This window comes from Balearica regulorum, chromosome 15 (assembly GCF_011004875.1).
Source record: "Balearica regulorum gibbericeps isolate bBalReg1 chromosome 15, bBalReg1.pri, whole genome shotgun sequence".
Lineage (NCBI taxonomy): Eukaryota > Metazoa > Chordata > Aves > Gruiformes > Gruidae > Balearica > Balearica regulorum.
The window spans coordinates 13,392,129-13,462,890 of record NC_046198.1 but is presented as its reverse complement, the minus strand read 5'-3'; the positions used below and the strand labels follow the sequence as shown (position 1 = coordinate 13,462,890).

The 70,762-nt window shown below is 50.3% G+C and overlaps 2 long non-coding RNA genes across 2 annotated transcripts; one reads left to right on the top strand and one right to left on the bottom strand.

Moving 5' to 3' along the window:
• Positions 1 to 13,394: 13,394 nt before the first annotated feature.
• On the top strand, positions 13,395 to 63,156 carry LOC142603968 (uncharacterized). The gene is made up of 3 exons (XR_012837859.1): positions 13,395 to 13,579; positions 37,134 to 37,246; positions 63,054 to 63,156. It is a non-coding gene; the product is annotated as an uncharacterized LOC142603968 (long non-coding RNA).
• Positions 53,540 to 66,749, bottom strand: LOC142603969 (uncharacterized). The gene is made up of 3 exons (XR_012837860.1): positions 66,652 to 66,749; positions 66,025 to 66,501; positions 53,540 to 59,862 (listed from the first exon to the last, which is right to left on the bottom strand). It is a non-coding gene; the product is annotated as an uncharacterized LOC142603969 (long non-coding RNA).
• Positions 66,750 to 70,762: the final 4,013 nt, after the last annotated feature.

Sequence of the window (70,762 nt, the reverse complement as noted above, 5' to 3'; positions counted from 1 at the left end):
TTTGATCATCTTCATTATTCTAATTTTCCCCTTCCCATCTTCTTTTTCCTCTTTATTACATTACTGGCTGTTTGGGGCCTTTGGAATAGAAATAAACTTTCTAGGTAATATTTCTTAATAAAAAACATCATTTATTATTGTTTCTCTCTACCAGTAAATGCCAAGCTCCTTCTCTCATTTGTTATAAGCCTAGTTAAACATCTTTTCTGGCAAGGCTGGGATAGATACCTCAATACAATGGCACTTGTGCCCCCAACCTGGCTGTACCCAGCCATAGGTGTGCTAAGAGAGGTCAGGTCTCAGCCACCGACAGCATGTCACGTGTGAAGACATGGCAAGTCCTCTCTGCCACAGCAGGACACTAAGTGTGGAAGTGATTTTTATCAGGCTCCTGCATTTACCCTGTAGCAGTGAGAAGCTCCCAAGAGCAGCGCCTGATCCTGCACCCCTTGTTGTCATCAAGTCAAGCTGCTGCTTCTTTAATCTCAGCTCAGATCCTTCCCCTCCCGTTTGCTTCAACAGTTCATCTGAAAGTAGAGGTAGAGATGTCTCCGGAAGACACCTGAGCTGTTGTTTACTGTATTGCCGTTTCAAGGAAAAGCCTTTTCTGTAAAATACACAAAAATAACTAATGACATTAATATAAACATACACTTTAACTACTGTTTAAAGCTGTCACTGGGTTAAAAAAAAATACTGGTGCTGCATCCCAAATGCACAGTAATTATGTGGCGAATCTCTTTATTACAGGGTGTCAATCAGGCGATGATGTAGCTGCGAGTGAGATCGCTTTGTGTCTCCACTGATATTCCCAGCGCGGAGCCGCAGGCTCTTGCCTCTCCACAATACTTCTTCAGGTCTGCGTGCCCGTGCTCAGTACATCTGGTTAAAAAGTGGCCATAGGAAGGAGAAACGAGCACAGCAGCCGCGCTTGGCATTTAGGGAAGGAAACAGCTCTGCAAAGTATCTGTCCATCTTCCTGTATCAAAGGAAAACACACACAAATACTTGTCCTAATTATGTGCCTCTCCAGGTGATGCTCGCAGGCGACTGCACTGCCGTTCTCCAACCTGGCCGTCCAGGTGGTTCAGGCAGAAGCTGGTCCTGCCTTTGCTAGTCCTGGCAAGCACAGAGCTGTACACGCGGTCACCCTCACCCACAGCCCCGGGGCTCAGCCCGAGCGAAGCCATGGCGGAGCTCCGGGGAAGGTCTGCCTGCACCACCACCGGCCGCGGCACGCTGCCTCCCCCGTGCGTGGCACCGTCTCTTGCCGTTCCTCGTGCTGCGACAAATGCACGGTGGCAGGTGCTGCAGGTGCTGCCTGCCCTCGCAGGCACGCCGGGGACGGTGGCACGGCGCTGGAGGACTGCCAGACCTTGAGTGCAGTCGGCCGGTGGCACCGGCGGCACGAGAAGCTGCCTGAAGGCTCCCGGGCCAGGGGGGAGGTCAGGACAGCCCGGGTTAATTCTGCAGAGTCAGGGTCTCTGGACCTGGGTGGGGTGGATTATTTGGGGTTTGGCCTGGAAGCTGCAGGGTTTGGGCTGCTCTGTCAGTCGCTCCAGGACAAAGCTGCTCAATTTCGTGCCTAAACACTGCAGCGAGCTTCTGCTTTGCATTGGAGATCTGTAACCCCATCCGTCCTCCCTTTTCTGGGCTGTGAGCTGGAGAACAGGTGCCAACACCTGAGCCTCTCGGAGTCAATGGGAGGGCGAGAAACGCAGACATTTCCCCACCTAGCAAAGGGCTTTCACTTCATTTTCTCCTGCTGCCACTGCTATCAGCTGCTGGGATCTCATCTGCAGCTTTTGCAGGGCGAGAAATCCTCGGGGAGAGACACCATGGGCATCGCTGGGGGCTACACAGCCGCAGGGACGGCGTGGCTGCAAGCGGTGTCTCCTTCTCCCACCCTTCCTGGCCGCTGCTCACCGAGGCTAAATCTTCCCTTTGCTTTTCCTCTCCTAGTCTCACTCCTGCTCTCCTCCCACTCCCCTGCCTCTCCGCCTTTCATCTCCTTTTCCCTCTAACACCCCCTTCCCCGTGTCCATGCCCTAATATTGGTGGGTCAGGCAGTTTTTTGAGCAGAGGTTACAGAAATAACCCCAAGCTTTGCTGTGTGAGCATCTTCTCACAGGGAGGGCTGGAGAAACGCATTTCCACATGTTCTTGTGTGAGGACCAGGGATGGTGGCTCAGGCCCGGCAGCTGGGGTGAACACAGTCTGTGTTCTTCCAGGGGAGCGTGGGTCCGTGCGGAGCAGCAAGGGATGGGTCGGGCTTGAGGCTGGAGCCGCTGCTTTTCCCGGGAGCCTCTGGTCCAAACCTGGCCAAGGTCAGAGTTTGTTCTGTCATCCCACCAAGCTAGACAGACAGAGAGAACTTTCTTGCATGTAGATGTTTTGGGTAGGACCATAAATCCCGCATCCTTGCTGGTTTGCAAGGGTCTGAGGACCCAAAGCTGTGATTTTCTTGGTCCAAATTCCCCCTTTTCCCCACCTGTAAGTGGGGTGGTGGCTGTTCTGCTGCTGCTTCCCAACAGGGCCTGTGTTTCAGCAGCTCTTGGAGGACACGATAGCAAATCACTTTGGGAACCATTTGTGATAAAAAGTGCAATACAAACAGATAATATCATCGTACTCCACTATTAACAGGCTTAAATCCCAAGGATGGGGAGAAGTTCCTGTGGAGAGCGGAGCTATCTCTCAAACACTTCTGCTGCAATTTAAAAGCACTCCCTAGCCTGGCAAGGCTAATTTCACATCTCTTTTTTTTTTTTTTTCTCCAGGGAATATATCTGGCTTTCTCCCTGCTTGAGGCCGAAGTCCTCCGTGCTGATTAGATTCAGCCCGGGGTTTTGGTTATCGCTCTCCATGTGTCCCGATGGAGCGTGACGGAGGTGCACCCCACACGCCGACCTGCCTGTGCGTCCCCTTGGCGAGGACAGACCCTGGGGTGGTAACTCGTTTCCTTTCATCGGACCCCGCTCAGCTCCTGACACGAGGTGTCTTTGCAGGCGTGTCCCCCACCCCAGGGGAAAACAACTCCAGGTTCCCACTCTCCCACCCAGGATTAATGCTGGGCCGTGGCCAAGCGTCACTTTACAACAAGGACACGTCGGATGGTTGCAACAGCCCCACTGCGGGCAAATCAGCTGCGAGCCGGGCAGGACATGCTCGCTGAGTGGTGTCCCCGCGAATGTGGCACCTCTGGGGAGGCTGGCAGCTGTCTGGCTCGTCCATCCTCCTGCCCCAACTCCCCACCTCCCTCTGCCCTCCCTTCCCCGTGGGATTTTGTCCCGAGTCATCAGGATGCCAACTTGAATTAGCACTGCTATTTTGTCTACGCCTTGCTGACCTGCCTCCCCAATGTCCTCTCCCATCCTTTTGTGGGTCTCTTCAGCCACCTTCTGGTGGGGTGATTTAAGCCTCCTCTTTGCGATACGATGGATGAGGCCACCTCTAACGCCCGCAGTGGCACAGGGCAGGGACAGCTCATGGGAGCACAGGGCTGCACCTCTTGTGGCGGGCACTGAGGATAGCTGGGCAATCATTGCCCGTTTTTATTTATTGCTGCCACTATGGTCCTTGGCTGGTTCATATGGGAGACTCTCATGGGTGAGGCAAGTAAAAATAAAATAGAAAAGGAGAAAAGACAAAAATCATTTTCCTAATTAAGTCAAATGTCCAGTTTGCATTGAGGGATAGAAGTTGCTTTCTCAAATTATTTCTCTTGGCTGGAAAGGAGGCATTTATATCCAGATGTTGCTGGTGTGGATGGTGTCCCGACGGGGCCTTTTCATTTTGATGTTCCTTCTGGAAGGGCCATGTTTTCATGCATTAGGTTTGGTTTCTGCTTTGAACGGTGACTCACTGAACCTGAACCTGGGTCCTCCCTGGTGCTGCTCGTGGAGGCAGCGAGGATGCTGGGGATGGAGAGTGAGTGCAGGGATGTCCTTGGCAGGGGGAATAGGGGGAGTAAGTGTTGAGGAGTTGTGCTACAGCTACAGCCCCATAGTACCTTTGGCAGAGCATCTTCAATCCCCGCCGCTCACTCTCCCACCAACACCAGCTCAATGCACGACTGGGCCCAGTTCAGACACCACTCAGTTTTGACTGGTGTTAAGTCACTGCATTTGCCTTCATGATTTCTTTTGCAGTGGGGGCTTTTCCCCCACTCGGCGTCATTTCCCTGCTCATCTCCGGCTCAGACAAGGCAGGAAACGTATTTTCAATGTTTTAATTAAAATGTCTTTGCAGCAGAACATCTGCATGGAGAGCGATAGATCACCGAAGTGTGCGTGCGTGCGTGTGCGTTGCAGGCTTCCAGATAACGCATTGCTTTGCATAATTTATTCCAGCCAGCACAGCAATAATTTTCATAGCCTGTGATCTTCAAGTATGCGATTATCAATCTGTGACCTGGCTCCACATGACCCAAACGTTAGATTATTGCTAGATAAACCTATAGGAGATGCAGGAGGTTTGGATCTCCATCACCTCTGTCCGAATGGTTTGTACGGGATGAGATGAAACGCTCTGTTCTGTTAGATCCCACTGTGCCGAAGCGATGGGTCGTCTCAGGTATTCATTGCTGTCAGCTATTTGGGGAGAGGATGGTCTTTGCCAATGATGCTATTCAATTTCCTGATTGTTCAGCTCATATTGGTTTATCTTGAAAGATAATAAGATAAGAAACAGAGATTTCCCAGTCAATAAAAGGAAACCTCAGAGGCTTTTTCTGTCTTGCGTCTGTCATACTTTGTTGATATTTTAGCTGCAGAGCATTTGACAGCTGGTTGTAAAACTCTTATTTCCTCCTTTGAGAGAATTTAATGAAGAACATTGAATTTATCCCACGGAGGTTTCCCCAAGTGACCTGTGGAACAGGTCCCTTTCTGGCAGCTGGACCCAAACTGGAGGAATTTGGAGTTTTCTCCATTAGCGGGAGAAAAAAAGAGATTTCATTACCTCTTCCCTTTCTTTTTTCATCATCAAACCAACTCTGTGTTTTCCAACACTAGTCCTATCTCGCCTGAGGACCATTAACCACCACTGGCATCTGTAGGGCCAACCTGGCCCTGCTGGTGACAACCAGCATCTCCTGAGTGGAGACCTTGATGCAGGACTGCACCAGGGTCCATCCATCTCCAGGCACTGGTGCAACTGGGAACGGCAACTGGAAGCATTTCTCCTGCAACAGGCACATGGTGCTACCCCCTTGGGGTGGGCAGACACAGAGGTGGGTGCCCGGCCACATCATTCACTACATCCCAGCCCATTTAGCAGGTCAGGACATTAATGGGCTAATGGTTAATGTCATTAACCACTATCGGGCCAAGGCTCCCTTAACTGTGCCAAGGGCAGGCGGCTGCTCAAAGCAGCACAATAATTATGTATAGCTCAACTAATTATTTTTGTCACATCTTCCTGGCAGGAGAAGACCATTTGTGGGATGGGTTTAGCTACCTTCTGCAACACGCCTATGTCTTATTTATCCAGAACAATACACTCAGCGTGATTTTTCTGTCTCCTTTTTCCTTTTAACGTCATTTCCAGCCCACACTGCTTTTAATTCGGCGAGGTAAATTGAGATTGGGAGGGGAAGCTGCAGAAATTCTCCAAACTCCCGTTCTCTGAGCAAAATATTCCCCCGGGATCTGACGGCATTGCTGAACAGCAGGTCCTTCCCTTCCCAAGGGGCTTGTGAGTCTCAGCAGAGACAAATGCTATTTTGGATGGCTGTAGTCACTGCACGGCCAGGTCTCGTCGTGGGATCTGCTCACAGCTTTGCAGCCTCCCCGGCGGCTCCTTCCGTACCTGGGTACCTCTGAGTCAGCGGCCCCGTGTGCTGAGCTATTTTGAACATCGTGTCAATAAAAGGGAAATTACCCCAGTGCTGCCTTCGGAGTCCTGGCGATGCGGGTTGGTGTGGAGGAGAGTCGCTCCCCACACTCTTATCTCAAGGCTGCGTTCAGATTGCCTGAAGTCAGATAAAGACAAAGGACTCGGGACCTCCACTCACGGAGATCCCGGGGGAAACAGCTCAGGAAAAGGAGATGCACCGCGTGACTCATTCTGAGCCCATTTCCAAATCTGCTCCTGAATACACTCGTGTTTGCCTGGATATCTGGTCAGCCTTAAAATAGGAGAGAAAGATGAGATGGTGTCATTAATCCCAGATTTGGTGTAGTGGATAGCTGGATTCCCATCTGAATTTCCAGTTTGTCTGCTGCTTTTGCCCATCTTAGGTTTTTTTCTGCTTTTCAGAGCCAAAGTGTTTAAGTGGCCACAGCTGTGACCTAACCAATCCTGTCCTGTAGCTTCACCTACACCTCTCAGCTGTTCTCTCCTTTTTCCCCATCTCCCTTTGGCCCAAACCACAATAAACCCTTAAATAGCCAGGTGGCCCATGTACCAGAACCAGTAGCCAGTCTCCATGGTGGCAGTCAGACTATTGCACTGCCATTTCCCCTTTTTGTGGACATCTTGAAAATGCAGCTTGACGGTACAGGTGAGGTTTCCCTCATCATTTAGCACCCCTCCTCTGTTGTATCTGCTGTGGAGTTACACAGCCTTGAAAGACACACTCTGTTTTGTATGGGGACAACCTCCAAGACTGTTTAATACATGAGTGCTCACTCAAAGGTGTCCTTTCATTTACTGCTTTCACCATCAGCAATCTATAAAAGTTTAGGGTGCCTTAGGGAATCGCTTGCTTGAACATCTTTGCCTTGGTAGTAGGGCAGCTGCTCCTGGTGCCAACAGGCATCTCCCAGCCCCCTCCCTGCGTGTCAGAGCATCGCCCGTCCTCTCTGTCTTGGCTTTCTCCCTCCTCCTTCCTCTTCCTCTGGGTCTACTTGTAAAGTGGTTGCTATAACCATTGAAATGGATATAGTGGCAGTTTGGGGAGAAGATGCTGTTTAAAGCTCTTTAATTTAAAAGATGCTAATTCACTCCACTCCAGCCTCGGGTGAGTTATCCAGCTACGTGGAAGCCTCCTTTTCTCTGGGTGTCAAATGGGAGGATGATTTTCCTTCCTCAATATTTGGAGACTTTCCTGAGCCCATGGCTGCAGGGCATCCCAGTGAGGCTGGCGGGGGAAGCAGGGAGCTCGCAGGAGGCAGAGACGCTTTGGGGCACTGTCCCCATGGAGCTGGGATGCTGCCGTGGATGGTGCAGCCCTGGCCAGGGATTCCCTGGGTCCAGCCCTTTCTCCTGCACACTCTCCCTTGTCCCTTGACCACAGGGCAGCAGGAACCTGAGGCAGGGCTGTGTTCAGCAGCCGGGGATCAGTGTGAAGGCAGTTGCTGGGAATAATAATAAGAAACTTGGCTACAGATCTCCATCCCGCAGCCACTGCTGGCCTCCAGCAGGTCGGGTGCTACAAGGGCTGTAGCTAACCCATGTGAAAAATTGGCTGGAGACCTCCCTGCAAACCAGGTGCTGCCTCCAAGACAAGCTGGATAAATAGATGTTCAAGCCAGGGGAGGCAGCTCCAGTGAGAAGCCACGGGGTAATTCGCTGTGTTTAAAAGACCACTCCCCACCACCATCCTGAATTATTCCTGTCCTGTGCCCAAGTGTGCTCCGTTATCACTCAGGCTGCTCCATGTGCCCCCATGCAATTGCTCTGCAATCTCCCCTCCATGCGATTTTGTGGGATATTCCACCGCATTAGCAAGTCGAACTTGGTTTTACTGCCCGATGTCTCTCTATGCAATATTTCACTGTCTCACTGGCTATTATCCTGGAGGCACAAAGTCCCATTGAAATTCATGGTGCAAGTCGCCCATTTGTTTCCTTTGAGCTTTGCAGGGTTGTTCTATGCAGCTTTATGCATATCATTTTTGCTATGCAAAGTGAGGGTAATGACTTTACCTGCTCTCTTTCAAAGCACTGAACAAAGCCTGTCCCCATGCTGTAGACTGATTTTGGAATATTTGTTCTAGGGTTTGGGAGGGATGAATCAGAGCTCTTAGGGAATGTGCAATCTGATGCTCTGTAAATAAAAAGAAAGTCATGCTGCATCTACATGTCTCCGAGGCAGGCATGTGCTCCCTGTCAACCTTTCTCGCTGGGGATCAGCTTCAGGGGTAGCTTTGGCAAAGCCAAGTAGCTTCATCTCAGTGACAGCCCTGGAATAGCATCACTTGGTTTGGCCAATGCCACCAACAAGCCTTGAACCAGCTCTGCCTTTTAGGGACAAATGAGGTCCCTCATGCGTGACAAGGTGAGACTCCTCGAGCAAAGGGTCACTGGAGATGTCCTTAGATGGACACCAGGAGTGTAGGAGAACCAAAGGCACAGCAACAAAGGAAAGGTTTCGCTGTAAAGACCTTCAGACCCAGGCTGACTTGGCTCCATCACCACCCCAAAGGAGACTAAACCTTGGGTACCAGCAGCATGCCTTTAATGTCTTAAATGAGGCCCCCAAATCAGTGGCCACTTGCAAAAACGGGTCATACTGTCTATGCTTGGGTCTGTGCAGTGCCAAGAAGGGCCGAGACAAGTCTTTTCTCTCCTTCCACTGGTGTTTGGAGGTGGCTAAGCACGCAGGGTGGACTTTGGGTATTGCATGGTTTGAAATGTGTGTTTTGTTGGGCCATGACCCAAATTGCAACTTGAAGATTTGATGGCAGTCCCCTTGGTTTGAAAGCACCCACAAGCCGAGAGTTACTCACCAAAGAGACTTGTGAATAACAGCAAACAGGTGCATTAGAGAATTTCTCATTCTCTTGATGGACAATGTGTGTATGAGAGGGGGAAAAAAAAAAAAAGACAAAAGTCTTTAAAGAAATTGCACATTGTGAATTATTCACTCTGTTTACTCACTTGGAAGTCAAGTGGTGGAAGGCAATATGTAATCTGCACTACAATGGCATGTCAGGGTATCCAGCGGGGCCAAAAGAAACCATCGACGGTGGAATGAGTCCCCTGGGGCCTCTGCGAAGGACAACCTTTGCTGCACTGAATCCAAAGTCATAGCTGTAGGATCCCTTATGCTCCACAGGGATGCAAGCGTGGTAGGGAGGTAGCGATCAGCATCAATGAGGAGGAATAGGACCAAATCAAGCCCATTTTCAAACTTTGGTGGTCAATACAAGCAGCACATGGTGTAGGGAAGAGTCTCTGCTTTGAGAGGTGGTTGAGTGGTTGAGTGTCTGCATGACAACTGCACTGTCCTCATGGACATCACCTGAGCGGCCAGGCCCAGCAAGTAAAGGTAGATCTAGAGACCAAAGCACGTCTGGATATCTCCAGCAGCAACAGGTGGGAGGCCCTAAGCAGCGTGATTCATGATGCACAACTGCTCCGCACCTGGGCTGTGGGCTGGCAGAAGTCCCCCGTCCCCACCGCTGATGCATTTCACTGATGTAAAATTGACTTCTTCAGAGTTTCAAAGACAAAAATGAAAAAGAAAATCAGAATAAATGGGAATCTATAAAAACACATCCGAGCTGCCAAGTCTACAGCAGATATGATTTGCAATGGATGAGGTATTAGCACCCTGAAAAATTGGGGTAATGATGTGCAGTAATATTTGTCATCACCAAGGCTGAGTGTGTTAAACAAAAATGTTCTGAAATGCAGCTTCTGCCTGAGCCCGGTAACTCTTTCCCAGATGTAAATATCGCGGTTGTTTTCCAAGCATTCTTTAAATACCATAAGGCCTTAGTCCACTTACAGCACTAACAGCCCGTAAAATGTCATTTTTTGTTTTCTAATTAGTCTGATGATTTTTAGATAGGATTTGACAACAACAGCTAAGAAGCATCTCAGGCTGCAAAAAAATTATCCCTCGGACAGCGAGTCACCCACAGCCATGCGGGTGCATTGCTGGGAACCGCACAGCAGCATCTCCTCGTGTTGCTGGCTGGTGACTCAGTGGTGGGGCAGCGAGCGGGGGGACACCAGCCAGTCTCATAGGGACGTGAAGGGGGAGATCATGCCCTTCCCACAAGGATCATTCTCCCTTTTTGCTGGCGAGAGCTCCCTGTCAACGGCGCGTTTTGCACGTACCTGCGGCAGGAGCAGGGAGCTGCGGGTGCCCGAGCCCCGGATGGAGCGAGGCTGGTTGGACTTTCGCCCTCTGTGCACGGTGGGTCGTTGCTGTTATGGGTCTGACTGGGGGGGTTCAGGCTCTTGTGATTTTTAAGATATTTGAAGTCATCGCTTTGGGGGGAGTGGAAATGGTATAACTGAGTGAAGCACCCCAGACCTCCATCCCTCGCCCCACATGGTGTCACATGAAGGTAGGGGTGGGGATGTCTGACTCTCCCCCAGGCTGTCATGTTGCCACCTTTCCCTCCAGACTCCCCTATTTTTGGGAGCGCTTTTCTCTCTCAGAGGACACCGAGCTGTCACCATCGCTGTGACACAAGCAGAACCCAGAGTCAAGCCCTGCTGCTGCGGGCACCGCATGGGGGACAACTCGGTCCCTTGCCCTGAGCAAGGCCAGGAGGGACATCACTCACCCAAGGTCACACTGCATTTCAGAGCCATCGATGTCCTTATCTAACTTAATGCCTCCCCGTTCTGCGTGGACAATCGGAGCACTGCCCAGCCAGCGCTCTGTCCCTTGGCCAGCATTTCCCTTCCAGGTGATGCTACGAAAGGCAGCAGAAGAGCTGTTGTTCCCGTACCACCTCCACATCGCTGGGAGAAGCAGCCAATGTTTTATTAACCACCTCTCCCTCCCATACCGCTTGCTAAACTGGGTTAGTACTGCTCGAACCTGCTGTGTCAGACGGCTTCTGCTGCTGGTCGAGGGGAAGGGCCTGCAGAGGCTCTCCTGACCTGAGACACCTTTCTCACAGCACTCCTCCCGCTGTCTCACGTAAATAGATCAGTCATCCCAGCAAGGTTACGTCTTCTTTTACTCCTTCCTGTCTTTAATAATATTATCAATGTCTGGTTTAGATTTTTACTAAATATAGGGCCAGAGGCTGGGCTGGCGTCACTTCCTCCCAGACGAACTGCAACAGCTTGCCCAGAAGTACCTCTTTTATTAATTTATCTTGGTTTGCAAAGTTGTTTGATTGCACCAAGTCTTTCCACCCCCCCCGTTGACCTTGCAGGTGGTAGGAATGATGCTGCTTTAAAGCCTGTCCTTGATCCACGCATAAGGCTGGAGGTTTGGGGGGGCTGCCTCTCCCAAAGCAGTCCCAGGGAGTTGGATGCTGCGTGCCAGTGGGCAGCAAATTTGCAAAGAGCCTTTTGCAAACCTTCCCTCTTCTCGCTGATCTCCACAGGTGAAGACCTGCAATGGAGCACGGCACCGGTGGCATCCCTGTCCCCTCCAGGTGAGTCTTCTTCCAGCTGCCATGGGCCCAACTCATCTCCAGCAGTGTTCCTGGCTGCCCCGGGGGCTGTGTGGCACCAGGGAGGGGACTGTGCCCTGCACCCCAGGACACCCTGCTCCTGCCTCTGGGAGGGACCTGGCAGTGCCCTTTCCCTGCCCAGGGAGATGTGACCGCTCGCTGATGTAAGCCCTGGGCTCGAGAGCCTTCTCCAGCAAAGGCAGAGGAGGGATGGGACCTCTTATCTCCAGCCTCTCCAGGAAGACATTTAACCCCAGAGCCACCCTCATGGTGGCCTCCTGCCCATTTCATGTCACTCCCTACACATTTATTAGTCCAAAGCAATTTCAATGGGAACTCCTTGACTTCAGGGCATCCCACGGGACATGGGAGAAAGGGGATATCCCTGCTCCAAGGAGGGAGGGTCTCCCAAGCTTCAAGGACATGAGCCCAGGGGGTGGTGGGGAAGGGGAAAGGGGAAGGAGAAGGACACCAGAGCAACCAGTTCATACAGAGACCAAGCCCCACAGCCTCCCCAGTGGGTCAGGGCCCAGGCCAGGGCTGTGGAACATAGGCTGCTGGAGCCCTTCTTCCTGCCCTGTCCTCTCCATCACACAGGGGTGTTTCTTGAGTTTCCACAGGCGCTTCCCCGGGGCTGTGTGTCTAACGCAGCCGAGCGCTGCGCCAGGTTGCCAGCTGCCGTTTGGAGAGGGGCCATGGCTTGCCTATTGCTAGGCTGTCTCCCAGCTCTATTACTCCACGCTTCAGGTTTTTTTGGCTCTGGTGGTGGTGGTGTTGGTGTTGTTGCTATTAAACTGAAAGGAGTGAAATTTCCCTCCTGCACCTCACCTTCTGTGTCTTCCCTGCCACCTCCTTGCAAAAGGGACTCGCAGGCTGAGAGATGGTTTTGGAGGTGGCTTGAGACACCTTGTGCCATCACAAGAAACGCACTGGCCAGTCCTTACCTCAAATGACAGTGCCTGGGGGAGAGAAAAACGCTTTTATTCCGAGGGCCGGCTCAGTGCCAGCCACGCTTTAATCACCCTGAAGTTGTGTGTTGTGTTGCCAGAACAGCACAAACAAAACAAAAACAGGGAGGTGGGATGGCAAGTCTCTGGGTCAGGCAAGGAGTGGTCTGGGGCAGGAGGATGCCTGGGAAGGGCTGAGCACAGGGGCTGGGGGGCTGCGGGCAGGGGTCCTGGCCCAGCCCCGTCGCTGTCCTGGCTCTCCCAGCCGGCTCACCCAGCCCCAGTGCTCCCAGCATCACCTGGCGCTGCCCAGCTGGGCCCAGTTTGACCCATGGAGGTTCAGGTTTGGTGTGAGGGCTGGGGGTGGGGGGCTGCCATGCACACATGGGGACATACAGAGACGTTCACATGGGCTCACAGGGACACATGTGCATAAATAGAGACACACTCAGGCTCCTGCACCCCCCAGGGCCTGTCACACACACACTCCAACACTCTCACCTCTGCACACCCCTCCCAAGGTGTCACCACACACACACACACACACACACACACAAGCACTTTGTCACACACAGAGAGACAAATACCCCCAACATGCACACTCACACCTTCACAAATCCTGACACACTCACCCCCCCACTCTCACAAGGTGCCCCCCACACACACTGTCACGGCGTCACACACACAGAGTGCCACACACGCAGTGTCACACACACACACACACACACACACACACACACGGCCCCCCCGCTCCCCCGGGGCCAGCCCGGCTCTCCCGGCCAAGCCGCTTATCGCTCCATGCCGTGACAGCGCGGCCGGACCCAGCCAGGTCGCACCGAACCCAGGCGAGCCAGGCTCAACCGAACCGTGCCGTGCTGAGCCGAGCCGAGCCGAGGTGTGCCGAGCCATACCGAGCCGAACCGGACCGTGCTAGGCCGAGCCGAGCCGCGCCGCACCGCACACCTCCGCCCTGCCCGCACCGCACCGCCGTGCCGAGCCGTGCCCATCTCATCCGAGCCGCGCCGAGCCGAGCCGTGCCGATGGGAGCCCCCCGGGCCTGGCAGCGCTGCCCGGCACCGCCTGCACGGGCAGGGCTCTCCGCCTGACGCAGTGAGGAGCTGCAGCCCTTCTCTTCTCGGAGGCCGGCTCCAGCGCTGGGATTTGCTCGGCTCCGGCTGCGTTTCCCTGCCCGCCTCCTGCCCCCGGCCCGCCCGCCTGGAAGGGCACGGGGAGCCGCAGCCGCGGGTGCGCCCGCCGCCCATCACCGCGCCTCGGGGCCGGGCGCGCCGCCGAGCGCCGGGAGCCGCCGCCGAAGCAGGTAGGTGCGCCCGCAGCCCCCGCCGCAGCCCGCCCGGCACCCCCCCGCCCCCAGGCCCTGACCCCGGGCTGAGCCCCCCGGCCCTTGCCCCGCACCGGCCCGGCGCCCGGTACCAGCTCGCCCCGGCCCCCGCGCGGTGTCTCCCCGCCGCGGCGGCGCCCGGCGCTGCTCGGTGAGCCCCGAGTGCCCGGCGAGCCCCGCGCAGCCCCCGGTGGCCGCTCCGTGTCGCCAAACTTTTCGCGGCTGCAGCCCAGGTTGGGACTTCGGCGGGAGGGGACCGCGGGGCAGGCGGCGGGGGGGAGCGGGGCGCCCTCCCCTCCGCGGGCGGGGGGTCCTCGGGCTCAGCCGGAGCCGCCCCTGCTACCCTCTTCCCCCAGGTGCGGGGGGGGAGGTCGGGCCCGGAGAGGCTTCCCCCGGCCGGGTCTGGGGTGCGGAGCCGGGGGAGCCCCGCCGGCGGCCCGGCCCGTGTGTCCCCCCCCCCGCCTATGGGGGATCCCAACTTCGGGGTGTCCCCACTGTCTGCGGGGTGCGCCCGATCCGGCGCATCCCTGGGGGAGCCCCTGCGTGCCGCCGCTGCAACTGTTGCCTGCGGGAAGCCCCTGTGCTCCGGGGGAAGAGCCGGTGCCGCGGGCAGCAGTGTCGTCCCCCCCCCGGGGCGGGGGGTCCGCCCGCATCCCCTCCCCGCCGCACGGAGCGCTGGGAGGGGAGGGGGGGGGGGAGATCTCACCCACCACCCCAAATAACCCCGGAGGCCCCGGGCCTTGGGGTGGGGGCCGTGGTAGAGCCGCTCCCCGGCTCTGCTCCCCCTGCCCCCCCCCCCCCCAATCCCTTCGGCATTCCCACGCCGGCAGTTTGGACCGGCCTCCCCACATGCGCTCCTTCAGCGGCTATTTCTGTCCTCGCGAAACGTGCCGCACGTAGAGCTTTAATTAAAGAAAATTAGTGGAGGAGGGTGGCGGTGGCTGGGGAAGGGGGGTGTCCGTGCTCCGGTGGGGGGGGGGGGGGGACGGCAGGGTATCCAGCCGGGGGCCGGTCCCCGGGACGGCGCCGGTCCCGCATCCTCGCCCGGTGCGGTTGCGGGCCGGGCGGCTGAACGGCTGCCGTCGCGCTGATGGCTCGGGGGAGGCGGGGGGCAGGTGCCTGTCTATGAGTTTGAGCCGCTTTCGCTTGTTTTTTTTAATTAAAAAAAAAAAAAAAACACAACAAGAAAGAGGTGGGGGGAGGACACGGACGGGAGCGTGTTCCTGCCCGGTGGGTGTGTTGCAGTTTTAATTATAATGACGGATGTTGCTGTAAAGTTCCGTCTCAGTTCCCAAATTCAGGCTGAGCCCGGAGGACCGGGGTACTCGCCAGTCGGCGGAGCCGGTGTTAGACCGCGGCCGGAGTTGCCAAAGATTTTTCTTGATGGCATTTTACTGAAACTCGGCCGGGGCTGGGGGTCCGCGGGGGGGGGGGGTGGCTGAGGAGGGGTGCCTCCTCCGCTCGCCGGCTGGGACGCTCCCCTCCTTCCCTGGGGGGGGTCCCTGTCCAGGACCCGCCCCCCGCCGGGGTGTCCCGCCTGACATTGCCGGCGAGGCGGTGCCGTTGTCCCTGGGGATGCCAGGGCGGTGGGGGTTAGCCCCCCCCCCCCCCCCCCCCCCGCTCCGGGCAGGACCCCTCCAACCAGCCCAAACCCCCGGCGGTCCCCAGCCTCCATCCTGCTCGATCTGGTGCGGGGCTGCTCCACTCGTGCGTGGCGGGACCCGGCCGGCAGCAGCGTCCCGGTGCTGGGGACATCCCGACCCGTCGGGATGTGTCGTGTCGTCGTCCCCCCCCCGCACCCTCCTTTGCTCCTCCAGCCAAGAAACCTCCGCATCCCCGCTCATCCCTGCCTTCCCCGGGCCGGGCAGCCCGGAGGAACCGCGATGCTGCCCACGTCCAGGCTGTGATTTGTAGCCCCGAGAAAGCCTAGGGGAGGGAGGGGAAGGGGGGGGCCGGTATCAACAGGCTCCCCCCGGGGGGCAGAGGCAGCGGGGCCGCCGGGCTCAGCCGGAGGCAGCCGCTCACGCCTTCCCCAGCCGGGGACTCGCCTCCTCCCGCCAGCTCCGTGCGTTTCGGTGCCGGTTTGCACTGTATTAAATATTTAGAAGTTTGCAGCGGTGAATAAAGCGATCGTTAATCGAAATTGATGGCAACGTTGCAAAGGGGGTGGCACCGCCTGTGGAAACGGCACGGCTCACCGGGGAGCGGGCGGGGCCCTTCGGGGAGTATTTTTAAGGGGTTTCGCCCCAAATTAACGGTTTGTCGCTCTGAAGGCTCCGGCAGCGCCCAAGCGCAGATGCTGCTCTTCAAATTTCCGACGATGCGTTTAAGGGAAAAAGCGGATTTTTCCGCCCTGCCTGGCTGGAAAGAATAACCCCGTGCTTGTGCAGAGAGGAAGCAATCGCCCTGAAGTTTAGCACCTAAAATAACACCCCCCTCAACACCTCCCGCCGTGCTGCCTGGCATCTTGCAGGGCTTACAGCCCCCCCAGCCCCCCCCCCCCCGGGTTTGCCCCGACCTTGCGGGGTGTGCAGGCAGCGGGGGGCAGTGGGCAGCGGGGTGCTGTCGGAGGAAGCCGGGAGCGCGTCCCCAGTCCCCCCGAAATACAGCGGCGGGGGGGGGGGGGGGGCAGCGGAGGGACCCTCCTTCCTCGGGAAGGCTGGGGCAGGGACGAACTTTACACGGTGACCTGGAGGTGCGAGCGGCCCCCGGGATGGGGGCGTCCTCCCCGGGGAGGAGAGGGGGGGGGGACACCGGCCGGGGATCAGTGGCTGGCTGGCCGGAAAGCCCTGGCTCCCCACGCCGGGCTCAGCCGTTCCCCTCCGGGCTTGAGTCAGCGCTTTTGTAAGGCGGGTGGATGGGGCAGCGCTCCGCGGAGCGGGATGCGGTCCTGCCGCGGGTGCGGAGGCAGCGGGAGAGAGGGAGGAAGGACGGGCTGGGCTGGGGGCGGGGGCGAGCAGAGAGGCAAAGAGGGGGCGAGGGCTGCCCGGGGGGCGGCCGGGGGGTGCGGACCCACCCGCGCCCTCTCCGCGACAGCCGCTGCTCGGTGGCGGCCGGGGAAGGGCCGGCTGGGAGCGAGCGGCGATGGGCAGCGGCGTGGCGTGGGATGGGGCGGGCGGAGGGCAGCGCGGAAAGCCCTGGGGGCGACCCGGCGCCTCGGTGACGGGCGCCAGAGACCGTCTGTACCCCCCAGGGCGGGTCCGTTCCGTGCCCACGCCCGCCCACTCACCCACCCCCCCCCCACCCCACGCTGGGGGACGCTCCCACAGACCGGCGCTGCCCACGCGTGTCCCAGCCCGGCCGGCGCTCCGGGCTGGGGCAGCGCCGCTCTGTGACAGCAGAAAGTGGCTGGAAAGGGGCGAGGCGTCACACGCTCTGCCTCCGGGAGGCAGGGAAACGCTGAGGGACCGATGGGAAGGCATGAATGAATGAATCTCCATAAAGAGCCCCAAGCAGCAGGGAGAGGAAGAGAGGAGGAGGAAGGAGGAGAGGAGGAAGAGCCGAAGCAGGGCAGGCAGCAGCAGACGTGACGCCGGCAGGTAAGGAGATGCCGGTGGCCGCACGGCCCCGCGGTGCCCGGGCTGGCAGGCTGGGGGGCAAAGCCCGAGCGGGGGGACAGGAGCTACCGGGACCCCGCGTGGGTTTGTGGGGTTTTTTATTTTATTTTTTTTTTTTTTTCCAGGGGGGATGTTTCCCTCCTGCCACCTTACAAAATGTGGGATTCCCCAAACTTCCCAGGACTCCCCCCGCGGTACTGCCGCCCCGCGTCCCGCTGGTCCGGGGGGGCTCCGGGCTGAGCCCCTTCTCCGGGGCAGCCCCCACCGGGCAGGGAGGCAGCCGGCTCGGCCCGCCCGGGCTGTACTCGGTATTGCCCGCCGCGGCGGGAGCCGTGCCCTGGCCCTGCCGAGCGGGGCGGCAGCTCCCCGGCGGGGACCGGCACCGGCGGCCGGACCTGCCCTGCACCGGGGCAGCCCCGAGCCGGGCCCAGCCCACCCGGTGGTAATACAACTGCCTCGGCCTGGCGTCTAGATTTACCTTACCGGGGCATCCAGCTTCTGCTCCGGCCCGCTTTGCTTTGGCAGGGGTTCAGTGGGGAGCTCCTCTCCCCCCCCCCCCCGCCGATCTCGGTCCCCCCTTCGGCGCTCCATCCCTGCTGCGGTTACATAAGGCGGAGGAACGTATAGCCTGTGCTAACACGGGCCAAAGCGTCAGGATCTCACCCGGGGATGCCCGGAGCTGAGCCCAGCCCCGTCCGGCTGCTCCCTGTCCTCTGCCGCACCTGCCCCGCTGCCTGGGGTGAGCCACCCTGCTGCCTTCCCCGGCCTGCTGCAGGGATTGTGCTTGCGGGTCACGCAGGCGGGCAGCTGAGGGGAACAGGTACACACATGCATACACATGCACAACCCCTTCCCTGCCCTGCAGCCTGCGTTTTGGCTCTTACACAGAGCTGCCCTGCACTAACACTGCTTAAACGCACGTAGCCTTTGCTGTGCACACATGCACGCACACACCATTTGATGTAGCAGCCTTGCTCTTGCAGATGGGTTCACTCCAAAGCGGCGCACGCTAGAAGTGTTTGCACACAAACACACCGGGGTAGGTAGCACACGGGTCATGCTCTTGCACACACGTGCGTTAGTGCATGCTGTGGGCTGGTGCGTGCCGTGGGTGCTCTCCGGTGCCGGCACAGGGGTGCCGTGCGCTCTCCCTACCTGCACGCACAGGCAGGGAACTTGTGCCAGATGGGGCCGGCTCCCTCCCTGCGCTGGCTCCCAGGCCGAGCGAGCACTGGGAAAGCTGCAGGCCTGGCAGGGCAGCCCCGGCTGGCTGCGGTGGGCAGCTCTGCGGCTGCCCGTGACTTTCCCCTCCCTGACCGAGGTGCTCTGAGCCGGGATCAATAATGCCTTTCTGATTGGCTTCAATTCCCCATTCAAAGTAGTCACTGCATTAGGACTTGATTTTTCTCCCCTTTGACTCCCGGCCAGATTAGATTGTGAATTTGGCTGATTTTAAGCAACTGGGGGAGGGAAGAGTCATACAGCGAGCTAGAGAGAACTGAAATATCCTACAGGATCCCCTGGAGGGGAGAGAAATCAGGTCTAGATAAGAGCTTGTTCTCCCTGTCTGGCTAATGCTTTTCTGTTTGATGATCAGAAAACACAAGATCCAACCTCTCACCAGGGCGACTTAACTATGAAAGGTCAGGCTTTTGGCTTGTTCGAGGTGCAAGGTTTATTATTATGAGCTATGGATTATTTATTTCAGTTCTCCCATCATATGCTAAATATAGGATTGCACAACGCATGCAAACAGAAGGACATGGCCAGTGCTTCGGAGATTTCTGAGTCAAGCTCTGGATGTAGCGCTGAGGTTGGAGAAGCTGCGACAGGGACAGGACATGCAGCCTGTGCCCTGGAGAGCCCAGTGCTGTCCCGCCTGTTGTAGGGTCTCAACCCCACCCTCAGGCAATTTTTCCCAATATTTATTGTCCCCGTGCATATGCTGGGAACAAGCAAGTGGGTTACATCAGTGAAGCCCTGTGTCCCAGAGGGACACGGAAAGCAGCAGCCAGGCGCACCCCAGCCACGCTGGTCCGGGTGGAGTTTCCTTGCCGGCTGCTCCAGAGCTGGGATTTCACGCCCAGAAAAGCCACAGCATCCCAGCAGTGCCCGCAGCATCCCAGCTGCTGGCACTCGGCTGTGAATTGGTGTTAACTCCAGGTGTAGCAAAAGCCTGGGATTACATGGTTTCTCAGCAAAGGGCATTGGGAAGCCTGGTGGAGCAGGGGGACTTAAGAAAGAGCTGCTGCAGGGTGGTGAGGAGCCTCCAGAGGAGAAGATGTGGGGCTGGGGGCTTGCTGCGGGTGGGCTGTGCCTTTCTGAGCTGTGTGCGATGGGGGTGTGGGGAGGCAGCTGGTGGAGTCGTCACAAGGCTTTGAGGTGAAGTGTGGAGGAGAGGGGAAGCTACTGCAGGGGGGTACGAGTTGGGAGTGCAGCCTTGAGCAGTGTTTTGTGTGATCTGGTACGGTTGGTGGCTTCTTTTGGTCTTATGAACCCAGAGGCTGGGAAGAGTCTGGGTGAGCCTGATGGCAGGACAGCGCTGTGGCTGGGTGTCTGGGTGTGGGGAGATGGAGGTGTGATGGTTAGCAGCAAACTGGGCCCGGAGGAGGCTGGTGGGGAGGAGAGGACCTGTGTGGGGCTCAGTGGGACAGCTATGAAGCCATGCATGGCCCCAAACTGTGGGTGAGGAAGGAGGCAGAGCTGTGAAAGCAGTAGGGATGTGGGGACCTTGGGGTGAAGGAGCTGGAGTGGAGACCCTGAGCCTTTGTCCCATGTCTGCTACAACCCCAGGCGAGTGGTGGCAGCCAGGGTGGTAGGGGCTCGGTGCAGAGAAAGAGGAAGAAGAGTATGAAATGATACGTGAGGTGTAGTTTGTTTGCCGGAGTGGTGAATGTATGTATAGCCCCTAGCACAAGGGTTGTCTGGGTCCCTGAGACATCCTTATAATAGAAAGAAATAATAATAAATATCTAAGAAAGGAGCTGTGAGAGTTAGCTCCAGGTGAGGGGGACCTGGAGCCTCTGTGCGCCATGAGGAGCTGGGGCAGGAGGGTCTGGAGGAGGCGGCACTGATGGCGCAGGGTGCGTATCAGCCAGTGTAAGGGAGCTGGAGACGGGAGTTGGTTGGGGTTATGACAGCAGCCTGAGAAAAAGCTCTGTGTGGTGGTGGTGGGGAAAAAACCCCAACCCTCAACAAACAAAAAAACCCCTATCAATGAGGGGAGACTTAGAATCTGTCATTTGGGTCCAGGCATGGTCCCCTATGCAACATAAGGTTCAAGGTATAATTCAGGATGACCCAGTGGCTGGAGAACTGCTGACTGTGAGGAAAGCCCTCTGCAGACAGAATTGTGGCCAGCTGCCTCAGGGAGCAGAGCATCCCTGTCCCGGGAGCCTGAGCATGTTCCCCTCTCTGGGGACCAGTGGGGGAGAAGGGGGTGTCCCAGGATGGGGTCCAGACCTCTGACCCCCTTCCTGCTGGGTGGGGTCCTGCCTAACTTGGGGACCAAACCATCAGGCGTTTTGTTCAAGTACACATCGTATGCGTTCGGGGCTCTTGGTGGGAAAAGTCAAATGGACACAACCCCGCTGGCTTTCCCCATCCCTCTTCCCTTTGTGCCCGGAGGGAACCGGAGAGGAAAACTGTGAGGTTTGGGTTTTTTCTTCCCCATTTCTGCATTTCTTTAGGAGCTGGACAAGGGCAATCTCTGTAGCTCGCTCGTATTTTTAAATCAGCAGGAATAAGTGTATGGAAATGTATGTGTTTTACTGTATCAGCTGCTATCAGCTCTTAGCTTTATTACAGTAAGTGCAGAGTTTTTTGTGGGCCAAACTCATTCATTGGATTTAATGGAGTTAAACTGCAGGCAGATTTGGCAACTTGTTTGCGTATATCTTTGTAAAACGGACAGGCAGAGATAATAAAATTTTATACTTTATATGGCATCTTTTAGGGAAAAGTCTTCCAATATGTTTTATAAACAGCATGCATATTTTGCTACAGTATAGGCTTATACCAAAGTACAAGATGCTTTAATGCTGCTGCTTTTTTTCCCTTTCCTAGAGCTATATACGTGTGTGTGAACTTGAATTTGCCCGTGTTATTTTCTCATGCTGCTTTCCTTACAAGTGTCTTTAGCAGTTTTAAACAATTTAACTGGATTTCTGTCTTTCCTTTTGATGTATTTGTATCTCTTCCTAGAAATGCAGGTGTAGTAAGAGCTGTAAGCCTTGCTGCAAAGGGCTCGGAAGGAGGGAAGAATAATGTATGTAAAGCCTCTTGCTAAGTACCCAAAGCACTACTAAACTGTCCCAGCTGCAAATGCAGTATCTCAGGACCTTTCACAGGTACAAATATCTGCTGCAAAATCTTTGGGGGTCTGACTCTTTTTTTTTTTCTTTTCTTTTTTTCTTTCCCCTTTTTCCCCGAGATGCTGTTTTCCTCTATTTCCAGGGTGTGATGATACCGGTTTCTTGACCTATTCTGGGCCAGGCTTAGATTCTGCTTGTGCAGAGCCTTTCCCAGTGTAATGTGTAAGAAACCAACACTTGAAGCTGTAGAAAAACTGTGTTTCTAGAAGATGGATTTGTTTTTTAATGAGGTATTTGATGTTTTTTGCAGGCTGTAAACAAATTAGACTCAGACCTGTGACTACTGGGAGGGGAAGGGGTTGATGAGCTGAGCCAATGTATTGCACATTATCGACTTATCGAATGGTCATCACTGCCCCATATGGAGCACTTGGGTGTGCGGAATTGAGGGGAGGGGATATAGATATATATGGGGTAAGTGCGAAACAATGGTGAGTGACAAGGATGTAAATAAATCTGGAGATTCTAGTGACATTAAAATAAATTGCGGGGAGTGAGAGAGATGAGATGTCAAAGGAACCCTGTAATGTATTTATATCCCCACTCAGGATTTGCTGGGGTTTCTAAATAATGCATTAATTCAATTACACATTCTTAATTAGTGTTTGCTCAAATTGGAGCAACATCATTAATTTACTTTTACTGCCTCTTATTTTTATTTTGCTGGTGTGGTGGGTTTCATTTTTTGACTCTTTCCCCTCTCTGCTTTGTGAGACTCGCAACACCCAGCTGTGATGCTCATGCTACAAACTGCAGCTTCTTTGGTAATCCAAGTTTTCCATATGATGAATATTTTTATGCTCACAGGCTGCACAGCACTGACCTGACCCTGTAATTGGAGAAAGAAGGAGAAAAAGAGCCCAGATGTAAAGTGGCTTCTTTCAAATGCTGAGCAGCATCCTTGCTCAGTGGAGCAGGGCCATCGGCAGCATGCTGGAGCAGGATTAGGCCCTTTAGGCTCCCCCAAGCAGTGTTGGTGGTTTGGTTTGTTTGGGTTTTTTTTTCCCCTGTATATTTAATTGTGGTTTGTTTTTTTTTTTTTTAACCTTCCTGGAAACTCAGGGTAGTTGCAGGGACTGGTGCTCCCTGTCCCTCTGGTCTCTGGGGTGGCTGCGAGCACGCAGGGCTGCTCCTCTCTGCTGCTGGCACCCGAAGCCGCTCGGCGATGGCGAGGCACGGGGTGCTGTGCGTCATCCAGTGGGACTTGTGTCTGTCTGCTTTTGCACGGGAGGAGTTGAGGGGTAATGCCTTCAATGCTGTGCCCTCTGTCCTGAGGGAAGACATGCTCTTGAGAGCTGTTCTTGGGTGTTCGTTCTTCAGCTCCTCCTGGAGAGGAAAGCTGGGTCAGGGACACGTGTGCAAGGTGGAGGCTGGCGGCTGGGGCTCTGGTCCTCTGCATGAGCCAGGTTTGGGGTTAGCACTTATTTGTAATAAATGTGTTAGCTGGTTTATTGAAGATATAGGATGATAACAAATCAGGGAGACTAATGCAAGCCAAGACTGTTCCCTCCAAGCTGTGCCTTCCTGGAGTGGACGAACGCTTGTCCCAAGTTTCCAGTGAGCAGGCTGGGCTTTCCTACCCCCCACCTCATTTCTTTTTTTTTTTTTTTTTTTTTTTTTTAATTCTTGTTTCTGGCTTTGCTTCTCTTCCCCACCCTCTGCCTACGCTCTCCTCTTGCTCGGAGGCGAGCGACGCAGCCTCGAAAGCCCCATTCATCACCACCTGCTAGCGAGGCACTAGCAGCCGCCGCCGCTCCATTGATTGACTGCGGTGGTGAGTGAATTTAAAATCATTACGCTCCTGAGACAGCTTTTTAAATATGACAAGATGAAAATCAAATCTGTAAGAAGCCTTGTGAAAAGGTTGTCTCCAGCCAGGGAATCCCTCGTGGCCCCGGATGCTGTTTGGGTCTAGGGGAGACCCCACATCTCCGGACCTCGTGGGTGTCCCTGCGTGAGCCTGGACCGCTCCGTGCCGGTGAGGTGGGAGTGGGCAGGCAGCTCCTGGCGGAGAATCAAGTAGAAATATTTCACTGTAGAAAAGACTATTGTGTAAATCCATCCATCTGCTGTCTATCTAATGCTTTGCATGAATTAATGAGCTGATTGATTAGGAAAACCTTGCAGCAGCAGCTGCTGGGTGAGGTAGAGAATTCTTTTTCTCATGTTACAAGTAGGGAGAACTTGGAAGCACAGAGGTTAAGATTAAGGTTTCCAAGGGTTGATGTTTTTTTTTTCTATTAGTGAATGCTATGGTTAAGATATTTGTTTGCATTTTGTTTTACTGATTGGTTGATCTGAGTTTTGGATGCTTTTTGGCTTCAAGAGCAGCTGTGAGAGCTTGGTACGGCTGCAGCTCAGCGCTGGAGAGTCTCAGCTCGGGATCTGATCTTCCAGTGTGTTTGTGGCAAAACAGCAGAGTCTGCTCCAGCTCTTGGCTGTGATGTTTGTAACCAACAGCCTCCTCTCCTTCCACTGGATGAGACAACTCTTGCCATGTCTTACAACACTGGCTGTTTAACACACCTTCCTCTCACCCTGCAGCCTTTACCAGGCAAGGCTTGTCTGTAAGCATCCCCATACTCCGCAGAGTAACTTTCCTGGCCACCCGCAGCTTGCAGAGCGCCTGGTTGCCAACGGCTGGATGCACAGAGCATCTCTCTCCGCTACGATGAGTGCAGCTTTTCAAGAACGGTGCATTGAGCAAATGTCACTCCACAGCCCCAAAAATCTATCAAAGGAAATGACAGCGGCTGTAAGCATTAATCATCCAGTATCATCAAAATAAAGTTGTTGCAATAGAGCATTGTCAAAGGATAAATGTCTTGACTTCAGCTCAGTGCTGGTTCCATTAATACCGGCAGTTCACCAAGGTATTCTAGCAGGAGATAGTAATTGCATGGCCCAAGTGCTCATCTTGTGACATTAATTAATTAACTCTTCCCTCTCCAGGCTGGGCAGCTGGTCAGTCTGATCACAAGGAAAAAGTCTGGGACAGTTGAGGATTTGAGGTAGTTTCTTTTCATCACTGTGCTGTGAAGTTTGTGCCTGGCCCTGCTTGAGTAAAAGCAGGGGTGTGTGGAGCAGCACTGACATCTCCCACCCACCCTTCTGAGCTCTGACTGCAGGAAGAGTAAAGCTGTTCAAAAAATGCAAAAAAGGCAATGATTTAAAAAAAAAGTGTTGAACACCTGATTTGAGGTATAAAAGTACCTATTTCTGCTGTACTCTTGCCCCAGGATGTGGCTTGGAAGCGAAGCCCATAACCCTCGTGCTGGTTCCGCCCCTGCTCAGGGCGCAGCAGGTACAAGCGCTGCAGGTTGACGTAGCGAGTGTGACAGACGGGGTGTCCGTTGGGGCCGGCAGGATGAGGGATGTGACTGTTGGTGTCACCGAGCTGATTAACTCCTGGGGATGGGGGGAGGCACTGCAGTAATGTCACTTCCAGCCGCCTTCTCCTGGGAAGGCGGCGCAGAGCAGTGAATTGCAAGGTCTGGTGTGTGGCCCAAGGGGATGGAGAGCTGCTGGAAGTGGCTTTCTGTTTAAAATCCAGGAGTTCAAACCTCTCTCTCGTGCTTTATGGCACCATTGAACTTTTATGCTGTCTGGGTTTGAGCCTCTGTCCCTAGAGACTGCGGGGACCTGGCCCGTGCTAGGAAAAGGCTGTGCTTTGCAAACTGTGCAGCAGAGCAGGATGCTGAGGTGGGAATGGGACTGAGCTGTGCATCTGCCCAGCTCTGCTCTGCAGGTAGGACTGAAACTGCGGGGTGCAAACAGGCTGGGTGGGGATGGACACCCAGCTGAGCCCATCCTGGGTTGCTCACTTGGCCTGGCTCCTATTTACCTTGTCTAGGGAAGTGCCGAAGCGTGGGCACAGGAATAACGCAACTGCTCCTGGAGAACATTTACCACAGAGGAGTGAAAGGAAAACTTCAATAAATCAACATGTTTCAACAGCTGTCCCAGCTCACAAAGGAGCAGAAGGCTGTGGAGTTTGTGTAACTGCTTCATCTTTAAAGAAAGAAGGGGAAATAAATCTGTGGGATGCAATTCTTAAAGCTCCCCAAGAAGCAATAGAATCGTTTAGGTTGGAAGAGACCCTTAAGATCGAGTCCAATTGTTATGCTTACAAGCAAAGTGAACCTCACCACCCCATCAAAGTTCAGAGAAGTTTGTTGTTTACTGTGTGGGTCACTGTCTTAATCCTGAGCTTCACTAATGGTTTTGCAGAGAAGTTCTCTTCTGTATTAAAATGCTTTTCAGTTGTGAACTCAGTTGTAGGTTCTCTAATTCCACACTGGCTTTGTGGGAAAAAGCCCCAAACTTTCTGCATGGCTTTTTTTTCCCCCTCTCTCTCAATGAAGAATTACTAGTTCCTGTTCTGATTTTTTTTTTTTCCCCCTTTCCAGTCCCTATCTTACTAAAAAACCAGCATAAACCAGTATCTTGTTGTGCAGCCCTTAGGAGAATGTATTCTTTTGCACTGGAGCTCTTACTTGTGATGGTGAACAGAGTATTACACTTCATTTTATTTAGGCTGGGTTGGAAAATAAGTATGTTTCACTTATTGATCTTGCTTTTCTCCCCATTTATTTTGAAATGCTCTTTATTTTCAGCAGGCAAAATCTGAAGTATTATTGTGAATCCTGACTTTCTTCTGCAGTTTAGATTATAAGCAGCTCCTTGGAGCCAGGGCTTGTGGCATTCCTTGGAGCTGCTGAGTTACAGGTGACCTCCTCTTCTGCAAACAGCGTGTAAAGAGCCGGCTGTGGGGACCAGATGGGAAATAGTCTTCAAAGCTGGTCAGGTTTTCTGTGACCATCTGAGAGCCCCTTGTAGTTGTAAGGGGAATCACGCCTGGAGAGCTGGCAGCTGCCTTCAGTGGGCAAACCTGGAGGTGAAGTGACATGCCCAGGGTTACCTGCGGTGTTGGTGCTGGAGCCTGTGCTGGGACCAAGTCCTCTGACACCTGCTTCTGCTCTAACCACGAGACTTATTTCCTTTCTTTGTCCTTAGTTTTGCAGTGCAAGGAAATTTTTGCTTAATTTTAAATGTTCTCCTAAATCTTGGTGACGGCAGATTGACGTAAGCGTGTGCTGGATCAGGGCCTGTTCTCTTATGCATATGGATGCGTACACAGCTGTAAGCGTTTTCCATCTTTAGGCTTCTGCAGTCCAAGGGAGAGATCTTCCCTCCCTCCCCACAGATGTGTCCTCTCTCCCCTTGCACTGCGGGCAGCAGCGTTGGGTCCCCTGGCCTGCGGGGCGAGAACATGGGGGTGAATTTGCGTAGAATTGCTGGTTGCTTTGATCGTTCATTGTCCATCAAGTTGGCTAATGGAGCCGGTGTGTGTGTGCAGCCTCCTGAGATGCTCGGGAGCTGGGCATGGCAGTGGGGTGAAAGCCCAGGTATCGTGGTAGGCTCTCCCCTGGACCACGTGAGCTGGGAAGTTCCTCCCAGCCTGACGCTCTTGGAGGTTTTGGGTTGTGTCTGAACACATTGGCAGAGAATTACATGTTGGTTGTGTCTTGTCTTCCAGAGCTTGCCCCAGGTCTTGCTTCACTGGTATCACCAGCAGCTAAAATGCAGCTGCTGCCTTGGGGGTGAGAGCAGCCGCTCCCAAAAAAGGGTGACGCAAACAGGTTGGGGCAGGTGGCAAGGCAGGTGGTGCTCATCCCAGCCAGGCAAATGCAGATGGGAAAGTCCAGGCTCCGCATCCCTTCTGATACGTGATATCCCTTCAGCCATGCCATAGCCCAGATGCTCACTCAAGAGAGAGCAAAGGGTGCTTCCTCATCACTGTGCAGCATCTGAGCTTTCCTAGAGGTCTCCATCCATTTACCAGCATGGATTGTGCTCATGAAGCTCTGAAGATTTTTGCTGGATGACAGCCTGATGAAACTGCAGGTGGAAGATTTAAAAAAAAAAAAAAAAAAGTGGTGGGGAAAGCAAGTCAGCCCAAGTCAGTTGATAGCAATTCCATCTTATTTAAATTAAAAGGGATAATAATGTATAAACCATTTAAATATTTCATCTGTGGAAGAGCCCTGAACAAGTTTGTACTACATGCACATGTATGATGCTTGAGCAGGGATGGCAGCAGGGGTGCCAGCCCTGCTCGGGTCCGTGCTTATATGGGGGGAAGCGGCTGTGCCTCCTCCAGCCCCCAGGCTGGCTGGAGGGTTTTCAGTGTTTTATTTAAACAGGGTATTTGTTTTATCCTCTAGTTGGTGAAAATTATTGGTGTCTTAACAGGCTGGGTCTGACTATCTGGAGGCGAGGGCCTCATCCTGCTCCTCTGTGCTTTCTGCCTGCTGGGTGCCTGGTGACACTGGAAGATGCTCAAAATAGCCCCAAATCAGAGCTGTGCCTCCCAACCTTGTGCAGAGTCACGAGGTCACTGGTGTAACTGGGAGGAGAATTTGTCCTTCTAGCTTTAAAAATAGCTTTATTTTCTTTAATGGCATTTTCCTTGGGGCAGCCCAGTCGAGGTGCCACTGGGCATGAAGGGGTGCCAGGATGTCCCAGTTAATCCCATTTCTAGAATGCGTTTGTCTCTAAAAATGAGCCCAAACAAGCAAAACTCTTTGGGCTTCTTCCTCCCAAAATATTTAATTTACCTGGCTTCCTATAGCCATGTTGAAGATGTTTCCTCTGCGGAAAATGCTCTCTGATATTGCTAAATAGGATTCTGTAATCTCCAGCAGCTAAAGTGTTTAGTTAGGGTCCAAGGGTGGTAGGTTTTTTTTTTTTTTTTTTTATCCTGACTCTCTCTCCTTACCAAAGTGCGGGGTTTCTAGTGATTAGTGATTTGGGGCTTATCACTGGGAAGTGCTGTGAATGCTAGACCCACGCTTACACGAGGAGAGAAATGCATGAATTTTTCCACATCGGTAGGAGCTGAAGATTTTGCTAAAGGTGTCTCCAGCTGCAAGTAGCGAGATACGGCTCTGCCGGAGAGCTCCAAAGAGGCAGAAACCTGTGTAAAAAATTTAAATGTGGATTTCATGCCTCGGAAAGCCATCTGTAAGGAAAGATGCAGGTGCTGGCCACCTCTCAGCCGTGCAACAGGTAATTCAGGCTCCCTGACAGCGAGGTTGCTGGAGTGTAGGCATTGTGGCTGTCTTTAATCTGACTTCAGAGATGTTTGTTAGGGAGCCCTGAGCTGGATGCTGGCTGGTTTGTCTTGGGGGTTGCAGCGCAGGCAGGTGCACATGGGGGTGCATCAGCCCCCGGGGTCGGTTCTGTCCCCCTGAGTGCCTCTCCATGCACTGCTTGCACGGGGTCCTGCTGGGTCAGCTGCTTCTGTCTCAATTTTTATACGTAAAAGCTGCATTAAAGGTTGTCACGGCCTGGGATGGGGATGGACTTGAGACAGGCTGACTGCAGCCAGGGCAAGAGCGGTCGGGACAAAGTTACCTTCCCAATCACAGCCTCTGGCGGTACGTGCTGAAGAAAAAGGAAAAGCAATAAGTAGATCGAGCCTCTGTTTGTTGTCTTTAAGGTCTGTCTGTTAGCTAATGAGGCAGACAGCTGAACCTCTTATTAAATAATGCTACCTAGCACTTTTGTAGAGTTATAGGTAGTAACTTGGTTAAACCTAAGCTCTGTATTGACAAGGGGCTGAAAACAGCACCTCCTTCTGCCAGTGATTTGATTTTTGGTGTGGAGGCTGTGCTGGGTATTCTGGTAACGAGGGCAGGTCTGTGCCGCGGTGAGCTCTGCAGAGCAAACCCACCCTGGGAGGGAGCATCACCTCTGCCGGGCTCAGACCCCGGCGCTTGGGCTGTGCGAGCACGGGGCTGAGCCGTGGGCAACGGTCATGGTAGTGCTAAACGTCTGCTATGACCCCTCAGCGCAGCAGTGCCCTGTTTGTGGGGACCCTGGCAGCCCTCTGAGCCCCCAACTTTGCCCGCCGCCTTGCCCCCCCCCCCCCTCGTGCCCCATGGAGCTGCCATGTGGTTCTGGTGCCCGGCACGTAGCTAATGTCTGTTTGTAAGACAATACTTCAGCATTACTTAGTGCAAACACAGGCAGCATTGTACAGCTGGTAGCAACACTGATTGAAGGGATATTTAATCCAAGGAAAATACATGATACATAGTCTAGGATTCCTCGCTTATCCATCATATAATGCGGTTCATGAGGATTAAATATCCCTCCTGTAAAGTTGTTTGAGATCGGTGGTGTTATTTGTTTTGCAAATGATCCAGACAGGGATGCTGAGTGCTATTGATTACCAATGGTTCTTTAAAAATTACTATTATACTGCAAATTATGAACCTTGGGGGTATCCAGTTATATGATAATGGAAGGGCATTGGTGTGTAATGACACATGCATCATAATAAATTTGCTCTTCCTATATAATGGAGATTGAAAGGGACATGATTTATGACCGATAGCATTAGCTGTCTGCCATGGTATGTTCAAGGTAACATGATGGAATTGCCTGGTTGTTCACTGTGGCAAGAAGTACTAATGGTGAGGGAAGCAATTTAGGAGAAAAAACCTGAAGGAAAGAAGCCCTTGTTCTGAGCAAGACCACCTCTATCTTTCCATTTAAAGCATGTAAACTACTCTTCATAAATAGCTAAAATCCCTCCGTCACTCTCCCATGCTCTGCTCCAGCAGCATCCACAAAGCACTGCACAGATGAAAACCAATGCTGCCAGTCCTGGAGGAACTCCTGGGTTTGCTAGGAAAGCCTTCATGGAGCTCTTGGCCATGGCTGTGATGAAAGTGCAAATGAGAGCCCGGAATCAGCTGGGAATTTCAATGCGTTGGTGCCCTTGAAGCCAATGGAGGACACTCGTGTTGAGTTGTGTGCTCTCATTCCTGATGATGAAGGCGTAATAATGCAACTGCTTGTCTTCCAGGCTCTCCTGGTGTTTCCTAGCTCCATAGCTGAACGCTTGAAGCATTTGAGAAGAGCCAAGGGGCTGTTTTGGACTGTGCTGGATTGAGTGGTGTCACAGGAACTTTCCTCACCTTGGGGACAGTGTTGGGTGCTGTGACCTTGCCCTCACCACGTGCTCTGGGCAGTTCAGAGGTGCTTTTGATTGCCTTTCCATCATGGGATGGCACGGAGGGCTGGTAGGGAGGGTTTGGCACCAGATCTGCGATGGGTAATGCGTTCAGGAAGGTGTGGTGTGGAGGTTAAATCAGATGCTTTTTACTGTGGCCGTTCTGTGCTCTTGGCGTCCTGCTGCAAATACCGAATGACGGCAATGCAAATAAGCCTTTTCCTCATCATGTTGCTGATCTACAGTGGAGCCCACAGACAGCGACTGCCTGGGTCTGTGCTTCTATATTATCATGCTCAGCAGTAGCTGAGCATGGAGAAATACATGTCCAGGAGCCAGTGCCAGCAGAAGCATGTGTAAATCAAAAGGAAGGGAAAAACAGTTTTCTCTCTTCCTCCGGCACCTTCTCAGCATCTTTTGTTATGAAGTCGTGTATTGCACTGAGAGTCACCAGGCTGCCGGTGTGCAGAAATACCCATATTCACCCTGAAGTGTCCATGGGCAGGAGACCTCCTCCATAGATACTGATTTATTTTCACCCTGTTCTTTTTTTTTTTTTTTTTTTGCTGTGCTGCAGTAGGGACACTTGTACAGTAATTTCTTTAAAGAGACTCAGCACTTGATAACATGATACTTGAGAGAAGAAGGTGTGTGCTTGTTTGGGTATTATTCTGTGAGCTGTACGACATCTAAAGATCCAGCTCCAGCCTCCCATGAATTCTGCTAGCTTGCTTGGAAATGGGATGGAGGAAGGTTGAAATAGCAAAACGGGACTCGAAGCCCACATGCGCTAGTGATCGGTGGAGGCTGTGAGCAGCACCGTGCTGCTCCCCACCTTATCGGGGGAAGTTATTCCCCCTGCCTGAAGTAGAAATAGTGCCCTGGGATAAGGCTGCCAGGCTGTGTCCTGCCAGGCTGTGTCCTCGGTGGAGGCTGGGGATGGCTGAACGCCTTCCTCCCAGAGCGATGAAGAGCAAGGGCTTCTTGAGACTGCACCATGGAAGCAATTCGCAATATAAATGCCAGCGTGGAGTAAAATTCTCCCCCTTGTGAGAATGTTATCAGTGGAAATGCTGCCCCTTGACTTACAATAAAGTAATTATTTATTGTGCTGTTTTCTCAGCCCAAGTCCTCTGCAGGTCACTCTGTGCTTTACCCCATCTTGCAACCTGTTTGTAACTGTGCTGTGATTCAGGAGTAATCAACAGCTACAGAGATGCTGTTTGTCGTTAGGGAAGGGCCACGCACAGAAGGGGCTTTGGTTTTGCAATAAAAACTAAATCCCAGGGTTTTGTCAAAGCTTCAGATATGAGATTCTCCACTTACAGCGACAGAGAGCTTTTCAGCAGAATTGCAATTTCAAGGTTGCGGAGGAAGATGAGTCCAGGAGGGGAGATCACGAAGTGGGACTTGGAAATGCTGGCACAAGGGACTTCTGGGAGTCCTCAGTTCAGTTCCCCCCGTGAAGCAGGACTTTTGCCAGTGGTGTATCAGGTTGGTGTTGACTTTGTCTAGGCAAGTCTTACCTACATCCATCCTGGGAGATGTTTTGATGGACTGGCTGCTCCGGTCCCTGCCTTCCTGGGGGAGCAGAGGTATTTGGGGGTACGGGTCATGGGTTTCTTCCTGTGACTACGTGAACACAATGCAAGATCCTCTGGCACTTCAGAAAGGCAGGGGAGGACCTGAGCTGGAGAAGTTTTAGGGGATGGAGGAACAGGCTGTGTCTGGCTGCTTATTCGTCGTCTTTATCACGCCCATCTGAAGCTGGGTCAATGTATAGAACTGGACAGGAGATGCCCTTATCAGGAGCGTGCTTGACCTCTGCGGAGATGTGCACAGATGTGAATGTGCTGGGGAACAAGGTTTTTCCCACCATTACCTCTGTAGGTGACCTAACCTGATGCCTCTGATCCAAACCCTCCCAGGAGAGAGTGAGCTCTCTTGCAAGATCTCTTTGAATAACAAACACTTCACAGCGACCCAGGGGAGGCTGGAGTGGGAGGAGAAGAGCCCTTGTCTCTCAGCTGCACTGGGTTGGGTGGACATAAAAGTAGCAGGTTATGAATGCTACTGTCACTGTCATTACCTTAATGCTTTGTGTCACAGCTGTAGTGGGCCACTGTCACGTGTATGGATTCTGGGAGGTCTTTTGATCTGGAATTGTATCACACTTTATGATAAAAATCAATGTAAAATGGTTGTGATTGGAGCTGTGTCCTTCAGTCCAGTAACTGGCTGCGTAAGTAAAGTCACCGAGTCGGTTTGCACAGCAATGTATAATTCAGGAGGGATCTCTGAGTGACATGGGGACTGCACAGCTATCACTGCGTTCTGCAAAGCAACTTGTTTGGGGTGAAGATGGGAGCCCTTTCTGTCCCTCTCACCGTCCCAGGCAGAACCTGACTATCCTTAGACGGACCAGCATCGCTGGGGTTGTCACATGAAGGTGAGCCGCAGACTGGGGCAGGATTTGCTTCTCATTGGAAGGGTTTATCTGGAAAATGTGGATACGTGGGCATTTCCAGGGTACCTGTCGTGGTCTCTTCCCACCCTGGACCATTGTCAGCCCTTACACAAGTGCTTGGGTGTGCATCCAGCAATGCTTTCCTGCCCCGATAGCATCCCTGTTGCTGGGGGAGAGAGAGATGGGCAAAGGGAACTGCAGGGACAATGTGGCTGTGGTTTAGAGAAGCTCGTAAGAGGCTTGATCCCAGCTTAGGAAAACTTTCTCCCTCTCTTGTGTGCTAGCGTTGACTTTCAGTTTGTTATTTTCCCTGTTGTCATAATGAAAGTCCAAGTGCTACACAACTGCAGAGATCCTGACATTGGAGAGCAGCAGCCAGCATGCACCATTTCCCTGGAAGAAGGTATCCATCCAAACAGTTCCTTTATGTCATGGTCTAATTTTCCCACTGTTGGTTTATTTTCATTTTTGGCTTCTTTTTTTTTTCTCACTGTATTCTTAAAACTTCCCTTTCAGGGCTTAACAGCTTAACCATTTCAAAATCATGCCAAGCAGAAAAGTAGCATACGATTTTCTCACTAAACATTGTGCTGATCGCTCTAATGTATTCTGGATTTGTAGAAAAGCTGAAAGAAACTGGGCTGAAAGAGGGTGAGAATTAGCACTCGGCTGAGGAGCCAGGTCTTTGCATGCTTAGGAAAGATCTAGATAAGCAAACAAAGTGCTCCTTGTCACCTTCTTGCTCCGCAGCATCTCGCGCTGGCGTGGCTCACGGGAGCGTTGGTGGGCAGGTGAGTGGGTAGACGTGTGCTGAAGCACAGATCTCGGTCCTGAGCCTGGTACAGTCTTCAGACATGGAGCTTGGTCCTTGTTGTTGGTCCCCGATAACTGAATTATGCTCCAGGCTCTTCAGCCAGATTCCTCTCTGGGTTTCAGCAGCTCCCTCAGTCTCTTGGGCCTTCCTCTCTTTTCCACAGTACCAAAAATAGCGTATTTTCCAAGGAGGGGCTCTTTGTGACTCTCCTCTGTAAAATACCTCTTTCTCCCTGTTCCTCCGAGTGAAATACAAAGGAGATGTGATTCACTACCCATGTTGATGTGCTAGAGGCAGGAAAAGGTTACTGCTGGCGTGCAAATGATGCTTTGTACTTGCACGCGTGCCCTTCTGACACGCTGATTTTCCGATGGGATTGGTGGCTGCCCATTCAGCTTCCCCTGTGGAGACGCTGGAGGATTCAGGGCAGAAACGACCCTGCCCCTGCTCCCTCCTGGTGCTGATGGAGCACCTCTGATGGGAGCAGATGCTGCTTTTGGGAGGCAAGATGAGTGTGACTGGTCACAGGGACGGTCCTGTCCTGTGAAAACCTATCTGTGAAGGGTCTGTTGTGACTTTTGTTTGGTGCACGCTCCTGTGAGACTGTAAAGAGCTGCATTTTTCCAAGGAGGAAGAGGGCAAGGAACACTTCTGGAAACGTGGACTATCCCTTGGTGCTAAAGTGGGTTATCACCGTCTAATGACTGCTGTGACACAGGTCACTGTGCAAACCTGGGCTTTTGGGGCGATGATATGGGTGCAAGCTGGGACACGAGAAGACAACTTACTGTTGCAGAGCTGGGAGGTTGGCACAAGTCCTTCATTCCAAAGACAAGGCTAATGGAGAGTTATTTTTCTGCCATTTCTGGCTTTTTATGATTGTTCGCATTAGGAGACCTTTGAGGTTCCTCACTAGTTGTGGAAAATGCCCATGGCCCTGAGCTGTGGAGCTGGCTCTCGATCGCAGCAGCCTCTGTTAAAGATGCTCTGAGCTGGAATTTGCTCTTTCATTATAGCTCTCAGGCTTGCAGGGTGAAGTGAGGGACAGCTGATGATTGTTAGTAGCTTTAAAATTAATAATGCTCTTTATAATGTTTAATCTTTCATTAATAATAAATATAATACACGCTGTGTTGTATCTAGACCAAGAAATGCTCAGGTTCCTGCAGTGCAACAGCTTGAGCAACTTGGAGATCCATGTTGACATGAGCCAGGGGTTCCCCAAATCAGGTCTGTTCGGCATAGGGTGCACGGGGGGGGGGGACACTCAGTTTGATTTCTGCAAGTCTCATCCGCGCAAATCCTGGTGCGGGGCGCCGGCAGGATCCTGTGCCCTCCGGTGCCGTGTGCCTTTGAAGCAGCTCCAAGTCTCTATTTGCTTTGCAGACCAAGAGCCAAATGTGGCCCCATGATTTATTCCCAATATTCCTAGGGGGAAGGGGAGGGCACGTGAAAGTCTCTGGGCTGCAAGCAGAGGTGAAGAGTGCGGCGTAGGGAGAAACCACAGAGTGATGGTGCAAATTGTGGATGTGTGGTGAGGAGGTTGGACGGGCACATTTGCTGCTTGAAAAACCTCTGGGTATTTGGGGTGTAGGAGAAGGGAGGAGAGAGATTTCTCAATTCATCTCCTCACCTCTCCCAAGTAAATCCCAGCTGGCTGATGTGGTTGGCTCGTGCAGAACAGCTTGGCTTGATGCTTTAGCGGGTGGTCTCCAGCCGGGGTGATAGTCTGCTCAGAGCTGGGAGGTGGGGAGCATTGAGGAAGCTGGGGGGGCAAAATGTCTTGCAGTGATCTTCAAGGAACAGCAATGAAGAGAACTTTCTGGTATTGTTTGTATTGTGGGAAAATTTCCCCTTTCCCTTTTCAATTGATAACTGTTGGAGGAAGAGACTTTCCTAGCTTGTAGGGGAACAAAACTGAAGAAGCCAGTTGCAGTCATGTTGTTGGAGAGCGTCCGGCTTCACTTGAGTTGTTTTTCCACAATTTGGGTAAATAAATTAGGACAATAAGAAGGGCTGCTGAGATAGTTGGCAGTGAAATGCATCCCCTGGGAGATCGGGGCAATGTTGTTTGTTGGTGGGGAGCTGCCTGTGCATGAGGGGTCAGTCTTGCAGTTATGGAGAGCGAAGGGAAACAAACGATCTCTGTTTTAGCACCGGATTCATTGCAAGGAGATATGCCAAGGATCATTAGTGCCACAGCCATCATTATCTTTTGCTTGGATTAGTTTTTTCCATTTTTCTTTTTTTTTTTAAGGCAAAAATAATGGCTGGTTCCCGTTAGATCAGATATGGACAAAATAATAGTGGTATCACAAAGATTGAGGTCTGCAAGATTAAATTTGAAAGGGAGGAGAAATGATAGCTTTGGCCCTGCTTGCTGTTACACCAGCCGTACGGATAAATGACTCTGTATGCAGATAAGCGGGGCAAAAATAAAAGGGATGCTCAGGAAGAGATGGCAAGAAAAATAGGAACTAATCAGCAGATTCAACCACTGTAATAATGCAGTAAACATGGAAAATTACATTATATTAGCTCCTCTGCTTCTCACTGTATATATTAGCCACAAAGTCATCGATAGGCAATTCGTTGTAAAGATGCAGCGCTGCAGATATCAGAGCTCCCCCCTCCTGGGGAAAGGCATTTGTGCTGCTAAAGGGGAAAGTTGTCTTTTGAACTGTGTAAGGAAGAGGTGCCTCAAGTCGAGCTGGAGAAATGCTCGCAGCTCTCGGAGCTAAAAAAATCTGCTCTCAGGAAAAGGACGGCCGGTCTGTTTGTCCTCAGTGCCCAGGAGTGGTAGCACTATGTGCTGAGACACGGCTTCATAGCAGTCCTGGGACATTCCCCCGGTGCGGGAGAAATTAGTCTGCTGCAGATTTATATATATTTTTTTTTGTACTAGTGAACTCAATTTCCATTTTGTTCAATTTCTCACAAAGAATGACAAGTAGCCACTGCAGCCTTTTCCCTCGAGTTGAAGTAAAACCAGCATGTAACATTATTTGCAAATTAGCTTCATCCCGCTGGCTCCCAGTGAAAGTAGTAACTACTCAGTCCAGGGTCCCTCTCAAAATATCCATTTAAGCCATGTAATGATTCTGACTCTCTCATGCGTAGTAGATGAAAGAAGATCCACTATTTATTTTTAAAGCTTTGAACCCCAAACATGGTCAATCATAGAAAAAAAAATTGAAAAAAGAGAAAGTCGTGATAATGCAAAGCCAGAAGCAGTCCTACATAGTAAATATACCCCTTCATAGTAAAATCCTTTTCTTTGCACTTTTTTATTAACAGCTCCAACTATGATCAGTGCATAAATCTACCTGCAACAGAGGATGTTGGAAAATTACCGAGACACAGCAACGTCCTCCCCGCTGCTTGGCGAGAAAGGAAGGATGCACCTTCAGGTATGGGCTGGTATATTGTTTTATCCTCTATTCCCTGTTTGCATTGCGCTAAACCTGCTTGTTACCATACTAGAGAGGGGGAATAAGGTGTTTGCAAGAGGGAAACTTCAGAAGTGATTCTCTAAATTTGTCTCATGCCACAGATGAGTTGTCTGCCTGGGACCCGCTCTGCACCCAAGCAGCTCTGGGCTCTGCAGGCTCTATCTGCTCTGCCCGACCGTGCAGAGGTGATTAACAGTGGTGTTTTGTTCTGCATTTGCTGTTGGTCTTAATCTGCTCCTGTGGAAGTTATTTGTCCAATTCCTCTCGATGATAACGGGGTTGGAGCAGCGCTGGGTGCTCCTGCAGCCGGGCGTGAGGCAGCTCTGCTCTCCTCCCTGCAGCAGCGTTGGAAAGCAGAGCACGTGCTCTGCAGTTACCCCCTCCCCGGGTCAAGTCGAACACAGCGTAGGAAATTGCTGCTTCCCCAACGCCGTAGGAGCTTCTCAGGGATTGCACGAAGGGCTGAGCAGGATGAAGCCGCGTTGGCTGCGGCTGCTGAGCAGCCTTTTCAGTGTAGGAGCAGAACTAGCTGCTCCTCCTGGGCTTTCTTAATCCAGCCTCAATCTATGCACTTCAAACAGCAGCCTTGTTTTTTTAGGGCTGTGCCAAACGCTTGAGTCTCCCAATAAGGTGCTCTCGTGCCTGTAAGGGCCAGCGTCAAGCCAAAAAGCCAGTTTTACTTTGCTTTGAAGAGGATAGGAATTGCTCCCGCTGAGGGGAGCAGTGGTTCCCAGGGTAGGGAAAGGGAGGGCTGGTGACTTTCTGAACCTGTTTTTGTCTGACGCTTTGGGCTCAACCCTAACAAGCCCATGTCCCTGAAGCACTGGCCCAGCGTGGCAACTGGATTATAGCCATCGCATCCATCTCCCTAGGGAGAAAAAAGGGATTTCCAGACACAGAGGCCAGTTTAAAACAAGCCAACCTTCTCCTGTAAGGTGATGTGCTGTCCTAAATACGTGGTCCTGGAGCAAGCAAGGACCTAAGAACTACTTAATTCTTGGCAACTGCCATGTTGCAGGTTGGGGGTTCTCATTTATCTGGGTTGCTTGTTCTATCTCCTGAGCAAGAGGGTTGGGGCAATAAGGTGAATTAGCCTATCCATCGTCTCGGTGTTTATAAACGCACGTCCAGTGGGACTCACTGCGTTCAGTGAAGCCCTTTCTTTCCATGGCATCCATCACTCCAGTTTGCATTTCCCCGTCGCCGCACTTGCATTTTCTCCCCACAGCAACCATTTGGGACTTGCAGTGGACAGATTGCTCTTGCTGGGGCTGGCTTGCACCTGGGGCCTCTTAGGAGATGGCCCTATATGAGCATTGGGGTCCCCAGCACATAAGCTGCAGAGGAAACCCATGGTGGGACCTGGTGTCCTGACGTCTGTGTTGGAGCGTGGCCATGCCAGTGGGTAAATGGGGTGGAGTGAGATGTGCTGGGGGTTGGAAAGGAGCTGCAGATTTTGTTGCTTGAGTAGGTCTTTGTTTCATGGATGTGTTGGCCAGCACCAAGGTTTCCTTGTCTGTGGAAAGACACATCAGCTGTGGTGCTTCATGAGCACGCGGTTCACCATGGCAAGCTCTCCCCAGAGCTCCTCTGCAGCCGGGGCTGGCTTATGTTTTTCCCTTTAGCCTCCCCTCCACTGAGACGCACCATGCACAAGCATCAAAGCCTGACACCACGTGCCAAGAGATGCTGCGAAGGTGAGGTTTGCTCCCTGCAACCTGCCATTCCCACCCTGCATTTCTTGGGAGAGCTCCAGCATCCTGCCAGGCCACGGGGCAGATGCTTTTTCACCTCTTCCCATCCTATATATGACTCCTTGTGCTGCGGCACATCCGTGTGTGCCTCCTTCACCCCGGGGAATGCCACGTTAGCACAGGGAAACATTGGATGATGCTGCACATTCCATAGCTTGCTCCTTTAGAGTAAGATGAGGTCTGAGCATAATGCCTTTTAATGTTTCTTCTCCTAATTAGCCTCTTAATTACTCAATGAAATGCCCAATAAACCAAATCACTATAATTTCTATTTTATTCTTTGCCTTTCGTGGTTTATTTAAGAGTGCAGGATCCATTAAGGAGGCACTTTCTCATGAGGGAATACTTTCCAATAGATCATACTTTCAAAATGGTTTTATGTTCCTATCCTGTGTTTCATCCTCGTTTTCCATGCTAGTTTGCTAATTACCGGAGACACTGGTGTTTAGGAAGCACTGCCTCCCTTGCTGCCCATCCTTGTGGTGGTGAAGTTACAGCACTGAGTTTGTGACAATCCCCATGGCAACGGCCCATGATGTCACTAGTGGGGATTACAACTTTGTGAAGCATCCAGGCACAGACAGCTGGAACTCTTGGGCTCTCACATGTCTTTAAATAGAGAGGAATTAAAACGCAGGGAAGTCTTTAAGAACGCTTTCGCTTTCCCTTTGTTTCCCCCCAAGCAGGGAAGTGTGGTGACCACCAGCCCTCCCAGCCCCTGGCCTGCAGCAAGCCCAGCTCCCCCCTGCAAACTTGGGGTTTCGCTTGTGGGGAGCTGAGCCCCGCGGTGGCCCTGGCGTGGGATGCCGTGGCCAAGGGCTGGTGCGTCTGGCATCTCCCCCACCTCCCTGGGAGCTGCGGTTGTCCCCCACCCCATGCAACTCCCTCTGGCTCTGCACTTCTCACTTATACCGTGAACCTAAAGCAATTGTGGGGCCATAGCCCCCTGCCCACGCTTTGCCCCCGCTCCAAACTGCTGTCTCCGTTGGCTTTCCCCAGAGCGTTTTGTCTAATGCTCATAGTATTAGCGTGATAAGATGCTGTTCATGCACAGACAGCGAGGGAGGAAGATTCGTGTGCGTACCTTGCTAGCAACAGGAAAATCATGTAATAGCACTTTTATTTTGCACCTGGGGAGGAAATCCATCTCACACGGCCGGTACCACAAACTGCGCGAGGAGTTTAAACCGACGTCCCCAAAACTTACACAGGGAAGCCATCTGACTGATATTTATGTACTTTATTTAGCCAGCAGAAGCAAATCAAGCAGGCGGAAGAATCAATCTCTTTATTTTAGTTTTTCTAAGGTAGGAATAAAAATGATATTTCAAAGGCTGATGTGTCTCAGCTGAGCGGTGGTGGGGAAAAGCAGGTGCCGCAGAACATACTGTCCTGTCTCCCAGTTTCTCAGATCATAACTTCTAAGCTGGATTCAATAGAAATAAATGTTCAGTAGTTCCAGTGGTGGCCTTTGGAAACAGAGCTAATGGAACAAGACAAAAAAATCGTTACAACATTTTGACAAGCGCTTAAATATTTAATGCTATGCATGGCGCAGCCCACTTGCGGGGAGTTGGTAGCGCACCTGCAGGAAGCTGTGCCCTTCGTTAGTGAGAGACGGAGTCCTCCTGTGGACGGGGGAAATTAAGCAAATGCTATTTGAGCTGTGCATTAGTAAACAAGCAAAGGGCAGCCACAGCTTTGGCAGCTCCGTGCTGTGCGGCAGGCAAAGGGCTTGGTGGTGTTTCTTGGGCTGGGGACCCGTGGAGGAAGAGGAGGGTGGCCGGTTCTTGGAGAGAACCGGTGGAGGAGAATGTGTAACGTTACCCTGAGGCTGGGAGATGAAGAGGCTGCAGTGATTAAATAGGATCTGCTGAAATCCTTCCAAAGCAGGCTTAAGAATTAAGAGCCATCAATGTCACATTGAGGGTCACTCGCTTCAGGACACCTCCGGCCGGCGCCTGGCCTCCCCCCGTGCCTCTGTTTAGCCCCATCCCAGTGTGAGGAAACGCATCCTTCGGTTTGGAGCCCACACGACCGTTCCCCTCTGCTGCAGAATGGCAAATCTCAGCAAGGAGAGCCTCTAAAAAGCAAATTTGTCCAGAGGGGAAGGATTGGACTGTGCGTGCTGATATTTGCTTCAAATTCGGGTGTCATTAGGAAGTTAACAACAAGGGAAGGTGGTGGGGAAAGAAGGCAGCGAACACACTGGCTGGGTTCACATCGCCTTTGTGCAGAGGGCTGACAGCTGGTCCCCTGTCAGCAGCAGTGATGGAGGATAACCTGAAGAGGTGTCAACCAGCGGTCCCTGTGCGTCAGGGATGTCGTGGTATGCTTGCTTAGATCCTTCTTCCCACGCTTGCGGGAATTGTGGTGAAGCTGCTGTGCTGTGCTTTCAGGCTGGGGGTGCTGGCCGTGCTCTGCCTTCCCCCCGGCTGGATCCCCTATCCAGCTGGTCGTGGGGTCTCATGCAGAGGCGCCGTGGCCTTGAGTGATGCTCCAGCAGCACGGCTGTGCCATGGCAGCCAGTGCACACCTGCAGCACCTCGGTCTTAGATAATACCCCCCCAACACCAGTATGGGAGCCCACCATGATACCTGCAGGCGTTCCTGCCTGTGAGCGAGCTTCCAACACGGCTTGGCCACTTTGGTCACACCGACCCACGCTGGAGCGGGACCCTGATTCATCTGCTACCACAGAGCAGAGAGCCCTGGTGCCAAACGTGCGCATCCCCATCAGTACAGAAGCAGGACTGCCTCTCCCAGCCACAGCAGGCAGTGAGCGGAGCCCCGGGGGGATTGTCCTGAGTGACAAACCTCTGTCTGATCTGGGACTCTCACTGGAGGAGGGTTTTTTCTTTTCTTTTTTTTTTCCCTTCTGCCTTTCTCCTTATTTTCCACAGCTGGGAACGACTGGTCACAGCAGGGAGATTTTCACACATCATTAGAGCCAAGTGTCCAACTCCACACAGCCATCAACCCCAATCAGAGCGATTTAAAAGGCAGCTCTTCCTTTAATCATCTGGGGATGCTCAGATTTGTTAGTGTGAACAGAGTGCTCCCATATGCGTGGGAGTGGGGGTGGGGGGAATGGGAAACGATGCTGAGATGAGACCCATGGTATCAAAAAGCAACGACTCCTCACCTGTGCATCAGCCCCAGGGCAGACCTGGAGGATTAGGTCCTTCACTTACTGTCTCTCCTCATTTTTTTCCATTGATGACTGGGGCTGGCCGTGGGTCCGTGTCTGTGTGAGCAGGGCCTGCGGAAGGACTGCTGTCTGCAGCTGAGACCTCGAGCAAGAGGTGACGCGTGAAAATGTTCATGAGTAGGAGAAAGCCTTGGCACTGGCATTTCTGGCTTACGAGGTGGGAGCATCCCTCTGCGCAAGGACCTGACCATTGGAGGTGTCAGAGAGAATCGTGGGCGCTGCATCAACCTGCGGCTCCGCAACCCCCCCCAGAACGAATGAGGTACCTGAAATCTGGGAGCTGTGCTTCACCTCTCGCTGTCCCAGCCAGCAACCCTCACCCCAGACAGCTGTAAAAGTGTGTCCTGGGCTTCGTGAAGCGACGCATCTCCGTGTGTGTGCAAACACCGGGAGACAGACGGGCACAAAGTACCTGCTTTCTAAACTCCCCCTGCAGCCCTGCATGCCTCCAAAGCCATGCAAACACAGCACTGCCACATGCACGCTGTATTTTTTCCTAACTATGTGCAACCACACGACCTTCTCTTGGCGTTCTCCCAGGCGTGCCACAGCCCCATGTGCCAGGTACGTCGCACGTGGATACGGGAAGGACAAATGCATGAGAAATGTCACAGAATTACCGACACACCGGACTGCAGGAAGATGAATGTCCTTCCCAAACGCTCCGACATGCACAGAGGTGCTTCCACAGTGGCTGTGTCTCAGAGCTTTCAATGCTTATGATTTGTCCAACGGCGACTTTGCAAAATGTCAATGTTTTTATCAAAATTCCCTGTGACAGGCTTCAAGTTTTAATTAAAAGAACTTGTCTTTTTTTTTTTTTTTTAAATGGATGCCAGATATTTTTTTCTAAGAAAGCAAATGTTTTTTCAAGGAAAAACGTGGCCATCCCTGTGCTACTCTACCATGTCTTTTTGGCTAACTTGCTTTCTAAGACAACCCTGTGAGCTCCTCCACGAGGAAGCTCTGCAGCCTGGTGGCCCTGTCTCGTGGGTTTCTCTGAGACAGTGGCACTACCAAGACTGGCCGCGGCAGCGTGCACGCGCCACGCGGTTGGGATCCACGTGTGCAAAGACACCTACGACCCTGCACAGACAACCAACTGGCGTTGCAGATGAAGTCAGCGACTTGCAGACGTGGTTGTGTCTACAAATCCCTGAGACCAGCAGCAACGCAGGCAGAGGCTGGGAGAAATTTTGCCATTAACCTCTGAGAACCAGGAAATTTGTGCTTGTGAAGCAATCAGGTTGGCGTTCTGCCCTTACTGCCACTAATTAAGGATTGATAGGACTGAAGGCAATGGTGTAAGAGAGCGCTACGCCATCCTTCTGGACTTTGATTTGATCTCTGCCTTTCATGGTCTTCCCTTTTGTTCTTGTTCATTGGTTTTTCAAAGCAAGTCTTTGATGGGAGGTGGCAAAATCTCGCTTAAGCAGAGTTTTTTTGGCAACGAACGTTTGCCTTTTGGAGCTGCCCTCATCTGTTGGGTAAACATGAAATTATCATCTTTGACTGGAACTGATCCTCTGGAGCCATGTTATTCCAGGGAGGAGAGGTATTTTCCCCGATCTTCAATGTGGATTATTTTTGTGACTGACTGTAATAGTTTCTTTGGCGGTGTTAGGGCTTATTATGTCAGTATTTATTTTGGCATGAAGTGATTCGACATACTGTGGTCCTGTAACTTAACTTTATGTGCTAAAATCCAAGAGGCAATCTCCTGCTTCCTCCAAGGGCATGATGGAAACAACTTCTCTGCAGCCAGACCCGTGTCCTGAGGTCAAGCTTTCCCCAATTGCTTTGTGACTGCTAAAGGAGTCAATTGAAGGGAACAAATTCCCTGCCAAAGACATGTAAAAACTCATCTAGGTGAAAAATCTACATAGAAAAGCCTCCTAGAAAGAGGAGGAGAGGACCACAAAGGAGAGATTGCACTTTTAGAGGAGCAGTGCAGGCACCGGGAACTCCCCAGCATTAACAGAGGGGCTAGCAGCAGAAAACGCAAGTGAGGATTAAACGTAGATTTAATGAGACATCACCAGTGCTGAGACATCTAGCAAAGGGCTTTATTTCCTTAGAAGAACAGTTGGACCTAAAGTAGTCCTAGACATCATTTTTCAAGTGTTACTCATGATGAGGTGGTGAGGCAATGAGTGTATTAGCTAAGGCAGTGTGTTGTGGCATCTAGTACCTCTGGGAGACCTTGGCAAACTGGTGGATCTGCTCCTCAAAGCCACACATAATATGGGATGTTGGCAACCACTCCTCCATCAAACATTCCTCATGTTCCACCAGATATCAGAAGAAAAGGTTCACTTAAAACCCTTCAGTGTTGTTCAATGCCAAGTAGAAATGGATTGGTAACATCGTTAAAATCATCTAGGATCTTTGGTGTATGGTGCTCCTGTCTTGCTGGGATTGAGAAAGGATTTGTTCATGATTTTTGGTCTGTTCTCAGCCAAAATGAAGGCTTACGTGTAGGAGCTTCTCTGGGCTATGCAGTCAGCCAGTCTTGAGGCTTTCCTGGTTTTGCGACCTCAGCTGAACACTTCCATGGGGCAAGCACCAACTCAGATCAAACTTTGACACGTAGAAGTGGATGATAGGGATGGATTGACTAGCTCACGTTCATTGAGATGGCGGAGGCACGGAAATTAGGACTTGACTTGCCCCCAAATCCTGCCATGCTCAGCGTAGGGCGATGGGCAACTCTGACCTCAACCTGAAGTCTGAATCATGCTCTGCTTAGGCAAAATGAGGCATTTGCAGCTTGCTGAGCAGACTCATCCAGTTCCCTTCACAAGACCCTGTAGGGGTGCACGTGGGAAGGGGACGAGCTCTCTGCTCCATAACACAGTAAGGAAGTGTGTGGCAACAGGGCACTCATAGGGCCCCTCGGCAAGAACCCCGGGGCTGGGAGGAGCAGGAGGCTGTCTGTCCATCCATCCATCCTCTCCCGTTGCACGAGCCTGGGTTAGCCTCAGCTACTTTTGGCAGCCCGATTCCCCACTCCAGCAAGCGCTGGGCTGCTTGGGAGGCGGCAGGGAGAGGAACACTCTGTTCGGCAGCTGCACATGCCATTAATTTAATGAGGACTTTTTTTTTTTTTTTTTTTTTACAAGGCAGATGGTAAAATAGCTATTTTTCTGTTGTCTAATAAATACCATCAGCAAGGCAGAAAATGTGCAATCTCGCCAAGTCTTTTCTGATTCCTCGCCCTCCTGTACCGATGCGTTTCCCCATTCTCTGCCGGCAGCCAGCGGAGCTGGGTGGTAGGATGGGATGGAGAGATGGGACACCAAAGGCAAGTCCGAAATTGCTGGCGGGACCCACGCAATAAAACGGCATCTTCCCCTGATTGGGCAGAGCCTCTGTGTCCTGCTGGGAGAGCTGCGCTCTGGCAGCCTTCACTGATCCAATTCTCACTTCATCTGATTGCAATAATAACAACTCGCACAAATTTCCTGCCTCAACCTGAAATCTTCCAGCTCTGCAATGCAAATAATATAATGTGTGATGAGGAGCCCGATGACGGGGATAATAATAATAATAGTGATGATGCCTTTATTCAATGAATGAGTGAATCAAGCAAGCAAAAATAAATGGTATTCAGAGCCCGAAAATCAATAGGAAGAGAAATCAGGAGGAAGAGCAGGGGGAATTGCAACTCTGGGGGAGTGCTGTCCTTAGGAATGGCATGAAGGAGAGATGAGCAAAGCCCTTTTGGGCTGGGCACTCCTCGTCAGCCCGTGTCGCTCCTGGGCTCGCTCCTCTCCTGTGATTATATTGCATTTTCTGAGCTCGCTGCTGCTCTGTGCCTGGTCCCAGCCTCTCTGTGATCTCTTTGGCCCCCTTGATTTACAGCTCTCGTGGGCTCTCTGAATGTGTCTAAGTAGTTGGCAGGCTACAGGCCTGACCTGGGGTTGGGTAATAACTTGTCTTTTGTCCCATGCCCAGGAGGCTGGCTGTAAAAAACGCTCCAGACATCAATTTTCCTCTCCACCGGGGTGGAATTGCGAAATGATGAGTTGGTCTTTGCCCTCATTTATCTCTTCTTTCCCTTTCTCCTCCTCTTTTTATCTTTCTCTTTTCTCCTTACCCTACTGCTCATTGCTCTTTTCTTCACCCCCCTTCCACTATCTCCTCCATCGTTTATTAGCCTCCCCTCCCCTGTGCACATCATTGCTTCTCCTCTCTCCCCCGTCTTGCCCTCTTCTGCCTCATTTTTCCATGTGTTTCTTTCCCATCTCAAAACTTCCGTGCTTTTTCTTGCTGTGCATAGCAGTTTGATATCCTCACCCATAATAGGCTGCTAATACAGTAATTCTACAAGAGACCCTTTAAAAACCTAAAGCCTTGGCAGGTAGTAAAACTCACCTTTTAACTTGGCTTCCTCTTTATCGGGGATTCATTTCAGACAGGATTTCCATGTGCACAGCTCTGCCACTGTCTGTTAGTGAAAGAAAAAAAAAAAAAAGGATTAATTCCTGCAACAGGTGAATATGTTTCACAGCTCTGACGAGCAGGATATATTCCCCACTTCCTGCAGGTACATGGGGGATTTAATCATCTAACACTGTGCTTTTCTTTGTTGAATGTGTGTTTAAAGGGTTGCGTTACATACCTGTATCTGTGCGGAGACCTCCTGGGGAATGCCCTCTTTCACCAGCGGGGTATTCCCATGAAACCTTTGCATTATCCAAGGGATTTTTCCTCTCTCTGGAGAGATGCCGTGTAGCAAGTTTGGAGCTGACATCCTGCTCTCTCAGTTGGTGCTGCCATGGGTTGAGATTACTAAATGCTCTAGCCCAGTGTCCCTGCTCTGAGCATCTCGGATGCTTGGACCCGACTGCTGAAGCCTCCCATGCCTCCCTTCTGTCCCTCCAAGCAGTGCTTTTTCAGGCAAGGGTCTGGCACAGCTCCTGCCTGGCAATGCCCCTTCTCCAAGCTCTCAGAATGGTGTCTTCCATAAGCCTAAAGCAAAAGGACAAGCTTCTCCTGCCCTTTCCTCTTTAGCCTCTTTTGATGGTGTCTGCAGCTTTATATTGTATTTAAATATATGCAAATTTGTTAATAGATAAAATATGCAGGAGGCAACACTGGGAAATTGACTCTGACTTGCGGCCGTGCTGGGAAGAGGTATTTGGTAAATGGAATCAGACTTTTCCTCCCTTTTTCCCCAACAACTCCAGTGGGACCTGCTGTAGGGCAGTAAGGAAATATCGGTGTCCTAAAGTCCTCTCCATCTCAATTGCAATATGGGCTTGGAGATGGGAGGATGAAGAAACCAGGATATTCTCCTGTATGGCAAATATTGCAGAAGGACTGACCTCCCTTGGGCCCTACCAGTGTCACCCAGTCTCCCTGCTGGTCCCCAGGTGTGGGTGGAATGGGCACCATTGGACATGGCATATGGTTTCTCTGCAGTAGCTGTTGAGGTGGTGGTGTTTTGAGGGGAACATTGAGTGTGATGGCGATAGGCAGTGAGCAGCCCTCAGAGCTGGTCCCAGAACAGCCTGCAGCAAGTTACTGGCTGCCAGTTCCTGGTTTGGAGTTGTCTGCTAATCCCAGGATGGAGAGCACAAGTTCCGTCATCTCTAGTGGGTTACTGAGCAATGGGGCAGGAGATGGCACTGGGCAGGGAGACGTGACCTGCCAATCTTCCTGCCAGGCTGTTTTCTGGACAGCACAAATCTGGAATAATTCCCTTTGCCAGGCCGCCAGTTTTAGGCATAGGAGATGAGGTAGGAGATAATACAGCATGTCTAGTGCCAGGTATTCAAGAATTTCTAAGTACACTGCAAACAGGGAGCTACAGGGCAGCATTGTTCTTTCCATTTCACACACAGAAAGGCCCTTGAAAAGTGGTGAAGTTTCCTGCCAAATCACCCCAGGGACCATAATTTCCGTTTCATATTTACAAAACTTTGGGACAATGGCTCCCTGGGCTCCACTGGCAAAATAGAAATTGTTTGTCTTTTCTAAGAGAAAAGAGCCTGATCTAACAGATACTCCACTCTGGACTAGATAAAGATCAAAAAATGGTGTTTTTCAACAGCAAAAGCTGACCAGCTCCACACAAGACAGGTCTTCACGAAACAAGATGGCCAGAGTGTGGGAAGAGAGTCTGCAGATCGAGAGGAAAGATATCACAAGAATGTGGTGAGAGATATTACCTTGCTAGCTGAGTTGTGAGGTGTCCTTCATGCGTTGCTGAGTACAACAGTGGTTGCCATCTGGTCCACCTTCATCATCTTACTCATCCTTACCAAAACAGTTGTGAAGGGTCAAGGAGCCCTGTTGGAGGGACAAGTGCCTGGGCAGAAACTGGCCCCTTTATCGTTTAACGTGGTGCCGATATTCCCTTCACTGGCAGTGTCAGACCAACATTTCAGGGCATCCAAAGACTCTACATCCTGATGGCCAGCAGGATCCAGGTTTGAAGGGCAGCATCAAATAACTACAGCTGCTTGGAGAGAGCTTGCAAAGACGATAGAGCCCAACTCTTCTCAATACCAGCAGGCAGCCTAATGAGGGGCAGTGGGCACAAAAGCAGCTTGGGAGGTTCAGGTTGGACATTTGGAAAGAGATGTGCGCTAAGAGTGTGGTGCAGTACCAGAACAGGTGGCCAGAGAGGCCATGAGATCTCCATCCTTGGATATTTCCAGGACTCAGGCACACTAAGCCATGGCTGGTCCAACGCTGCAGATAATCTTGGAGGTAACTCAGAGGGGACCTCACTCCTGCATCCAAAGGACAGGGGATTTTCACCTGCCCTTCTCCTCAATGACATGCCTGGAAGAGACTTGCCACCCCAAACTTGTGTATGTGTATTGAGAGAAGAGCCAGGCTTGAAATGTCACCTCATTACAGCTGATAAGTGAGGTTTATTACAGAAAAGGAGGCCTATCAGTCTCCTTGCTCCTGAGGGGACTAGCTCTTCAGCAGGAATGACTGGGGGTTTTTAATGGAGTTAATGGAAATTTCCACCAGGGAGCTAAGATGCTGGCATTTAGCTGAAGAGGAGGAAACATCTAGTTTTCTTTTGGGACAAAATCCCTCAAAACCCAAGAAAATGGCATTTTCTTGAAGTGGAAGGAGGGAGCTCCTGCCACGTTGGATTCCTGCCTGAACAGAGGCTGCGTGCCTGGGACGGTACATGTGGTTGGTTGGGGTTACAGCAGATGGATTAATGCTTTCCTTTTGTGGAGGGTGGTCTGGATAATTAGGGAAGGAGATATTTGTGTGCATGTGATGGAGGGGTGACTTTGGGTGTATAGGCCATGTAACATCCGTTCCCTATTTGCAGAGAATATATCTCGTTCCAGAGGTTTTCAGGGCTGATGTGCAAAGCAGTGGTGACTGGTCTATGGTGACCGGTGTCCCCAGAGAAAGAGCAGTGGGTGCATCTCAGTAAATACATCCAGAGAGTCCTGCGAGCTGCTCTGTCAGAAACAACATCGCTCCTAACTCCCCGCTGGGAGAGGGACACACATGTTTTGGTTAGTTGGCTGCAGCCCATTTCGTAAGCACGGAGACACCAGGCGTCACTAGCACAGCAAACCCCAATTAGTTCTGGAAGCAGCACGCGCAGGATTGAACTTGCTTCCCAAGGCGACAGCGGGGAAACCAGGCTTGAAAAGCGGTTGTTTCCCAGGGCAGGCACAGCATGTGCAGCCCTGCGCCCGGTGCCTGTGCTTGCAGAGCCCTGCGGCTTGCCCGAGAGGAGCAGAGGCTCCGGCTGGCCCCAGGAGGGTGTTTCTTTGCTAATAGCTGGTTCAAGAGACCAGATCTGGCGGCGCTGGGGTGTGATGTAGCGGTGCTGTAGATGCTAGCAAGCTCTGTAGATTAAAATCCCAGCCAGGTCCCAAGCTAGCTGTTAAAACCATCGCCAGTAAGCTCCATCCTCCTTCAGATGCAGACCCAAAGTCCTCACATTTACCAGCTTACCCCTAGGTGGGTTGATAGTAGCTTGCTAGCACATCCCTGGTGGCCAAAAAACCATTTTCCAGAAGGTTTTACTGCTGATCCTGAGTTGTGCACTATCCTTGCTTCCCGCCTGGTTGTCCAAGGTTACTCTGTGTCTGCCCATGGCAGTCACTGCCAGGACCGGCATGTTGATGCACCCTTAGCCATCAGTTTTCTTCTCTCGCCTGGGTGTGAAACCCTTCCTCGAAATCAGCTTCTATCATCTTGGCTGCAATGGGAAACCAGTGGAGCAGAGGGGATGCTTAGTTATAGAAGAAACCCGTTACTGGGAGGCAGATTCAGGTGCAGGTGAGATTTCAGCAAACACCACTGAACTTCTGTGTTAAACAGCGTCGATCAAGGGGGGTTGTTTTGTTCCAGATGCTCCTTCCCCACAGGAGCGGTACCCGCCTGAGCCCCAACCCCAGTCCTGGCCCAGCAGCTGCTCTGCCCTCCGGCTCCCCACTCCAGGGGCTTTGCTTCATTAACTTTCTGATAAGTTGAGAGTTCAGCGCTGAGTCTTAAGAAATCGGAAATAATGCCAAGCCTTCATACAAGGGTAAAAATAGCCCTAATAATTTAGGCAATTAGTTAATTAGCCTCATTTACTTGAAAGCACAGAGTGGCGTGGGAACACTTTGCCACTGTTTTTGTTATGCTTTTCCCATTTATTTGTTTGCTTTTCTCTTGCAATTTTCTTTGCTCCCTGACATAGAAGGACCCAAGGCAGTCCTTGGGTCTTTAAAGTGGGGTACACAGGGAAGTGAACGCAAGCCAGGACAGGATGCTGCACAGAGCCAGGGCGGTGCCACAGGGGGGCAGGACCGGTTCTGGTACCTGGGCTTAATGTGTCATCATGTTATATTGGAAAGCTGGTAGCTTCTTCCTGTGCTGTCCCTTCCCCATCCTACCTCTGATCCTTCATCACAGGTGAATGCTCTGGCACATTCAGGATGTCTCACAACTATATGACAGATATCTAAGGGACCATAATCTGCACCTCGCTGTTAGTAGCATCGCCTGCGTGACTGCATCCCTTGGTCCTCACTGCTCCCACCCAGCCCCTATGGACCACGCGTGGTCTCCAGGCAGAGCTGCTCAAAACTTTTGTCTTTGCCCCTTGTGTGGCTGCACAAACTCAGCTGGTTTGGGGAGAGCTGGTGGTCGGGTCCCTTCCATCCTTCTCTGACTCACACGAGTCCCATTCATTATTCACCTGGGGAGCTGAATGAATTCTGTCTTCCTGAATTATTTGTGAAGATATTAGATCTTCTCAAATTGTTCATCTTCCCCAGAAATGACAGCTTGCAGGCACCTGGGAATAAATGGTGCCTTGGAACAATTTCATTGTTTCTATTCCAGGCAACAGGAATTCCTCAGATCTCGACATCAGTCCCCAAACCCTGGCGTGTTAGCATAACCTCCAGACAGCTATGAGTTTCTTGACCCAGAAAAAGGATGGGATTTATTATGAACCCTAGGAGACCGGTGTCCTTGCAGCTCGTGTACCCTAATGGTGTGTAGCGTATTGTGCGCTCCTCTGGATGGAATTTTTTTGTCGAAACAGCTCTCTGTCAGCAAATGCCACTTCCATGAAACGGGCTTTTGTGTGTGAAATCAAATCAATGTTGATTAATTTTCATTTTGGAAAAGAGGAAAAAAAAAACCCCCGTTAAAAATGTCAAGATGCCTTCTTTTTTCATTCTTGCAAGAAGGGCTTCAACTCTTTATCTCTTAATGACCTTTTGTTTAAAGCCTTTGTGTTTTAGAAGAAATTTTCAAAAGGGATGAAGTGTTAAATATCTTTTGAAGCAAAATTTGTCCATTTCCATGAACTTTTTTTTTTTATTTAAAGGGAGGCAGGAATTGCACTTCTTTTCTCTCTGATTTTTTATCTTTTTGTCCTAAACCGAGCTTACTTTCCGAGGCTCCCAGCCCTGCCCCGGCTGACACACGCCAGCCTCTCCCACTGTGCTGTGCGCTGCGGGGACAGCTCTGGCTCCTGCCATGACCCCGCTCACATCGCCAAATCTCCCTTGAGGTGATGGTGCTGGAGCTGAGCGTAGGGGTCAACCCTTTTAGCCCTGCTCGAGGCCGACGCTGCTCTCTGCAGCATTGCAGCCGCTGCGGTGACCTGCAGGCACGTCCGCTCTCAGCTCCCGGAGCTGCTACAGTGTCTTTGTCACCTCGGGCTCCCTTGCTGCACCAAACTGGGATGACGGCATCCCAGAGCTCCGACTCGAGCCAACATGCAGGCACAGACACGGTGATGCCATCAAAGCCTGGCTGCGTCCTGCTCCCCTTCGGGCAGCGAAGCGCTCAGCCATCCCGAGGAGCTCTGAGCTCTGGCTCCCTCTCCCTGGCAGCCCATCTCCTCCCTAACCGCTGCTACCTTCACGGGGACGTTATCTCATGCTAAGTGCGGCATTCCCCAGCAAGTCTACCTAATCAAAAAGCTTAAAAAAATTCGCCTTATTTGCTCGTTGCTTTTTTTAATGAGTGTCTCTCATTTGACTGGCTAAATTTGACCAGCATCTAGCACAAAGGATCCTTCTTTTCTGCAAGCCAGGGGTGATGTGTCAGCGTGCGGGTAGGACACTCAGCTTGCTCACCAAGCCCTGGAGTTCTGCCTTCGTTAAGAGATGCAGGGCACCAGGATTGCATGGTAGAGGATGTATTCACGGAGAGAAGGTGTTTGCGGTTGTGCCAAGTGAGTGTAAATCATCGTGGACCTCAGCTTAGCGCCGGGTGTGTAGCACACATAGCGTGCCTTGCGCACGCTTCAGGCTGGAAAGGCAGGAGAGGAACACAGGGCGCTCGAGGCAGGAGAAGGTGACACCGATGCGCAGTCAGTTGGGGCAAAGCTTTCATCGCTACGGTAGCTTATTTTTAGAGCTGGTCCACATTGTTTCACACACATTAAGGGGTTTTGTTTGGTTTGGCTTTTTTTTTTTTTTATCCTGGGAAAAAGGTTTTTTGACATACATAAAAAGGTTTGCATACAGCTTTTGCATCCTTCAAAATAATTCATAAAACTTTTAAAAAAAAAGAAAAAGCAAAAAAAGTTGTTTCAAGTTATTTGAAACTAATGGAAAAAAGTTCTCTCTGATTTTGTTAGTTTTCCTTCTCTCATTTCCTTTTTTTTTCAAACTATAAGTAAAAAGCAGGGTGGGAGAGTGGGAGAGAAAGGAGAAAAGAGTTATTAAAGAAAACCGACCATTTCTACTTTTTACTTGAAAGAACTAGGGTTGAACTGGAAAGTGTTCTTTCAACTTAAAGAAAAAAAAATCAGGAAGAAGTTTCAGCTGAAGGGTAAATATAAAAGTTTCCAGTGAGAATATTCTGAGAGGAGAATGATTGTTTTGGAGCATTTCTCTTCCCCAGCCCCATGGGATGCCCTTAGTTGAACAATTAAAAACGTGAGCTGCACAGATCACAGCCAGCGAACGTTTGGGTTCCTCCTTGGGACTGTGACTTTCCCACTGTTACTTGGGGAAAAAAACCTCTCTGGATGGGGGACGGGGAGTTAGCACAGTTTTGCTCCCAGGCTAACGGACCTACGTGGGCAGTTTTAACCTCCGGAGATGGAATTTCACCCATCAGAAGGGCACTAACACTTGCTCTCACAGGTAATGAAATCTCCCGTCTTAACTGAGGCTATGAGGGACGGTTTCAGAGCCATTTAGCCTTTATTAATTCTGCATCTCTTCCCGTTGCACGGAGCAGAGCTCTCCATGCACGCATCACTTTTCGTTTTCCTGGCACCGCATCCCTCTCTGCCTTCCGACACATATGTCTCTCGCTGGAATTTCTTCTCCCAGCCTCCAGCACTTGAACAGCCGAGCGGCATTCGGGTGTCTCCAACAAGTAGCTGCTGCGCCTGAGAAATGCATTAGCTGCCTGACCTGGTTCCAGCCAGGTGTGAAAAGATGCAGTGGCTCTGGCTCCACTCCACCTTTTCCGACCATGTGAGGAGAGGCAGAAGGCTTCTCCTCTCTCCACCAGTTCACATCATTCGAGTCTACTTGAAAAAAAAAGGATGGGAGTGGTGAGAGGATAGACAGAGCCAATCATGGGGAAAGCTGGGCAGATTAAAAGGCATTTACTGGGCTTTCTGTACCAGAAATGAAAGAAAAACCCTTCAATTAGCCGTCTGCCCGAGGAACTGAGCAGGAAGGGATAAAAGCTGATATGCTTTTGCAGGAGCAAAGGGAAATTGCCAGCCACAAGACGGTTTGTGGGCTCTGAGTCAGGCATCGTTGTCTGAGGGGTGTTCAGCATGTGGTGCTGCAAAGGGGGGACCTTCCCGCAGAGGGCTGCCAGAAGGCTCCATCCAGCTTTTCTGCCTTCACCTGCTGCTTTTCTGTGGCTCTTCTTGGGACAGCCCGTTTCTGCAGTCCTAAATTCATCCTCAGAACATGGGAGCTTCACCTTGGCAGGTGCTGGTGCTCATGTCTGGAGCAATAAGCTTGCTGGTGTGCTCAGGGAGGTGATGTGGCTGCTGGGCAGCATGATTACATCTCACCATCCTCATCCTCCAGAGCCAAGGGCCTCCTGCCCCCATACCTCCGTGTCCCCTATATCAGCACACCCAACGCCCTGGCCAGTGCTTTGGGTCACTTGTCACCATTTTGTGAAGCAAACAGGGCACCTGGGAAGGGAAGAAGCAGCTGTTCTGCCTCCCCAGGCTTCGAGCATCCGCTCCTTGTGTGCGCGCGCACACACACACATGCACAGAGACTCCCTTTACCTAACAAACAATTATTTAACAAAGTATGCAAATAGTATAATTACTGTTATTTGTTTAGCTGTTATAAGTGTTTGAAATGTAAATGTCAACTTTGGGATTTTTGCAGTGTACGTGTGTGTTGTTGTTGGCTTTCTCTCTCTTGCGTGTGTTCTCCACGGATTGCAATTTGATGAATTTCTCCTTGTCCTAGAAAAAAAGCTAATGTGATTTCTCTGCGATTACAGCAGGAGATGCCGAAGTGGGGATTACTCACAGTAACTCCTCTTACTTAGCAGATCTGAGTGGGAGGTAGGATTCATTACACCGAGCAGAGAAACAAAGAGGAAATGTCTTTCAGCCGACTGCTTCTGTCTGCCGAGGCAGCATCCTCGCCGGTGCCAGGGTTTCCCTCCCCAAAAGGCAGAGGGTCAGGCAGGGCAGCGACGGCGATGTCGGGACCTTGGCAGCGGGCTCACGGGGACCTGTTCCTGCTCTGCCACATCTCCTCCATACACAGGAGGAGCGTCGAGTCCGAACTCTGGTTTTCTAGGAGGTAATTTTTTTCTCTGCAGGAGGTTGGAGAAATAGAAATCACATTACAGCCACCCTGGTATGGATCTACCCCACCGGCATGCTCAAAGCAAAGCCCTAGTACTCAGTACAGTGATGTTTTCCAAGGTTATGTCCCTCCGTCGCCCATCCTGGCTGGCATCCGGTATAAATGGAGCTCTGAGGAGATGGTCATTGGTAGATCACAGCCTGTAGTTCAGGCAGTCAGCCCAAGGCTTGTTACTATTGCCCATGTAGGACATAGGGAGTCAGTCCGTGCTCTAGGTGCTGTTGAGCGGCTTTTGCAGGTCTCAGCGGCTGGTCCGTGCCGGGAAGGCTGTTACAGACAGGGCAGGGCCTTTCTGACTGCAGCACCTCTGCTGCTCTTTCACGGCATCCCATACCCGCAGGGGAGAGGCCAACCGTGCTTGGGCTTAAGAGCTTTCTCAGATGTACAGCTCCAAGATGAATCCAGTTGGATTCATCAGCTGGCAGCAAGCCTGGCACCAGCTTTCCGTTCAGTTGGCTCAAAAGCCAGCCCAGGAGTTGGCGTGAAAATGGAAAGGCTGCATCGTTCCCGTATCCCACCCTCTATCCCCTTTGTGGTCCCTGTCCATGCAGCATGCCAGGACACAGGGCTCATGGTTTTCACATGAATCCCAACATGGGAGAGAGATAAGAGGTTTTCACTGTCGGTGTGAACCAGGGGAACTGGAGAGAGCGAGGCAGTACATACAGCTAACAGCTCGGCTCCTGGAGGAGCAGGGAGCTTCACACCCAGCTCAGCACCGAGAGGTGAGCCCCGGAGCGTGGGGCACTCACTGCTTGTGGCAGGAGAGAGTTCAGGACTTCTCCACTGAACCGGGTGAGTCCATGCCCAGCATGGATTCAAGTCTGCTGGGATCCGTGGTTGCAGCTGAGGATGGGTTGGGGCATAAGCCTACACAGAGTGGTGGTGAAGCACAAGCCGAGCCCTGTGGCATGGCTGTGGTACGGCAAGAAGACGCTGAACCAGGCTTTCCTGCTGCCTGAGGTTTCTCCTCTGCTCTCTGGCAGGGCACGAGTTGCTGGCACAGTGCATGCTGGCTAAATGCTAGGAGTTGGTGCGTGGCTCAGACACGTTCATCTCCTAAATGGGGCTGTCCACGCTCTCTGGACTAGCTTGTTAGTGTCCTGCTGTTGGTGCAGGTACCCACAGCCATGAGCGATGCCGCTGGTCCCCAGACATTTGCACCAGACAGTCAGGCCGTGGGGTGGAACCAGCGAAGCCGCTTGTTTCTTAATTGCAAAGACAGGAATCCAATGACCTTTGGCAGATTTCATAGCCCAGCAGGCTCGTGTAATTGAAGCCGGTGATGATTTGTCATGGCTCTAGGCTCTCCCTTTCTATTTCATTCCTGCTTGCTCCCTCAGTCTTTCTTATTCCCTCTTTCTCTTTCCTTCTTTGTGATCTCATTATCTCTCTGCCTCTCTTTTACTCTCTTCAACCGTAGTGCTTCCCAGCATGAAGAGGTACCTCAGGATCTATTAGTCTTCAAGGGATTTAGGTTTTGTCCTTTGCACTATTTTCTCCACTTCACATCCATTATCCAAGAAAACCTCTTTCTGCCCGTGACTTTCTGCACCCACCAGAAAATTCCAGCTGATTCCAAGAGTAATCATAAATAATGCATTGCTGTGGTCAATACCCGCAAAGCAACCATGAGGTCCAAATCCCAACTTCCCACCCCCGTCAGGTGAAGGTTGAAGCAACATTATCATTTTTATTTAAATTCCCTTGTAGGTGGCAGGTTCAATGCTATTAACATATTTCAATTCAAGCCATTCTTATTTTAATTAGCCTTAAGTAATTAGTTCTAATTCATTGCCATTTTTTGCTCTGCATATTTTGGGTTATTTACTTCCCTTGCTAAGTAACAATTTGATGTAATTATGTGCTACTCATTCTTTCTATTTACATATGCTCACTCACTCAGATTTCCTCGTTGAAATTTCAACAGATCCTTTGAATTCCCTCTTGAATTGTTTTCTGAGTTGTCAGCGGTGTGGAAATTGTGGGGTGGAAAGAGAATTGATCCTCTTCTCTGGACATCCCTGGTGCCAAAGGCAGTGACAGTGCATGTGAGCACCTGGGCTGGCAGTGGGCTGCTCTTGGCAGGGAAGGTCCATTGCCAGGCTTTGTTCCTGGGAGTCTGGATTCCCATATGAAAGGAGTTTGGGAACCACATCCAACTCTCTCTGTCTTCCTCTTGCGCTGCTTTAGCCCTGATGCCAAAGGGACCAGTCGTTGTTGCCGCTTCCCTTCATTTTCTTTGTGCAGCCAAAGATGCTTTGGCTTTCCAGAATGGAAGTGGCCTGGCTTTCCAGAAGTGCAGCACCTCAATTCCTCAAAAACTCTGCACCCTTTAAAATGCTGTGCTTTTCAGACATTTTGAGTACTTTAAGCAAATTTGCCACATTTATATATGGCAGTTTCTTGTCTGGAAAGCACTTTTATCTCAGCAGCCATTTTCTTAAGTCCTCTCAAGGACCATATTCTTGTCTTCATCTTCTTTCCTCAAGGACTGCCCTTCTCTTAGCACCTTCTCTGTAGCTGAGATTCTCAGAGGATCATGGTTTATCCATCTGAGGCTATTTGCTGATCAGCTGCTCTGAATCCATCTTTTTCACTCCCTCAAAACTTGACTCTGAGAGGCCTTAACATGACTTCCTGCAAAAACGTGGATTTCATGCTCACATGGAGTGTGTGTATACCTGTGTGTATATGCCTAGCAACTTTTAAGTGCATTATCCAGCTCCAGCTGAATTTGATAGAGGGTAGCAATCTCAAAAATAGCAAGTTCCCTCAAGGTTTGAGCAGAGAGGCAGAGGTAGAAGAGAGATGCCCTACTTCTACTGAGGAAAAACCTGCCATGTTGTGCTGAGCCTTTGTCTGATGCTGGTGAATCCATTTGGGAGACAGCACAGATCTCGGCACCCCACCCACAGGAAGGACTTCAATCAGCACGCACGCCTTCTTGGGCGCCCAAATCGATCAAGCTCAAGGAAAGTAGGATTTCATAGTTCTGGTGCTCATAGAACTGCTTGGTTTTGTTCAAGTAGCTTTTTCACTAAAATCTTATCAGCCCGTTGAATCCATGTACCATTAGCAAATGCTGCTTGCTTCATGAATATGCACGTTCACAATGTGTAGCATTGGCTTAACCGCTCCCATTGAAGTTGATAATAAAACTCCTGCTGACTTCAAAGAGAACAGAGTCAGGCAATGCTGAGTGCTTTGGAAAATCCCACCCCTGGTTGTTATTTTGTTTTTAACACATCTGCTCAGGAGCTGTGGGATGGGACTAAATGCTCAAGAATGAGTAAAGAGGAAAAAAAGAAAAGATCAGACAGCTAAAAATGAAAATCCAGATTCTGAAGTAAATATTTAATGACGTGTCCCTGGATCTAAGACTCACAGTGGGATCAGTTCTCCTTTTGTGTGAGGAAGGATCACAAACTGCTGCCTCGAGGCATCAGAGAGTCGCTGTGCACCTCACATTGGCCTCCATCCATGATCTTCTCGTGGAGGCCATTGGTGGAAGCTTAGATCTGAACGACACAAAGTGTGGGACCTTCAAACTGTGTCAAGGCTACACATGCTCATGGGTTGGAGTGGAATTGCTTCCTTAAATTCTGTCCATACACTTGGGTTTTCCATGTCTAGAAGGGCCCAGAGAGGGACTGGTCCCCTCTGCAGGCACCAGGACAAGGCAAAGACCAAAAGCATCCCATGGGTTATCAACTCTCCAAACTAGCAGACTACAAGTCTTTTCAATCCCATCTTAAATGATCCATTCCTCCACTCCCCTCTTGCTGTGTGTTGTGCAGGAAAAAGGTATGTTTACATCTCTTCAGCTTTTTTTTCAGATGAATTGCGCTCTCAGGTCTCTGTTTTCTCCATACTTGGTGCCATAGCTTCCAGACTGCCACGGGAAGGTGAAGGATCCCTACTACCACCCAATTTAGCAGAGCATTGACTTCAGGGGGGGCTTAAACACGCTTAACATTGTAACACACGCATGATTTCAACTGGGAGAACTCCTTTAATGCAAGCACGTTTACCTGTTTTGCTGAATCAGGGCATGTTCTCCTTACAGGGACTTTGTGTTTTAGCATTGGCTATTTTGGTATCTTCTCCTAAGGTTATTTCCAGTGGAAAGAACACAGTATTTTTCATTCCAGCAATATTTTTGGTAACAGTTACTATTTCCTGACAATATGTCTGTATTTTAGGACAAAACCAAATTACATGTTGGAAGCTCCTTTCCTCACTGCAGTTTCTCCAGCACTACTCACGAGCCAGTAGCATCAAGACCATAATCTGGAAGAGCACAATAGACGCTATATTAAGTTTTATACAGACTTGCCATCAAATTACATGCAGTAGCTACTTGATCATGTTTTATCAATCCATTTTTGCCTGTCCATTTGAAAAGCAATTGATTTTATCTTGATGGCTTATTTCTAAATTCAGACCTTGCAAGTATTTTACCTATAGCTTTAGTGTGATGAGAGCAGAATTCTCATGTTCATCTGTTTAAGTACAATATGATTTTGTTGTTGCATAGTTGCATGATAAGGGCTATAGGCAAAAAGGACCCCTCTCACTGTAACTCATTTTAGTTGTTTTTCTGATTTTTGTCTTTTATTATCTGTTCCTTGAAGTGAAGGCTATAAGAATCTTGACAGCAGTTAGGACTTGTTGCTGTAAAAGAGTCATACTAGAAACACTAACAAAAGTTTTTTTATTTTGCTCTCCTGCGTGCCACCATGCTCTAGAAATCTGAATTTACGATCAAACTTCTGCAGAGTTAGAACCTGTCTTTTCAGCTCAGTAGATCATAGGTAAAATCCCACTCACTGATTACACCATATAATCATTATTACAATACAAATCCGAAGTACTTTGTGTAATCTTCTAGGCTGTTTTCCTAATAATCTAAGTCCTTTAGGAGAAAACAGGAGGATCATAATTGTGGAAAATCATATTATTTGCATGTTTTGCCCATTCCCTGAGATCAAAAGGGTTAATTTTCTTTTGCTCTATACTTTGTAGAAGTTTTGTATCAGTATGATTAACTCAATTTGGTGCAGGTCAGCACAGAATAGGGTGTTATCTTATGGTGTTATCTTATACTATAGCTTTTTCTTGATGGTTGATTCCTTAAACTTGGTCATAAAAAGATCTACGGAGACTATTTCAGTCTCCAGTTTGGATTCAATACAAATTATTCCTAACTTCCATCATCTCAGATATCTATTGTTCTTCTGGCCATTACTTGAATCTTAATACTAATTTCCTCTAAAAACAGTTGTGAAGAACTGTACTTGACTTAAAAGCTTTTATTATTAAAAAAACCTGTAAAGTTATAGTTGCCAAAGAGGTCTTGGATAGTTGCAGAAGTAACTCACAGAATGAGCAGAAACCAGGAAGAAATGAGTTCATACAAATGCCGCATTATCTACCTAGTTGAAACCTGCATAGTTTGTTCTAGATTGCAGTTTCATTCTGAAACTTATATAAAGGCACCTTATGGGATGAAACTTTTAGGTGTATTAAACCCATCTATAATGTTTATTTTTGTATCTGGACAAGAGATTACAGCTTTTCTTTTGAGCTTCCAAAGTCATCATCAAAAGCAGTCGTTACTTTTTTGAATACTTACTTTGTAGTCTGGTATATGTCCTACACTAGTTAATTCATGTAAATCTAAAGAAATGGTTGCAGGCAAGATGGCATCAGAAATATGGAAATATAGCATCTGGGTAGAAAAGGTTGGGTTTTGCAACATTTCCATTGAAATTATTTTTTTCTGCCAGATGAACAGATGCAGTGAAAACAGACAGTCTTATCTGCAGCCTTTCTTTTGGGGAGATTAAATGAGTGAATCATTTATCAAAACATTATTTCATTTGATTAAATAGAAGATATTTATAGCATTTCTAAATATAAACCAAACTGAGACAAAAAAAGGAAGGTTCACATGGAACGGCCACTCTACACAGTCAGATGCTTCTTCTGTACCCAAAAATATTTTTAAATTCCTGTTTCTTCACTTAGGTTGGGTGAACACAATTTATTGTGCACTGAGGTTGTTTAACAGACTACAGTCCTGATGCTCGTATTTTGGTCTGGTTCTGTGGGCTGAAGACATGTTTGCTTATAGATTTCCCTTTGTTCCACATTAGAATAACAACAACATACCTCACAGTTTTCGAGAGTCTGCCTTTTTCTGACATTTTGGTACAAGTTCTGGAATAGATACCTGGAGAGCCTGAAAACTTAACAACGAGATGATAGAAGAATTTGTATCTTGCAGGAAATTATAAGATTTTGACATTTGTTCACATTCTGAATAGAATATTAAGTTAATATTAAAATATATTTCAGGTTAATTTTAATGTCATTGAGATGAATATGTGAAGATTTTATTATGTGATAAAAATAGAAATGAAAAATCCTCCTGAAGTCTTGAAATGAAATGTTTGATTTATCAAAACATTTCTAATTTTTTTTAAATGTGATTTTACCAGAATTAATTCATGTCAGGAGAAATTTCAGTTTTGCTGAAATGCAACTTTCTGGTGGAAAGTGAGGTAACGCCTGACCAGGACTGCCTGTCTGTAGAGCCAGCTGTTCACAGCCTTTGCCAGGAATTAAGTTGGTTTTAGCCCTTTGGTAATTGGTATGATGCTGTGGTGTTGGGCTTTTTGGTTTTTGCCTTTTCCCTGACTGAGCTACATCTTCGTATTAAAATAATTCTGCGTTTGTTCTGAAAAATTTCCATATTTTTGTACATATATATAAACTCCCTCGTAAGAAGGCAAGCCAAACTGTTTTATCTTACTGCCCCTTTCATGGAAGTCTCTTTTTGGCCATTTTTGTTCATGATTTTGCCTTTTCCCTTGATTATGTATTGGGATTTCTGTTAGACTTTTTAGTATTCTGTCTTGCTTTTGGTTTACAGTGTTCATCTTTGGAGCCTGAAGTCTTTGTATTTCTTTATCAAGGGAGGCAATTTTTTCCTAACTATATTTTCTTTACATTGATAGCAATTCCAACAATTTTCCTGAAATAAGAGCTTTTGCTGCTTCTTGTAAGATATCACCATGAGTAATCCTGAGTCATTTAATTTTACATATTCTAAAATATCTTTTCTAAGATGGTCATACTGACATTTGTGTTCTCTGTCAACATAGTATTTAATACTGAGTCTAATGCTGTGTTTTCCCTGCTTTCCAGTGAACATTCCGAACCAAAAATATACCGTTATCTGAATGTTTTCGATCAAATATTTAAATGCTAGTATGGAAGATGATTATTGACTTTTCAGTTAAATGATGTAGTCTTCCGCAGAAATCAGTTTTCCTTATATATTCACCAGCTGTATTTAAGAACTAGCATTTGGCTAGCGCTTTTCAGGATTTAAAATAGAAAAATCTCTCATGCGGTGTCTTTCCTTAAGAGATCTCCAACACTTCACAGTCACATTAACCTGTTTTTAAATTCAGGAAAATTGAGGCACAGCTGTAGAAACTTGTCCCAGGTCACTCAATGGCTGAAGCAGGCAGAAAAAAGAGAAACCAAGCCGAAAAGGAGAAACCAAGCCATTAGTGCTGTATCCGTCCTGCTGGACTGTCATTCTATTAAGTAAATCTGTTCAGAGGAGTCTAATTTATATCACTAAGCTCCAAGAAGTGTGTGTGTCATGCGCGCGTGTGTATGGCTAGATAGACAGACAGCTGCACAGTTCACACGTCTACGTTACTTTTGGTATCGCACCGTGAACTGAAGGTCTTGCTCAACCATCTCTTGAACACATTCCCATGAGCACTGTGAACATCCCCTTAAATCACTATGGTCCATCTTGATTTTCCAGATGAGTCAGGAAAAAACACTGGCATAAACCATTTGGTATGGAGAACTGAAGTCTCCAAGGCATTTCCCTGGCCCCTGAGGATCCTCTTGGCTTCCAGCCATCAGCTTTTTGTCGTCAACTGCATTCTGCTTCTGGCAGTAGTATGCCCCAGGAAAGAGCACAAATCTTTTTCCTTGTGAATTAAAGCCCACAGCTCTGGGTAGTTAAAAATCCTCCATCTTTGTCTTTAGCCTCATGAATTTTATTTCCACTGTTCCTGCATGTTTGTTGGCTTTGGAGAAGTGTCCTGACATGCTTTTTGTAATTTAGCTGCTTTGCTCTGAACCAGTTGCAAAGATTTCCTTTACAAAGCTATTTATGGATGGCAGTCTGGCCTTCCTCTGGTAACTTTTCCCTTCCATTTATTTCCCTATTTCTATTTGATTTTCTCATGTTGACCTTTGAAGTTGCAAGGTCTGGTTTTCTTGTAGAGTTCCAGGATCCCCAGTCCTGGACTTTGTGCAGATAACCTGGCCCATGTTGCATTGCAGGAGTGGAAGCTGGAGAGGTTTGGGTGAGACGGCTCTGAGAGGTGTAGAGATCTTGCTTTTCTGAGAGGATTGAAATTGGCCCCCACTGAAGTCATGGAAATAATAATCTCATTGGCTTCTGGAACCCCCCTAGAAGACAGTGGGATTATTTTTGCAGTGTGGGTCATTAGCATTGACTCTGGACTACAGCAAAACTGAGAAATGGAGCCTTTTGTATACAAAATAGCTCTCAAGGTTATAAGCAAACCCTTAAAATTGCAAGGCATAGCTGCTCAAAACTGAGAAGACGGGTACAAGAATAGAGCTGAATTTTAAGGACTAAATTGTTGATTTTTGGATGCTTGGGATTGTTAATCTCAGGACAGACCAAGATCAGTAAAAGGCTTGATCTTTTTGAAAGGCTACACTCAGCTGAGAGAGCAGTCCCTGCTTTCCTCCCAGGACTGCAAAATTACAACTTTCAGGGTACACTTTGGAAGGGATTGCATGTAATCTGTACCTTTTGCATGACATAAATGAATTAGATGAGATGATCAGGCACCAGAGTGTCCTCAGGTCTCAGTTAAATTTCGAGATCACCGCGATGTGTGCCTACGATGAGGAGAGAGGTTTTGTCCACATCCATATCCTGCCTGTGGAAGAGCACTGCTTCCCTGTTCACTGTAGGTGTTGGCCAACTTGGGTTGCTCTCACCAGTAGAGCGCTGCCTGTTTCAGCAATGTAAAGGTGAAGTGTCTAGGCTAAGTTCATCATCTAGACTCCTCCATAGTCGGTGGAGAAAGTTCAACACCTCCAGAATGTAATTCATCCCATCCAAAAATAGATGTCTAAGACAGGAAGAATGAATCACTCTCTGGGGGTTGGTGTGTATCTCTCTGTGCACTGATGATAAAAGAAGTCTAGACAATTACCTTAACCTAGACATCCAGCTGTAAGACACCTTGCTGTGTGAGATCTAGCTATGCTTTCAGGTCCCTAAAGACAGATTTCAAAACCCCTGTTCAAATGCGAAGTAGCTTTCTGATTTCCCTGCAGCTTTCAAGCTGAAGTCACTTTTGACAATCAGACTTCTTCTGTCTCAGTGAGACACATATGGCAGTTTTACCATAACTGAATAGCTTTTTAATGAAAGGGTTTTCACCCTCAGTCCCATCTGGGAGTTATCCATGAGAAGTTGATGATGGTTTGAGGAATGTTTCTTTCTATTACTTGCTGAATCATAGCCACCATTAAATATTGCTGCATAATTTCCTCACAAGGAGTCTGTTCGTTGTAGATAATATTCAAAATGTGGTCCCCATTGGTTCCTTTGATTGAACACATGCCACACAGCATGTCCTCCATGAGCAGGAGCACAACTCTTCAGCTGGTCAGTTGCAAACACTCACATTTGTGAGTTCATTTCTAAAATTCATCGCTCATCCTCACTTTTGCCTTCCAATGAGCTCATTTGTTAAAACATTTGGGGAAAGGCAGACAGGGAAAGGCAGTGGATGACTGCAGAAGGAAAGGGAGAAGGCAATAGAGTAACAAGACCGTAAGGAGTTGCGGTGCATCTGTGGAGCCCTGGAGAAGGAGGCTGCAGTGGAGGCAGCTGAGAGGAGGTAAAGCCTCTCACATTGGACGAGCAAAGAGCTGCTATATCCACCGTTGCAGTTCCTCACTGCCCACCTTGCCCCACGGAGATGACCGTTGCAGGAGCAAAACCAGCAGAGCATCCCTGGGCACTTGAACATCAGCTGCTCCCCTTTCCAGCCCACATCTTGGAGCAAAGCCACCTTCAGCTGGTGTTTCCATGAAGAGAAGACAGTGAGCAGAGGCAAGCACAGCCCAACTCCAGCCCTAGGTGGTTGTCCTTGCTCCCAGGGGGGTGATATCTGTTCCTGTTTGGTTACAGAGCTTATAGGTGAGGACGATGATGTCTCCGATGGGACAGCACGGTTCACCAGCAGAGGTGGGCAGATGTGTTGCTCTGTGGGCAGGGTCGACTGTTGGAGGGAGGACTTCAGGGTCCCAGTTTGTACGTCTAAAGCTTCCATCCCGGGCAAGTTAGAAGGAGAAGAGACTACTTACCTTTGGTGGCTCTGCAGAGAAGAACATCTTGGTTCACCTTGAAATACATGAAGATTTAATTCCTTTGATTTTTGCTTTTAGATTATTTTTTGCCCTTGTCTTTTTAAAAAAATCAATTCAACATGGAAGCATAGCCTTCAAGGAAAATACCAAAACATTTTGAACATTATGGTTAACAGAAAACATTCCCTTTTTCAAGATGATAAATTTCCCTTTTGTTCCTCTTTTTGGGGAGAGCGCAGTAACTTTGGATGAATCCCAAAATGGGGTTTTTTTGCATGTGTATGTGGATTTTCTAGTTGCCAGAAAAAATAATTTGCCCAGTGAAGTTACAGGTGTCTCTTTGCCTCCTCTGCCAAGACATCTGCCCATTGCTGCCTGCGGGAGCCCTCGGTGGAGTCCGAGCCGAAGCGATGGATGTGTTTCTCTCTGGGAGTTCCCTGCTTCAGTCCTCGCTGTGTCAGCTCCGAACGCAGCCTGCCAAGATTCAAGCAAATATTCAAGAAAAGGTTGAGGTATTCACCGAGCTCGAACTATTGTACAAGAAATACCCTGAAGCAAAAACAGAGCTGTGAGACACCATCACACAGAGTCGCTTCCCCCACCCCAGCAGGCACCATGCCGTACCAGACAAACTCCTCCAGATAGGATCCAGGCAGAGATGTTTGCTTAACACAGCAGCTCTTTGAAAAGGCAAATAAATGGACAGTGAAGCTACACAGACATGTCACTGTGCAGCGATTTCCGTTTAGCATTTACGTTTAGTGCCAGGAAACCCTGACTCATGAATATGAAATCAGAAGGAAAGGAAGAAAGCAGTTGTTCATTATTAGAGCTTCGAATTGGGCATGTGGTGGAAATTAGCATTTAAAAACATGTAGGTTAAAAAGAGAGGGGCTGGCTCTGATGGTCCAGGAGGCTTAAAGACCCCAGCTCTGCAACCAGGGCATGTGCTTTTGTAGGGCACTCTCTGCTCGCAGGCTTTGCCCGTGGGGTGTTACTGCTAGAGAAGAGCCCCGAAGCTCAGGGTTACCCATGGTGAGGCTCTTGCTCACATAGAGGCGGGGGAAAGCAGATCCTGAATATTCTTGGAAATCCTCCAAATCTACACTGAGGCAATGGTGAGCAAAGACAGGGAAGAAGAGCCACTTAATTATCAGAAATAAGAGAAAGAACCAAGAGCAACCTCCCAGGGAAAGGAACAACCTCAGATCAAAATCCCAAGGTCCAGAACAGAAAGCTCACATGTAATTGAGACTCAGTGGGGTCAAAATGGAGGATCCCACAGCCCCAGTCCTTCTGCAGGTGGGATGCCTGTCTCTGCCCCACACCTGCGCTCTGGAGCTGAGAATAGCCTCTGCGAGCCTGGTGCAAGCCTGGCTCCCTTTAACACAGGCTGTCTTTCTTCCAGCCGTGAAGGTGGGACACCATCCTTCTTTCTATTTCCCCTTGCAAAAGATGAGCTCGTTCTGCCTTGAGCCCCCAGTGCCAGTTCCCAGGGAGGGATGTGGGTCAGAAGAGCAGATGCTATTGCAGCAAATATTTTTGATAGCACCAGGAAGGAAGAAGCAAGTAGAGACATTGCTGCAGGGTGGCAAGGGCTTGATTTCCAAAGCAGCTCTTTGCATATAACCCTGGGAACAGCTCAAGGCAGCGAGGAATCATGCCATCCCCGCTATTGTCTTCGTCTGAAGCTGCTCAGCTGTGCTGTATAAGTACCCCTCTATTTCCTTGAATCTTGGTAATTCCAGCACCCTTAAAATGTTACGAGAGCTAATCTAGCAGCATGGGGCACAGCAGCTCACAGCAACAGCAAAACGTTCGGCCGATACTCCAGGCCTGGGGCACGCGAGGTGCTGTAACGGTGGCTGCAGGGTGGGCTGGGCAGGTGGTTGGACGATGGGTTGGGTGGGCAAGCGAGCATGCATGGGACCAGATCTCCCGGGGTGGTCCTCACCCACATGTCCCCGTGCCACCTCTGCCCTCGGTGACAACACCTGACCATGGGTGTTTTGCAGACCCAAGCTTTGCCCCGAGGCTGGGCCATGCGAAGCTGCCTGGCAGGGCTCTTCTCCACCCTGCGCTGGCTATGACAGCTTCACAGAGTCGTTAGCAAGCAAGGCGCGCTTGAAGTGAATAATTAAAATACCTGCTGTGCTTTTAAATAGTTCAGAGCCAGCCTTGGAGCTGCATGTGTGAGCGATGGCTGCTGTCTTTGGAGGAGGCCTAAGGAGAGAGGAGGGAGGAGGGCTGATATCCAGAGGAAAATTAAGGGCTTGATGCTCCTGCTGGCGGGAGGAGGGATGGTGCTGGCAGCTTCCAGAGGGATGCAGGCAGTCCCTACCCCCGAATGGAGACCGGAGGCTGACAACAGCTCTCCGTGCTGGTGAACGACATCTCTCAGTGCAAAACTCCCCAAAGTCTCCTCTCTGCCGAAGGTTTGAGAGGCGGCTGAGCTCAGCACCCACCCTTCCAGCTGCCCCAGGGCTCTTGCACTGGTTCGGCTCTCCAAAACCTCAGGATGAGGACGTGGGGTGGGGGGACAGGGACAGCACTGCAGCTTTGGGGGCAGCAAGTTGCTCCATCAGCACAGGCAGCGTGGAGCACCTCGCCTGAGCACGCACAGGCAGTGTCTGGGGAGGATGCTCTGTCTTTTCCAAAGATGCCGTTTCCCCAAGATATCAATTAGACACCGAAATGAAAACAATTTCCGCATGAACAATTAACAAAGAGTTTCCCGCAGTCTCTCGGCAGCCGGACTCCCTCTGTTCCTGCGATGCTGTTGCTACCCCCAGCTGCCTCTGAGTTTTTATCACAGTGGCAGTGAAGGGCCCCGTCCCCCACCGCTGAGGAGCTCCATGCGATGAGGGAAGATATCAAACACCACGTCAGTGTCAGTGCTGCTAGAGCGTGGAGCTGGGAAGCTGTAAATCATCTCTTCTTGCGAAAAAATGGGTTTCTAGGCAGGGGATGGAGGGAAAAATGACATTCCCCATGAGTTAGTTTCAGATTGAATTAAACAATTGGTTGACCATAGATATATTTTTTTTCTATATATATTTTGTTGTGGAGAGCCTGGGCACTTCCAATTTGGGGTCACTGTGCAGTGGGGTTTTTTTTCCTCCATTTATTTTAGTTCAGCCAATGATCCAAAAAATCGGTTATTTTCACAGATTTGCCAGAAATACCTCCAGGGCAGGTGAAAGCAGAGTTTCTAGTAGAGACAGGAAAAAAAGTCTGTTTGGGGACTGAGGCATGGCACAGTGAGGAGGGAGGGAGAGGTGTGTGCCGGCAGCTTTGCAGCAGCATGCGAAGGGCATCCTGACGTTCAGGCCTTTCCCCGGTCTCACGTGGGGAGCGGGAGCTGCCGCCCGTCCCCCTCGCCCGTGGCCCTTTGCCCGCGAGAGGCGAGAGCTCCCGAGCTGCAGATCAACTAATTAGTCTTCTTCTCGCCCTATCACAGAATGCTATCCATCTAAAGGTTTCCTTTAAATTAGAGCCATGTAGAGTTTGAAAAGCCCTTCAAGTTCAGTTGGGCTGATGAATTGGTAATTGAGTGTACCTGGATGTCGGTGCCGTCTTTGCCTCTCTCTGCATTTGTATCAGTCCGTGTTTGTTTTCCCGAGCTGTAAATCACTCGGAGCTTGGAGAGGCTTTTATCAAATCCTGCTAGGAGCCAGTCGCTTTCCCTTTCACAAACACATTGCTAATGCCACGTGGAACCCACTGGCTTTGCTGCTCATTTAAAAACAATGAGGATGTTATTAAATGGAAAAAAAAATTCCTTAGCAACGGGGAGAAGGAGGAGGAACAGAATTGCTCCTGTCTCTCCGGTGCTTGCTCCTTCGGTCTAATATCTGTCCCATTGATCTCCTAATATGCTCTGCTTTGAAAGCCTGATTTATTGTCCCGCGATCTCTTATCTCCCTGCGTGTCTCGGTCCGTTAGAGCACACATTGTTCTCGGCTTCATTAGCAACCAGGCGGGTCGGCTGCCGGCCCTTGGTCCAGCCTCACGTGAGCAACGTGCCACCTCCTGGGCTGCAGACCGGTGCCCCTTTCTCTGCAGGACCTGGCCCTGCAGGACACTGGGCATGGAGAGTTAAGCAGATGTTTAAGAGAGTCAGGCTCTCCATCTCATGGTCTCCAGGTTCTCCAACACGTTCTTGGTGTCAGCCTCTCAGGTGGCATCTGAAGATAGCCGGCCCTCTCCATCAGCTGTAGAGGGACCACACCTGGCTCTGTTTCCACGTTACCCATATCCATGGCTGATAATTCAGTCCAGTGAGCGTGTTCTAATGCTGACAGGTTTGGCAAAAGGGAATTTCAAATGAGAGGTAACACTCCTGATTTGCAATTCTTGGAGCCACTCCAGCCCCTCACCCAATGGAGGAGCTGAAACAGCAGCACATGGCCAGCATAACCCATCAGCACAGCCTACATTTCGAATATAGATTGTTTTCAATGAACTGTTACGGTGCTATTTGCTCAGGGGGAAAAATGGCAAGTTATTTCCAGTTACAAAGAAATGTGAGAACTTTGCAATCTGTGTGTGAACATTTCATGAGCATTAAAATGAGGTGGAGTTTGCCAAACAGATTATTCATTACGAGTTCTTCATTCAGCTCTAATTGCTTGGGTCTAGCTGTTGTTAGAAGGACTATGTGGCACCTTTGTAGTACGCAGTTAAGGTCAGAAAAGTGTCAGTAGAAATGACTGCATGTTAAGCCAAGCTTTTC